Consider the following 72089-nt stretch of genomic DNA (forward strand, 5'->3'; position numbering starts at 1 on the left):
CCTCTGATTCCCGGCCTATGATTCCCCGCTTCTGATTCCCCGCCTCTGATTCCCTGCCTCAGATTCCCCATGTCTGATTCTCCACATCTGATTCCCTGCCTCAGATACCCCGCCTCTGATTCCCCGCCTCTGATTCCCCGCCACTAATTCCCCGCCTCTGATTCCCCATATCTTATTCCCCGCCTCTGATTCCCAAACTCAGAATCCCTGCCTCTGATTCCCCAGCTCTGATTCCCCAAATCTGATTCCCTGCCTCTGATTCCCCACCTCTGATTCCCAATATCTGATTCCCTGCCTCTGTTTCACCACCTCTGATTCCCCGCCTCTGTTTCCCCATATCTGATTCGCAACCTCTGATTCCCCAACTCTGATTCCCCGCCTCTGATTCACCATGTCTGATTCCCCAATTCTGATTCCCGCGGCTGATGCCCCACCTCTGATTCCCCTCCTCTGATTCCCCATATCTGATTCCCCGCCTTTGATTCCCCATATCTTATTCCCCGCCTCTGATTCCCAAACTCAGATTCCCCGCCTCTGATTCCCCAGCTCTGATTCCCCGCCTCTGATTCCCCACGTCTGATTCCCCGCCTCTGAATCCCCGCCTCTGATTCCCCATCTCTGATTCACCACCGCTAATTCCCGGCCTCTGATTCCCCACAACTGATTCCCGGCCTCTGATTCCCGGCCTCTGATTCCCCGCCTCTGATTCCCCATCTCTGATTCCCCGCCTCTGATTCCCCGACTCTGATTCCCCGCCTCTGAATCCCCAGCTCTGATTCCCCACCTCTGATTACCCGCGTCTGATTCCCTGAATCTAATTCCCGGCCTCTGATTCCCCATCTCTGATTCACCGCCTCTGATTCCCCACCTCTGATTCCCCATATCTGATTAGCCACCTCTGTTTCTCCACCTCTGATTCCCCGCCTCTGATTCCCCATATCTGATTCCCCGCCTCTGATTCCCGGCCTATGATTCCCCGCTTCTGATTCCCCGCCTCTGATACCCTGCCTCTGATTCCCCATGTCTGATTCCCCACATCTGATTCCCTGCCTCTGATACCCCGCCTCTGATTCCCCGCCTCTGATTCCCTGCCACTAATTCCCCGCCTCTGATTCCCCGTGTCTAATTCCCTGCCTCTGATTCCCCGCCTCTGATTCCCCATCTTGGATTCATCACCACTGATTCCTTGCGTCTGATTCCCTCCCTGTGATTCCCCGCCTCTGATTCACCATCTCTGATTCACTGCCTCTGATTCCCCTTCTCTGATTCCCCATGTCTGATTCCCCAATTCTGATTCCCGCCTCTGATGCCCCACCTCTGATTCCCCTCCTCTGATTGCCCATATCTGATTCCCCGCCTCTGATTCCCCATATCTTATTCCCCGCCTCTGATTCCCAAACTCAGATTCCCCGTCTCTGATTCCCCAGCTCTGATTCCCCACATCTGATTCCCTGCCTCTGATTCCCCACCTCGGATTCCCAATATCTGATTCCCTGCCTCTGTTTCCCCACCTCTGATTCCCCGCCTCTGTTTCCCCATATCTGATTCCCCACCTCTGATTCCCCAACTCTGATTCCCCGCCTCTGATTCCCCAGCTCTGATACCCCGCCTCTGATTCCCCATGTCAGATTTCCTGCCTCTGATTCCCCGCCTCTGATTCCCCATCTCTGATTCACCGCCTCTGATTCCCCGCCTCTGATTCCCCGCCTCTGATTCCCCATATCTGATTCCCCGCCTCTGATTCCCCATCTCTGATTCCCGGACTCAGATTCCCCACCTCTGATTCCCAGCCTCTGATTCCCGGAATATGATTCCCCGCTTCTGATTCCCCGCCTCTGATTCCCTGCCTCTGATTCCCCATCTCTGATTCCCCACATCTGATTCCCTGCCTCTGATTCCCCGCCTCTGATTCCACATATCTGATTCCCTGCCTCTGATTACCCATCTCGGATTCCCGCCCTCCGATTCCCCACCTCTGGTTCCCCATATCTGATACCCCTACTCTGTTTCCCCGCCTCTGAATCCCCGCCTCTGATTCCCCACCTCTGATTCCCCATATCTGATAAGCCATCTCTGTCTCCCCGCCTCTGATTCTCCGCCTCTGATTCCCCATATCTGATTCCCCGCCTCTGATTCCCCATCTCTGATTCCAGGACTCAGATTCCCCACCTCTGATTCCAAGCCTCTGATTCCCGGAATATGATTCCCGGCTTCTGATTCCCCGCCTCTGATTCCCTGCCTCTGATTCCCCATCTCTGATTCCACACATATGATTCCCTGCCTCTGATTCCCCGCCTCTGATTCCCCATATCTGATTCCCTGCCTCTGATTACCCATCTCGGATTCCCGCCCTCTGATTCCCCACCTCTGGTTCCCCATATCTGATACCCCTCCTCTGTTTCCCCGCCTCTGATTCCCCGCCTCTGATTCCCCATATCTGATTCCCCGTCTCTGATTCCCCAACTCTGATTCCCCGCCTCTGGTTCCTCAGCTCTGTTTCCCCGCCTCTGATTCCCCGCCTCTGATTCCCCATTTCTGATTCCCCGCCTCTGATTCCCCACCTCTGATTCCCCATATCTGATAAGCAATCTCTGTTTCCCCGCCTCTGATTCCCCGCCTCTGATTCCCCATATCTGATTCCCCGCCTCTGATTCCCCATCTCTGATTCCCGGACTCAGATTCCCCACCTCTGATTCCCGGCCTCTGATTCCCGGCCTATGATTCCCCGCTTCTGATTCCCCGCCTCTGATTCCCTGCCTCTGATTCCCCATGTCTAATTCCCCACATCTGATTCCCTGCCTCAGATACCCCGCCTCTGATTCCCCGCCTCTGATTCCCCGCCACTAATTCCCCGCCTCTGATTCCCCATATCTTATACCCCGCCTCTGATTCCCAAACTCAGAATCCCTGCCTCTGATTCCCCAGCTCTGATTCCCCAAATCTGATTCCCTGCCTCTGATTCCCCACCTCTGATTCCCAATATCTGATTCCCTGCCTCTGTTTCACCACCTCTGATTCCCCGCCTCTGTTTCCCCATATCTGATTCGCAACCTCTGATTCCCCAACTCTGATTCCCCGCCTCTGATTCACCATGTCTGATTCCCCAATTCTGATTCCCGCGGCTGATGCCCCACCTCTGATTCCCCTCCTCTGATTCCCCATATCTGATTCCCCGCCTTTGATTCCCCATATCTTATTCCCCGCCTCTGATTCCCAAACTCAGATTCCCCGCCTCTGATTCCCCAGCTCTGATTCCCCGCCTCTGATTCCCCACGTCTGATTCCCCGCCACTGAATCCCCGCCTCTGATTCCCCATCTCTGATTCACCACCGCTAATTCCCGGCCTCTGATTCCCCACAACTGATTCCCGGCCTCTGATTCCCGGCCTCTGATTCCCCGCCTCTGATTCCCCATCTCTGATTCCCCGCCTCTGATTCCCCGACTCTGATTCCCCGCCTCTGAATCCCCAGCTCTGATTCCCCACCTCTGATTACCCGCGTCTGATTCCCTGAATCTAATTCCCGGCCTCTGATTCCCCATCTCTGATTCACCGCCTCTGATTCCCCACCTCTGATTCCCCATATCTGATTCCCCGCCTCAGTTTCCCCGCCTCTGATTCCCCACCTCTGATTCCCCATATCTGATACCCCGCCTCTGATTCCCCAACTCTGAATCCCCGCCTCTGATTCCCAAGGTATGATTCCCCGCCTCTGATTCCCTGCGTCTGATTCCCTGCTTCTGATTCCCTGCCTCTGGTTCCCCATCTGTGATTAACCACCTCTGATTCTCCGCGTCTGATTCCCCGCCTCTGATTCCCCATCTCTGATTCCCCATCTCTGATTCCCAAATTCTGATTCCCCGCCTCTGATTCCCCAGCTCTGATTCCCCACATCTGATTCCCTGCCACTGATTCCCCACCTCTGATTCCCTGCCTCTGATTCCCCACCTCTGATTCCCAATATCTGATTCCCTGCCTCTGTTTCCCCACCTCTGATTCCCCGCATCTGTTTCCCCATATCTGATTCCCCACCTCTGATTCCCCAACTCTGATTCCCCGCCTCTGATACCCCAGCTCTGATTCCCCGCCTCTGATTCCCCGTGTCTGATTCCCTGCCTCTGATTCCCCGCCTCTGATTCCCCATCTCTGATTCTCCACCACTGATTCCCTGCGTCTGATTCCCTGCCTGTGATTCCCCACCTCTGATTCACCATGTATGATTCCCCAAATCTGATTCCCGCCTCTGATGCCCCACCTCTGATTCCCCTCCCCTGATTCCCCATATCTGATTCCCCGCCTCTGATTCCCCATATCTTATTCCCCGCCTCTGATTCCCAAACTCAGATTCCCCGCCTCTGATTCCCCAGCTCTGATTCCCTGCCTCTGATTCCCCGCGTCTGATTGCCCGCCTCTGAATCCCCGCGTCTGATTCCCCATCACTGATTCACCACCGCTAATTCCCGGCCTCTGATTCCCCACAACTGATTCCCGGCCTCTGATTCCCGGCCTCTGATTCCCCGCCTCTGATTCCCCATCTCTGATTCCCCGCCTCTGATTCCCCGACTCTGATTCCCCGCCTCTGAATCCCCAGCTCTGATTCCCCACCTCTGATTACCCGCGTCTGATTCCCTGAATCTAATTCCCGGCCTCTGATTCCCCATCTCTGATTCACCGCCTCTGATTCCCCACCCATGATTCCCCATATCTGATTCCCCGCCTCAGTTTCCCCGCCTCTGATTCCCCGCCTCTGATTCCCCATATCTGATACCCCGCCTCTGATTCCCCAACTCTGAATCCCCGCCTCTGATTCCCCAGCTATGATTCCCCGCATCTGATTCCCCGCGTCTGATTCCCTGCTTCTGATTCCCTGCCTCTGGTTCCCCATCTGTGATTAACCACCTCTGATTCACCGCGTCTGATTCCCCGCCTCTGATTCCCCATCTCTGATTCCCCATCTCTGATTCCCAAATTCTGATTCCTTGCCTCTGATTCCCCAGCACTGATTCCCCTCATCTGATTCCCTGCCTCTGATTCCCCACCTCTGATTCCCAATATCTGATTCCCCGCCTCTGTTACCCCGCCTCTGATTCCCCGCCTCTGTTTCCCCATATCTAATTCCCCACCTCTGATTCCCCAACTCTGATTCCCCGCCTCTGATTCCCCAGCTCTGATTCCCCGCCTCTGATTCCCTGTGTCTGATTCCCTGCCTCTGATTCCCCGACTCTGATTCCCCATCTCTGATTCACCGCCTCTGATTCCCCACCTCTGATTCCCCATATCTGATTAGCCACCTCTGTTTCCCCGCCTCTGATTCCCCGCCTCTGATTCCCCATATCTGATTCCCCGCCTCTGATTCCCCACCTCTGATTCCCCATATCTGATAAGCAATCTCTGTTTCCCCGCCTCTGATTCCCCGCCTCTGATTCCCCATATCTGATTCCCCGCAACTGATTCCCCATCTCTGATTCCCGGACTCAGATTCCCCACCTCTGATTCCCGGCCTCTGATTCCCGGCCTATGATTCCCCGCTTCTGATTCCCCGCCTGATTCCCCATCTCTGATGCACTGCGTCTGATTCCCCACCTCTAATTCCCCATATCTGATTAGCCACCTCTGTTTCTCCACCTCTGATTCCCCGCCTCTGATTCCCCATATCTGATTCCCCGCCTCTGATTCCCCATCTCTGATTCCCGGACTCTGAATCCCCACCTCTGTTTCCCGGCCTCTGATTCCCGGCCTATGATTCCCCGCTTCTGATTCCCCGCCTCTGATACCCTGCCTCTGATTCCCCATGTCTGATTCCCCACATCTGATTCCCTGCCTCTGATACCCCACCTCTGATTCCCCGCCTCTGATTCCCTGCCACTAATTCCCCGCCTCTGATTCCCCATATCTGTTTTCCTGCCTCTGATGCCCCATATCTGATTCCCTGCCTCTGATTCCCCAACTCTGATTCCCCGCCTCTGATTCCTCAGCTCTGATTCCCCACCTCTGATTCCCCATGTCTAATTCCCTGCCTCTGATTCCCCGCCTCTGATTCCCCATCTTGGATTCATCACCACTGATTCCTTGCGTCTGATTCCCTCCCTGTGATTCCCCGCCTCTGATTCACCATCTCTGATTCACTGCCTCTGATTCCCCTTCTCTGATTCCCCATGTCTGATTCCCCAATTCTGATTCCCGCCTCTGATGCCCCACCTCTGATTCCCCTCCTCTGATTGCCCATATCTGATTCCCCGCCTCTGATTCCCCATATCTTATTCCCCGCCTCTGATTCCCAAACTCAGATTCCCCGTCTCTGATTCCCCAGCTCTGATTCCCCACATCTGATTCCCTGCCTCTGATTCCCCACCTCTGATTCCCAATATCTGATTCCCTGCCTCTGTTTCCCCACCTCTGATTCCCCGCCTCTGTTTCCCCATATCTGATTCCCCATCTCTGATTCCCCATCTCTGATTCCCAAATTCTGATTCCCCGCCTCTGATTCCCCAGCTCTGATTCCCCACATCTGATTCCCTGCCACTGATTCCCCACCTCTGATTCCCTGCCTCTGATTCCCCACCTCTGATTCCCAATATCTGATTCCCTGCCTCTGTTTCCCCACCTCTGATTCCCCGCATCTGTTTCCCCATATCTGATTCCCCACCTCTGATTCCCCAACTCTGATTCCCCGCCTCTGATTCCCCAGCTCTGATTCCCCGCCTCTGATTCCCCGTGTCTGATTCCCTGCCTCTGATTCCCCGCCTCTGATTCCCCATCTCTGATTCTCCACCACTGATTCCCTGCGTCTGATTCCCTGCCTGTGATTCCCCACCTCTGATTCACCATGTCTGATTCCCCAAATCTGATTCCCGCCTCTGATGCCCCACCTCTGATTCCCCTCCCCTGATTCCCCATATCTGATTCCCCGCCTCTGATTCCCCATATCTTATTCCCCGCCTCTGATTCCCAAACTCAGATTCCCCGCCTCTGATTCCCCAGCTCTGATTCCCTGCCTCTGATTCCCCGCGTCTGATTCCCCGCCTCTGAATCCCCGCGTCTGATTCCCCATCTCTGATTCACCACCGCTAATTCCCGGCCTCTGATTCCCCACAACTGATTCCCGGCCTCTGATTCCCGGCCTCTGATTCCCCGCCTCTGATTCCCCATCTCTGATTCCCCGCCTCTGATTCCCCGACTCTGATTCCCCGCCTCTGAATCCCCAGCTCTGATTCCCCACCGCTGATTACCCGCGTCTGATTCCCTGAATCTAATTCCCGGCCTCTGATTCCCCATCTCTGATTCACCGCCTCTGATTCCCCACCCATGATTCCCCATATCTGATTCCCCGCCTCAGTTTCCCCGCCTCTGATTCCCCGCCTCTGATTCCCCATATCTGATACCCCGCCTCTGGTTCCCCAACTCTGAATCCCCGCCTCTGATTCCCCAGCTATGATTCCCCGCATCTGATTCCCCGCGTCTGATTCCCTGCTTCTGATTCCCTGCCTCTGGTTCCCCATCTGTGATTAACCACCTCTGATTCACCGCGTCTGATTCCCCGCCTCTGATTCCCCATCACTGATTCCCAAATTCTGATTCCCCGCCTCTGAATCCCCAGCACTGATTCCCCTCATCTGATTCCCTGCCTCTGATTCCCCACCTCTGATTCCCAATATCTGATTCCCCGCCTCTGTTACCCCGCCTCTGATTCCCCGCCTCTGTTTCCCCATATCTGATTCCCCACCTCTGATTCCCCAACTCTGATTCCCCGCCTCTGATTCCCCAGCTCTGATTCCCCGCGTCTGATTCCCTGTGTCTTATTCCCTGCCTCTGATTCCCCGCCTCTGATTCCCCATCTCTGATTCACCGCCTCTGATTCCCCACCTCTGATTCCCCATATCTGATTAGCCACCTCTGTTTCCCCGCCTCTGATTCCCCGCCTCTGATTCCCCATATCTGATTCCCCGCCTCTGATTCCCCACCTCTGATTCCCCATATCTGATAAGCAATCTCTGTTTCCCCGCCTCTGATTCCCCGCCTCTGATTCCCCATATCTGATTCCCCGCAACTGATTACCCATCTCTGATTCCCCATCTCTGATTCCCAAATTCTGATTCCCCGCCTCTGATTCCCCAGCTCTGATTCCCCACATCTGATTCCCTGCCACTGATTCCCCACCTCTGATTCCCTGCCTCTGATTCCCCACCTCTGATTCCCAATATCTGATTCCCTGCCTCTGTTTCCCCACCTCTGATTCCCCGCATCTGTTTCCCCATATCTGATTCCCCACCTCTGATTCCCCAACTCTGATTCCCCGCCTCTGATTCCCCAGCTCTGATTCCCCGCCTCTGATTCCCCGTGTCTGATTCCCTGCCTCTGATTCCCCGCCTCTGATTCCCCATCTCTGATTCTCCACCACTGATTCCCTGCGTCTGATTCCCTGCCTGTGATTCCCCACCTCTGATTCACCATGTCTGATTCCCCAAATCTGATTCCCGCCTCTGATGCCCCACCTCTGATTCCCCTCCCCTGATTCCCCATATCTGATTCCCCGCCTCTGATTCCCCATATCTTATTCCCCGCCTCTGATTCCCAAACTCAGATTCCCCGCCTCTGATTCCCCAGCTCTGATTCCCTGCCTCTGATTCCCCGCGTCTGATTCCCCGCCTCTGAATCCCCGCGTCTGATTCCCCATCTCTGATTCACCACCGCTAATTCCCGGCCTCTGATTCCCCACAACTGATTCCCGGCCTCTGATTCCCGGCCTCTGATTCCCCGCCTCTGATTCCCCATCTCTGATTCCCCGCCTCTGATTCCCCGACTCTGATTCCCCGCCTCTGAATCCCCAGCTCTGATTCCCCACCGCTGATTACCCGCGTCTGATTCCCTGAATCTAATTCCCGGCCTCTGATTCCCCATCTCTGATTCACCGCCTCTGATTCCCCACCCATGATTCCCCATATCTGATTCCCCGCCTCAGTTTCCCCGCCTCTGATTCCCCGCCTCTGATTCCCCATATCTGATACCCCGCCTCTGGTTCCCCAACTCTGAATCCCCGCCTCTGATTCCCCAGCTATGATTCCCCGCATCTGATTCCCCGCGTCTGATTCCCTGCTTCTGATTCCCTGCCTCTGGTTCCCCATCTGTGATTAACCACCTCTGATTCACCGCGTCTGATTCCCCGCCTCTGATTCCCCATCACTGATTCCCAAATTCTGATTCCCCGCCTCTGAATCCCCAGCACTGATTCCCCTCATCTGATTCCCTGCCTCTGATTCCCCACCTCTGATTCCCAATATCTGATTCCCCGCCTCTGTTACCCCGCCTCTGATTCCCCGCCTCTGTTTCCCCATATCTGATTCCCCACCTCTGATTCCCCAACTCTGATTCCCCGCCTCTGATTCCCCAGCTCTGATTCCCCGCCTCTGATTCCCTGTGTCTTATTCCCTGCCTCTGATTCCCCGCCTCTGATTCCCCATCTCTGATTCACCGCCTCTGATTCCCCACCTCTGATTCCCCATATCTGATTAGCCACCTCTGTTTCCCCTCCTCTGATTCCCCGCCTCTGATTCCCCATATCTGATTCCCCGCCTCTGATTCCCCACCTCTGATTCCCCATATCTGATAAGCAATCTCTGTTTCCCCGCCTCTGATTCCCCGCCTCTGATTCCCCATATCTGATTCCCCGCAACTGATTACCCATCTCTGATTCCCGGACTCAGATTCCCCACCTCTGATTCCCGGCCTCTGATTCCCAAGGTATGATTCCCCGCCTCTGATTCCCTGCGTCTGATTCCCTGCTTCTGATTCCCTGCCTCTGGTTCCCCATCTGTGATTAACCACCTCTGATTCTCCGCGTCTGATTCCCCGCCTCTGATTCCCCATCTCTGATTCCCCATCTCTGATTCCCAAATTCTGATTCCCCGCCTCTGATTCCCCAGCTCTGATTCCCCACATCTGATTCCCTGCCACTGATTCCCCACCTCTGATTCCCTGCCTCTGATTCCCCACCTCTGATTCCCAATATCTGATTCCCTGCCTCTGTTTCCCCACCTCTGATTCCCCGCATCTGTTTCCCCATATCTGATTCCCCACCTCTGATTCCCCAACTCTGATTCCCCGCCTCTGATACCCCAGCTCTGATTCCCCGCCTCTGATTCCCCGTGTCTGATTCCCTGCCTCTGATTCCCCGCCTCTGATTCCCCATCTCTGATTCTCCACCACTGATTCCCTGCGTCTGATTCCCTGCCTGTGATTCCCCACCTCTGATTCACCATGTATGATTCCCCAAATCTGATTCCCGCCTCTGATGCCCCACCTCTGATTCCCCTCCCCTGATTCCCCATATCTGATTCCCCGCCTCTGATTCCCCATATCTTATTCCCCGCCTCTGATTCCCAAACTCAGATTCCCCGCCTCTGATTCCCCAGCTCTGATTCCCTGCCTCTGATTCCCAGCGTCTGATTGCCCGCCTCTGAATCCCCGCGTCTGATTCCCCATCACTGATTCACCACCGCTAATTCCCGGCCTCTGATTCCCCACAACTGATTCCCGGCCTCTGATTCCCGGCCTCTGATTCCCCGCCTCTGATTCCCCATCTCTGATTCCCCGCCTCTGATTCCCCGACTCTGATTCCCCGCCTCTGATTCCCCAGCTCTGATTCCCTGCCTCTGATTCCCCGCGTCTGATTGCCCGCCTCTGAATCCCCGCGTCTGATTCCCCATCACTGATTCACCACCGCTAATTCCCGGCCTCTGATTCCCCACAACTGATTCCCGGCCTCTGATTCCCGGCCTCTGATTCCCCGCCTCTGATTCCCCATCTCTGATTCCCCGCCTCTGATTCCCCGACTCTGATTCCCCGCCTCTGAATCCCCAGCTCTGATTCCCCACCTCTGATTACCCGCGTCTGATTCCCTGAATCTAATTCCCGGCCTCTGATTCCCCATCTCTGATTCACCGCCTCTGATTCCCCACCCATGATTCCCCATATCTGATTCCCCGCCTCAGTTTCCCCGCCTCTGATTCCCCGCCTCTGATTCCCCATATCTGATACCCCGCCTCTGATTCCCCAACTCTGAATCCCCGCCTCTGATTCCCCAGCTATGATTCCCCGCATCTGATTCCCCGCGTCTGATTCCCTGCTTCTGATTCCCTGCCTCTGGTTCCCCATCTGTGATTAACCACCTCTGATTCACCGCGTCTGATTCCCCGCCTCTGATTCCCCATCTCTGATTCCCCATCTCTGATTCCCAAATTCTGATTCCCCGCCTCTGATTCCCCAGCACTGATTCCCCTCATCTGATTCCCTGCCTCTGATTCCCCACCTCTGATTCCCAATATCTGATTCCCCGCCTCTGTTACCCCGCCTCTGATTCCCCGCCTCTGTTTCCCCATATCTGATTCCCCACCTCTGATTCCCCAACTCTGATTCCCCGCCTCTGATTCCCCAGCTCTGATTCCCCGCCTCTGATTCCCTGTGTCTGATTCCCTGCCTCTGATTCCCCGACTCTGATTCCCCATCTCTGATTCACCGCCTCTGATTCCCCACCTCTGATTCCCCATATCTGATTAGCCACCTCTGTTTCCCCGCCTCTGATTTCCCGCCTCTGATTCCCCATATCTGATTCCCCGCCTCTGATTCCCCACCTCTGATTCCCCATATCTGATAAGCAATCTCTGTTTCCCCGCCTCTGATTCCCCGCCTCTGATTCCCCATATCTGATTCCCCGCAACTGATTCCCCACCTCTGATTCCCGGCCTCTGATTCCCAAGGTATGATACCCCGCCTCTGATTCCCTGCGTCTGATTCCCTGCTTCTGATTCCCTGCCTCTGGTTCCCCATCTGTGATTAACCACCTCTGATTCTCCGCGTCTGATTCCCCGCCTCTGATTCCCCATCTCTGATTCCCCATCTCTGATTCCCAAATTCTGATTCCCCGCCTCTGATTCCCCAGCTCTGATTCCCCACATCTGATTCCCTGCCACTGATTCCCCACCTCTGATTCCCTGCCTCTGATTCCCCACCTCTGATTCCCAATATCTGATTCCCTGCCTCTGTTTCCCCACCTCTGATTCCCCGCATCTGTTTCCCCATATCTGATTCCCCACCTCTGATTCCCCAACTCTGATTCCCCGCCTCTGATACCCCAGCTCTGATTCCCCGCCTCTGATTCCCCGTGTCTGATTCCCTGCCTCTGATTCCCCGCCTCTGATTCCCCATCTCTGATTCTCCACCACTGATTCCCTGCGTCTGATTCCCTGCCTGTGATTCCCCACCTCTGATTCACCATGTATGATTCCCCAAATCTGATTCCCGCCTCTGATGCCCCACCTCTGATTCCCCTCCCCTGATTCCCCATATCTGATTCCCCGCCTCTGATTCCCCATATCTTATTCCCCGCCTCTGATTCCCAAACTCAGATTCCCCGCCTCTGATTCCCCAGCTCTGATTCCCTGCCTCTGATTCCCAGCGTCTGATTGCCCGCCTCTGAATCCCCGCGTCTGATTCCCCATCACTGATTCACCACCGCTAATTCCCGGCCTCTGATTCCCCACAACTGATTCCCGGCCTCTGATTCCCGGCCTCTGATTCCCCGCCTCTGATTCCCCATCTCTGATTCCCCGCCTCTGATTCCCCGACTCTGATTCCCCGCCTCTGATTCCCCAGCTCTGATTCCCTGCCTCTGATTCCCCGCGTCTGATTGCCCGCCTCTGAATCCCCGCGTCTGATTCCCCATCACTGATTCACCACCGCTAATTCCCGGCCTCTGATTCCCCACAACTGATTCCCGGCCTCTGATTCCCGGCCTCTGATTCCCCGCCTCTGATTCCCCATCTCTGATTCCCCGCCTCTGATTCCCCGACTCTGATTCCCCGCCTCTGAATCCCCAGCTCTGATTCCCCACCTCTGATTACCCGCGTCTGATTCCCTGAATCTAATTCCCGGCCTCTGATTCCCCATCTCTGATTCACCGCCTCTGATTCCCCACCCATGATTCCCCATATCTGATTCCCCGCCTCAGTTTCCCCGCCTCTGATTCCCCGCCTCTGATTCCCCATATCTGATACCCCGCCTCTGATTCCCCAACTCTGAATCCCCGCCTCTGATTCCCCAGCTATGATTCCCCGCATCTGATTCCCCGCGTCTGATTCCCTGCTTCTGATTCCCTGCCTCTGGTTCCCCATCTGTGATTAACCACCTCTGATTCACCGCGTCTGATTCCCCGCCTCTGATTCCCCATCTCTGATTCCCCATCTCTGATTCCCAAATTCTGATTCCCCGCCTCTGATTCCCCAGCACTGATTCCCCTCATCTGATTCCCTGCCTCTGATTCCCCACCTCTGATTCCCAATATCTGATTCCCCGCCTCTGTTACCCCGCCTCTGATTCCCCGCCTCTGTTTCCCCATATCTGATTCCCCACCTCTGATTCCCCAACTCTGATTCCCCGCCTCTGATTCCCCAGCTCTGATTCCCCGCCTCTGATTCCCTGTGTCTGATTCCCTGCCTCTGATTCCCCGACTCTGATTCCCCATCTCTGATTCACCGCCTCTGATTCCCCACCTCTGATTCCCCATATCTGATTAGCCACCTCTGTTTCCCCGCCTCTGATTCCCCGCCTCTGATTCCCCATATCTGATTCCCCGCCTCTGATTCCCCACCTCTGATTCCCCATATCTGATAAGCAATCTCTGTTTCCCCGCCTCTGATTCCCCGCCTCTGATTCCCCATATCTGATTCCCCGCAACTGATTCCCCATCTCTGATTCCTGGACTCAGATTCCCCACCTCTGATTCCCGGCCTCTGATTCCCGGCCTATGATTCCCCGCTTCTGATTCCCCGCCTGATTCCCCATCTCTGATGCACTGCGTCTGATTCCCCACCTCTAATTCCCCATATCTGATTAGCCACCTCTGTTTCTCCACCTCTGATTCCCCGCCTCTGATTCCCCATATCTGATTCCCCGCCTCTGATTCCCCATCTCTGATTCCCGGACTCTGAATCCCCACCTCTGTTTCCCGGCCTCTGATTCCCGGCCTATGATTCCCCGCTTCTGATTCCCCGCCTCTGATACCCTGCCTCTGATTCCCCATGTCTGATTCCCCACATCTGATTCCCTGCCTCTGATACCCCACCTCTGATTCCCCGCCTCTGATTCCCTGCCACTAATTCCCCGCCTCTGATTCCCCATATCTGTTTTCCTGCCTCTGATGCCCCATATCTGATTCCCTGCCTCTGATTCCCCAACTCTGATTCCCCGCCTCTGATTCCTCAGCTCTGATTCCCCACCTCTGATTCCCCGTGTCTAATTCCCTGCCTCTGATTCCCCGCCTCTGATTCCCCATCTTGGATTCATCACCACTGATTCCTTGCGTCTGATTCCCTCCCTGTGATTCCCCGCCTCTGATTCACCATCTCTGATTCACTGCCTCTGATTCCCCTTCTCTGATTCCCCATGTCTGATTCCCCAATTCTGATTCCCGCCTCTGATGCCCCACCTCTGATTCCCCTCCTCTGATTGCCCATATCTGATTCCCCGCCTCTGATTCCCCATATCTTATTCCCCGCCTCTGATTCCCAAACTCAGATTCCCCGTCTCTGATTCCCCAGCTCTGATTCCCCACATCTGATTCCCTGCCTCTGATTCCCCACCTCTGATTCCCAATATCTGATTCCCTGCCTCTGTTTCCCCACCTCTGATTCCCCGCCTCTGTTTCCCCATATCTGATTCCCCATCTCTGATTCCCCATCTCTGATTCCCAAATTCTGATTCCCCGCCTCTGATTCCCCAGCTCTGATTCCCCACATCTGATTCCCTGCCACTGATTCCCCACCTCTGATTCCCTGCCTCTGATTCCCCACCTCTGATTCCCAATATCTGATTCCCTGCCTCTGTTTCCCCACCTCTGATTCCCCGCATCTGTTTCCCCATATCTGATTCCCCACCTCTGATTCCCCAACTCTGATTCCCCGCCTCTGATTCCCCAGCTCTGATTCCCCGCCTCTGATTCCCCGTGTCTGATTCCCTGCCTCTGATTCCCCGCCTCTGATTCCCCATCTCTGATTCTCCACCACTGATTCCCTGCGTCTGATTCCCTGCCTGTGATTCCCCACCTCTGATTCACCATGTCTGATTCCCCAAATCTGATTCCCGCCTCTGATGCCCCACCTCTGATTCCCCTCCCCTGATTCCCCATATCTGATTCCCCGCCTCTGATTCCCCATATCTTATTCCCCGCCTCTGATTCCCAAACTCAGATTCCCCGCCTCTGATTCCCCAGCTCTGATTCCCTGCCTCTGATTCCCCGCGTCTGATTCCCCGCCTCTGAATCCCCGCGTCTGATTCCCCATCTCTGATTCACCACCGCTAATTCCCGGCCTCTGATTCCCCACAACTGATTCCCGGCCTCTGATTCCCGGCCTCTGATTCCCCGCCTCTGATTCCCCATCTCTGATTCCCCGCCTCTGATTCCCCGACTCTGATTCCCCGCCTCTGAATCCCCAGCTCTGATTCCCCACCGCTGATTACCCGCGTCTGATTCCCTGAATCTAATTCCCGGCCTCTGATTCCCCATCTCTGATTCACCGCCTCTGATTCCCCACCCATGATTCCCCATATCTGATTCCCCGCCTCAGTTTCCCCGCCTCTGATTCCCCGCCTCTGATTCCGCATATCTGATACCCCGCCTCTGGTTCCCCAACTCTGAATCCCCGCCTCTGATTCCCCAGCTATGATTCCCCGCATCTGATTCCCCGCGTCTGATTCCCTGCTTCTGATTCCCTGCCTCTGGTTCCCCATCTGTGATTAACCACCTCTGATTCACCGCGTCTGATTCCCCGCCTCTGATTCCCCATCACTGATTCCCAAATTCTGATTCCCCGCCTCTGAATCCCCAGCACTGATTCCCCTCATCTGATTCCCTGCCTCTGATTCCCCACCTCTGATTCCCAATATCTGATTCCCCGCCTCTGTTACCCCGCCTCTGATTCCCCGCCTCTGTTTCCCCATATCTGATTCCCCACCTCTGATTCCCCAACTCTGATTCCCCGCCTCTGATTCCCCAGCTCTGATTCCCCGCCTCTGATTCCCTGTGTCTTATTCCCTGCCTCTGATTCCCCGCCTCTGATTCCCCATCTCTGATTCACCGCCTCTGATTCCCCACCTCTGATTCCCCATATCTGATTAGCCACCTCTGTTTCCCCGCCTCTGATTCCCCGCCTCTGATTCCCCATATCTGATTCCCCGCCTCTGATTCCCCACCTCTGATTCCCCATATCTGATAAGCAATCTCTGTTTCCCCGCCTCTGATTCCCCGCCTCTGATTCCCCATATCTGATTCCCCGCAACTGATTCCCCATCTCTGATTCCCGGACTCAGATTCCCCACCTCTGATTCCCGGCCTCTGATTCCCGGCCTATGATTCCCCGCTTCTGATTCCCCGCCTGATTCCCCATCTCTGATGCACTGCGTCTGATTCCCCACCTCTAATTCCCCATATCTGATTAGCCACCTCTGTTTCTCCACCTCTGATTCCCCGCCTCTGATTCCCCATATCTGATTCCCCGCCTCTGATTCCCCATCTCTGATTCCCGGACTCTGAATCCCCACCTCTGTTTCCAAGCCTCTGATTCCCGGCCTATGATTCCCCGCTTCTGATTCCCCGCCTCTGATACCCTGCCTCTGATTCCCCATGTCTGATTCCCCACATCTGATTCCCTGCCTCTGATACCCCGCCTCTGATTCCCCGCCTCTGATTCCCTGCCACTAATTCCCCGCCTCTGATGCCCCATATCTGATTCCCTGCCTCTGATTCCCCAACTCTGATTCCCCGCCTCTGATTCCTCAGCTCTGATTCCCCACCTCTGATTCCCCGTGTCTAATTCCCTGCCTCTGATTCCCCGCCTCTGATTCCCCATCTTGGATTCATCACCACTGATTCCTTGCGTCTGATTCCCTCCCTGTGATTCCCCGCCTCTGATTCACCATCTCTGATTCACTGCCTCTGATTCCCCTTCTCTGATTCCCCATGTCTGATTCCCCAATTCTGATTCCCGCCTCTGATGCCCCACCTCTGATTCCCCTCCTCTGATTGCCCATATCTGATTCCCCGCCTCTGATTCCCCATATCTTATTCCCCGCCTCTGATTCCCAAACTCAGATTCCCCGTCTCTGATTCCCCAGCTCTGATTCCCCACATCTGATTCCCTGCCTCTGATTCCCCACCTCTGATTCCCAATATCTGATTCCCTGCCTCTGTTTCCCCACCTCTGATTCCCCGCCTCTGTTTCCCCATATCTGATTCCCCACCTCTGATTCCCCAACTCTGATTCCCCGCCTCTGATTCCCCAGCTCTGATACCCCGCCTCTGATTCCCCATGTCAGATTTCCTGCCTCTGATTCCCCGCCTCTGATTCCCCATCTCTGATTCACCGCCTCTGATTCCCCACCTCTGATTCCCCATATCTGATAAGCCATCTCTGTTTCCCCGCCTCTGATTCCCCGCCTCTGATTCCCCATATCTGATTCCCCGCCTCTGATTCCCCATCTCTGATTCCCGGACTCAGATTCCCCACCTCTGATTCCCAGCCTCTGATTCCCGGAATATGATTCCCCGCTTCTGATTCCCCGCCTCTGATTCCCTGCCTCTGATTCCCCATCTCTGATTCCCCACATCTGATTCCCTGCCTCTGATTCCCCGCCTCTGATTCCACATATCTGATTCCCTGCCTCTGATTACCCATCTCGGATTCCCGCCCTCCGATTCCCCACCTCTGGTTCCCCATATCTGATACCCCTACTCTGTTTCCCCGCCTCTGAATCCCCGCCTCTGATTCCCCACCTCTGATTCCCCATATCTGATAAGCCATCTCTGTCTCCCCGCCTCTGATTCCCCGCCTCTGATTCCCCATATCTGATTCCCCGCCTCTGATTCCCCATCTCTGATTCCAGGACTCAGATTCCCCACCTCTGATTCCAAGCCTCTGATTCCCGGAATATGATTCCCGGCTTCTGATTCCCCGCCTCTGATTCCCTGCCTCTGATTCCCCATCTCTGATTCCACACATATGATTCCCTGCCTCTGATTCCCCGCCTCTGATTCCCCATATCTGATTCCCTGCCTCTGATTACCCATCTCGGATTCCCGCCCTCTGATTCCCCACCTCTGGTTCCCCATATCTGATACCCCTCCTCTGTTTCCCCGCCTCTGATTCCCCGCCTCTGATTCCCCATATCTGATTCCCCGTCTCTGATTCCCCAACTCTGATTCCCCGCCTCTGGTTCCTCAGCTCTGTTTCCCCGCCTCTGATTCCCCGCCTCTGATTCCCCATTTCTGATTCCCCGCCTCTGATTCCCCACCTCTGATTCCCCATATCTGATAAGCAATCTCTGTTTCCCCGCCTCTGATTCCCCGCCTCTGATTCCCCATATCTGATTCCCCGCCTCTGATTCCCCATCTCTGATTCCCGGACTCAGATTCCCCACCTCTGATTCCCGGCCTCTGATTCCCGGCCTTTGATTCCCCGCTTCTGATTCCCCGCCTCTGATTTCCTGCCTCTGATTCCCCATGTCTGATTCCCCACATCTGATTCCCTGCCTCTGATACCCCGCCTCTGATTCCCCGCCTCTGATTCCCCGCCACTAATTCCCCGCCTCTGATTCCCCATATCTTATTCCCCGCCTCTGATTCCCAAACTCAGAATCCCTGCCTCTGATTCCCCAGCTCTGATTCCCCAAATCTGATTCCCTGCCTCTGATTCCCCACCTCTGATTCCCAATATCTGATTCCCTGCCTCTGTTTCACCACCTCTGATTCCCCGCCTCTGTTTCCCCATATCTGATTCGCAACCTCTGATTCCCCAACTCTGATTCCCCGCCTCTGATTCACCATGTCTGATTCCCCAATTCTGATTCCCGCGGCTGATGCCCCACCTCTGATTCCCCTCCTCTGATTCCCCATATCTGATTCCCCGCCTTTGATTCCCCATATCTTATTCCCCGCCTCTGATTCCCAAACTCAGATTCCCCGCCTCTGATTCCCCAGCTCTGATTCCCCGCCTCTGATTCCCCACGTCTGATTCCCCGCCTCTGAATCCCCGCCTCTGATTCCCCATCTCTGATTCACCACCGCTAATTCCCGGCCTCTGATTCCCCACAACTGATTCCCGGCCTCTGATTCCCGGCCTCTGATTCCCCGCCTCTGATTCCCCATCTCTGATTCCCCGCCTCTGATTCCCCGACTCTGATTCCCCGCCTCTGAATCCCCAGCTCTGATTCCCCACCTCTGATTACCCGCGTCTGATTCCCTGAATCTAATTCCCGGCCTCTGATTCCCCATCTCTGATTCACCGCCTCTGATTCCCCACCTCTGATTCCCCATATCTGATTCCCCGCCTCAGTTTCCCCGCCTCTGATTCCCCACCTCTGATTCCCCATATCTGATACCCCGCCTCTGATTCCCCAACTCTGAATCCCCGCCTCTGATCCCCAAGGTATGATTCCCCGCCTCTGATTCCCTGCGTCTGATTCCCTGCTTCTGATTCCCTGCCTCTGGTTCCCCATCTGTGATTAACCACCTCTGATTCTCCGCGTCTGATTCCCCGCCTCTGATTCCCCATCTCTGATTCCCCATCTCTGATTCCAAAATTCTGATTCCCCGCCTCAGATTCCCCAGCTCTGATTCCCCACATCTGATTCCCTGCCACTGATTCCCCACCTCTGATTCCCTGCCTCTGATTCCCCACCTCTGATTCCCAATATCTGATTCCCTGCCTCTGTTTCCCCACCTCTGATTCCCCGCATCTGTTTCCCCATATCTGATACCCCACCTCTGATTCCCCAACTCTGATTCCCCGCCTCTGATACCCCAGCTCTGATTCCCCGCCTCTGATTCCCCGTGTCTGATTCCCTGCCTCTGATTCACCGCCTCTGATTCCCCATCTCTGATTCTCCACCACTGATTCCCTGCGTCTGATTCCCTGCCTGTGATTCCCCACCTCTGATTCACCATGTCTGATTCCCCAAATCTGATTCCCGCCTCTGATGCCCCACCTCTGATTCCCCTCCCCTGATTCCCCATATCTGATTCCCCGCCTCTGATTCCCCATATCTTACTCCCCGCCTCTGATTCCCAAACTCAGATTCCCCGCCTCTGATTCCCCAGCTCTGATTCCCGGCCTCTGATTCCCCGCGTCTGATTCCCCGCCTCTGAATCCCCGCGTCTGATTCCCCATCACTGATTCACCACCGCTAATTCCCGGCCTCTGATTCCCCACAACTGATTCCCGGCCTCTGATTCCCGGCCTCTGATTCCCCGCCTCTGATTCCCCATCTCTGATTCCCCGCCTCTGATTCCCCGACTCTGATTCCCCGCCTCTGAATCCCCAGCTCTGATTCCCCACCTCTGATTACCCGCGTCTGATTCCCTGAATCTAATTCCCGGCCTCTGATTCCCCATCTCTGATTCACCGCCTCTGATTCCCCACCCATGATTCCCCATATCTGATTCCCCGCCTCAGTTTCCCCGCCTCTGATTCCCCGCCTCTGATTCCCCATATCTGATACCCCGCCTCTGATTCCCCAACTCTGAATCCCCGCCTCTGATTCCCCAGCTATGATTCCCCGCATCTGATTCCCCGCGTCTGATTCCCTGCTTCTGATTCCCTGCCTCTGGTTCCCCATCTGTGATTAACCACCTCTGATTCACCGCGTCTGATTCCCCGCCTCTGATTCCCCATCTCTGATTCCCCATCTCTGATTCCCAAATTCTGATTCCCCGCCTCTGATTCCCCAGCACTGATTCCCCTCATCTGATTCCCTGCCTCTGATTCCCCACCTCTGATTCCCAATATCTGATTCCCCGCCTCTGTTACCCCGCCTCTGATTCCCCGCCTCTGTTTCCCCATATCTGATTCCCCACCTCTGATTCCCCAACTCTGATTCCCCGCCTCTGATTCCCCAGCTCTGATTCCCCGCCTCTGATTCCCTGTGTCTGATTCCCTGCCTCTGATTCCCCGCCTCTGATTTCCCATCTCTGATTCACCGCCTCTGATTCCCCACCTCTGATTCCCCATATCTGATTAGCCACCTCTGTTTCCCCGCCTCTGATTCCCCCCCTCTGATTCCCCATATCTGATTCCCCGCCTCTGATTCCCCACCTCTGATTCCCCATATCTGATAAGCAATCTCTGTTTCCCCGCCTCTGATTCCCTGCCTCTGATTCCCCATATCTGATTCCCCGCAACTGATTCCCCATCTCTGATTCCCGGACTCAGATTCCCCACCTCTGATTCCCGGCCTCTGATTCCCGGCCTATGATTCCCCGCTTCTGATTCCCCGCCTGATTCCCCATCTCTGATGCACTGCGTCTGATTCCCCACCTCTAATTCCCCATATCTGATTAGCCACCTCTGTTTCTCCACCTCTGATTCCCCGCCTCTGATTCCCCATATCTGATTCCCCGCCTCTGATTCCCCATCTCTGATTCCCGGACTCTGAATCCCCACCTCTGTTTCCCGGCCTCTGATTCCCGGCCTATGATTCCCCGCTTCTGATTCCCCGCCTCTGATACCCTGCCTCTGATTCCCCATGTCTGATTCCCCACATCTGATTCCCTGCCTCTGATACCCCGCCTCTGATTCCCCGCCTCTGATTCCCTGCCACTAATTCCCCGCCTCTGATTCCCCATATCTGTTTTCCTGCCTCTGATGCCCCATATCTGATTCCCTGCCTCTGATTCCCCAACTCTGATTCCCCGCCTCTGATTCCTCAGCTCTGATTCCCCACCTCTGATTCCCCGTGTCTAATTCCCTGCCTCTGATTCCCCGCCTCTGATTCCCCATCTTGGATTCATCACCACTGATTCCTTGCGTCTGATTCCCTCCCTGTGATTCCTCGTCTCTGATTCACCATCTCTGATTCACTGCCTCTGATTCCCCTTCTCTGATTCCCCATGTCTGATTCCCCAATTCTGATTCCCGCCTCTGATGCCCCACCTCTGATTCCCCTCCTCTGATTGCCCATATCTGATTCCCCGCCTCTGATTCCCCATATCTTATTCCCCGCCTCTGATTCCCAAACTCAGATTCCCCGTCTCTGATTCCCCAGCTCTGATTCCCCACATCTGATTCCCTGCCTCTGATTCCCCACCTCTGATTCCCAATATCTGATTCCCTGCCTCTGTTTCCCCACCTCTGATTCCCCGCCTCTGTTTCCCCATATCTGATTCCCCACCTCTGATTCCCCAACTCTGATTCCCCGCCTCTGATTCCCCAGCTCTGATAACCCGCCTCTGATTCCCCATGTCAGATTTCCTGCCTCTGATTCCCCGCCTCTGATTCCCCATCTCTGATTCACCGCCTCTGATTCCCCACCTCTGATTCCCCATATCTGATAAGCCATCTCTGTTTCCCCGCCTCTGATTCCCCGCCTCTGATTCCCCATATCTGATTCCCCGCCTCTGATTCCCCATCTCTGATTCCCGGACTCAGATTCCCCACCTCTGATTCCCAGCCTCTGATTCCCGGAATATGATTCCCCACATCTGATTCCCCGCCTCTGATTCCCTGCCTCTCATTCCCCAGCTCTGATTCCCCACATCTGATTCCCTGCCTCTGATTCCCCACCTCTGATTCCCAATATCTGATTCCCTGCCTCTGTTTCCCCACCTCTGATTCCCCGCCTCTGTTTCCCCATATCTGATTCCCCACCTCTGATTCCCCAACTCTGATTCCCCGCCTCTGATTCCCCAGCTCTGATACCCCGCCTCTGATTCCCCATGTCAGATTTCCTGCCTCTGATTCCCCGCCTCTGATACCCCATCTCTGATTCACCGCCTCTGATTCCCCACCTCTGATTCCCCATATCTGATAAGCCATCTCTGTTTCCCCGCCTCTGATTCCCCGCCTCTGATTCCCCATATCTGATTCCCCGCCTCTGATTCCCCATCTCTGATTCCCGGACTCAGATTCCCCACCTCTGATTCCCAGCCTCTGATTCCCGGAATATGATTCCCCACTTCTGATTCCCCGCCTCTGATTCCCTGCCTCTGATTCCCCATCTCTGATTCCCCACATCTGATTCCCTGTCTCTGATTCCCCGCCTCTGATTCCACATATCTGATTCCCTGCCTCTGATTACCCATCTCGGATTCCCGCCCTCCGATTCCCCACCTCTGGTTCCCCATATCTGATACCCCTACTCTGTTTCCCCGCCTCTGAATCCCCGCCTCTGATTCCCCACCTCTGATTCCCCATATCTGATAAGCCAACTCTGTTTCCCCGCCTCTGATTCCCCGCCTCTGATTCCCCATATCTGATTCCCCGCCTCTGATTCCCCATCTCTGATTCCAGGACTCAGATTCCCCACCTCTGATTCCAAGCCTCTGAATCCCGGAATATTATTCCCGGCTTCTGATTCCCCGCCTCTGATTCCCTGCCTCTGATTCCCCATCTCTGATTCCCCACATCTGATTCCCTGCCTCTGATTCCCCGCCTCTGATTCCCCATATCTGATTCCCTGCCTCTGATTACCCATCTCGGATTCCCGCCCTCTGATTCCCCACCTCTGGTTCCCCATATCTGATACCCCTCCTCTGTTTCCCCGCCTCTGATTCCCCGCCTCTGATTCCCCATATCTGATTCCGCGTCTCTGATTCCCCAACTCTGATTCCCCGCCTCTGGTTCCTCAGCTCTGTTTCCCCGCCTCTGATTCCCCGCCTTTGATTCCCCATTTCTGATTCCCCGCCTCTGATTCCCCACCTCTGATTCCCCATATCTGATAAGCAATCTCTGTTTCCCCGCCTCTGATTCCCCGCCTCTGATTCCCCATATCTGATTCCCCGCCTCTGATTCCCCATCTCTGATTCCCGGACTCAGATTCCCCACCTCTGATTCCCGGTCTCTGATTCCCGGCCTATGATTCCCCGCTTCTGATTCCCCGCCTCTGATTCCCTGCCTCTGATTCCCCATCTCTGATTCACTGCCTCTGATTCCCCACCTCTGATTCCCCATATCTGATTAGCCACCTCTGTTTCTCCGCCTCTGATTCCCCGCCTCTGATTCCCCATATCTGATTCCCCGCCTCTGATTCCCCATCTCTGATTCCCGGAATCTGAATCCCCACCTCTGATACCCGGCCTCTGATTCACGGCCTATGATTCCCCGCTTCTGATTCCCCGCCTCTGATTCCCTGCCTCTGATTCCCCATGTCTGATTCCCCACATCTGATTCCCTGCCTCTGATACCCCGCCTCTGATTCCCCGCCTCTGATTCCCTGCCACTAATTCCCCGCCTCTGATTCCCCATATTTGATTTCCTGCCTCTGATGCCCCATATCTGATTCCCTGCCTCTGATTCCCCAACTCTGATTCCCCGCCTCTGATTCCTCAGCTCTGATTCCCCACCTCTGATTCCCCGTGTCTAATTCCCTGCCTCAGATTCCCCGCCTCTGATTCCCCATCTTGGATTCACCACCACTGATTCCTTGCGTCTGATTCCCTGCCTGTGATTCCCCGCCTCTGATTCACCATCTCTGATTCACTGCCTCTGGTTCCCCTCCTCTGATTGCCCATATCTGATTCCCCGCCTCTGATTCCCCATATCTTATTCCCCGCCTCTGATTCCCAAACTCAGATTCCCCGTCTCTGATTGCCCAGCTCTGATTCCCCACATCTGATTCCCTGCCTCTGATTCCCCACCTCTGATTCCCTATATCTGATACCCTGCCTCTGTTTCCCCACCTCTGATTCCCCGCCTCTGTTTCCCCATATCTGATTCCCCACCTCTGATTCCCCAACTCTGATTCCCCGCCTCTGATACCCCGTGTCTGATTCCCCGCCTCTGATTCCCCGTGTCTGATTCCCTGCCTCTGATTCCCCGCCTCTGATTCCCCATCTCTGATTCACAGCTTCTGATTCCCCACCTCTGATTCCCCATTTCTGATAAGCCATCTCTGTTTCCCCGCCTCTGATTCCCCGCCTCTGATTCCCCGTCTCTGATTCCCCATATCTGATTCCCCGCCTCTGATTCCCCATCTCTGATTCCCGGACTCAGATTCCCCACCTCTGATTCCAAGCCTCTGATTCCCGGAATATGATTCCCCGCTTCTGATTCCCCGCCTCTGATTCCCTGCCTCTGATTCCCCATCTCTGATTCCCCACATCTGATTCCCTGCCTCTGATTCCCCGCCTCTGATTCCCCATATCTGATTCCCTGCCTCTGATTACGCATCTCGGATTCCCGCCCTCCGATTCCCCACCTCAGGTTCCCCATATCTGATACCCCTCCTCTGTTTCCCCGCCTCTGATTCCCCGCCTCTGATTCCCCATATCTTATTCCCCGTCTCTGATTCCCCAACTCTGATTCCCCACCTCTGATTCCTCAGCTCTGATTCCCCGCTTCTGATTCCCCGCGTCTGATTCCCTGCCTCTGATTCCCCGCCTCTGATTCCCCATCTCTAATTCACCACCACTGATTCCCTGCATCTGATTCCCTGTCTGTGATTCCCCGCCTCTGATTCACCATCTCTGATTCACTGCCTCTGATTCCCTTTCTCTGATTCCCCATGTCTGATTCCCCAATTCTGATTCCCGCCTCTGATGCCCCACCTCTGAATCCCCTCCTCTGATTCCCCATATCTGATTCCCCGCCTCTGATTCCCCATATCTTATTCCCCGCCTCTGATTCCCAAACTCAGATTCCCCGCCTCTGATTCCCCAGCTCTGATACCCCGCCTCAGATTCCCCGCGTCTGATTCCCTGCCTCTGATTACCCATCTCGGATTCCCGCCCTCCGATTCCCCACCTCAGGTTCCCCATATCTGATACCCCTCCTCTGTTTCCCCGCCTCTGATTCCCCGCCTCTGATTCCCCATATCTGATTCCCCGTCTCTGATTCCCCAACTCTGATTCCCCGCCTCTGATTCCTCAGCTCTGATTCCCCGCCTCTGATTCCCCGCGTCTGATTCCCCGACTCTGATTCCCCGCCTCTGATTCCCCAGCTCTGATTCCCCACCTCTGATTACCCGCATCTGATTCCCTGACTCTAATTCCCGGCCTCTGATTCCCCATCTCTCATTCACCGCCTCTGATTACCCACCTCTGATTCCCCATATCTGATTCCCCGCCTCTGATTCCCCGCCTCTGATTCCCCAGCTATGATTCCCCGCCTCTGATTCCCCATCTCTGATTCACCGCCTCTGATTCCCCACCTCTGAATCCCCATATCTGATTAGCCACCTCTGTTTCCCCGCCTCTGATTCCCCGCCTCTGATTCCCCATATCTGATTCCCCGCCTCTGATTCCCCACCTCTGATTCCCCATATCTGATAAGCAATCTCTGTTTCCCCGCCTCTGATTCCCCGCCTCTGATTCCCCATATCTGATTCCCCGCAACTGATTCCCCATCTCTGATTCCCGGACTCAGATTCCCCACCTCTGATTCCCGGCCTCTGATTCCCGGCCTATGATTCCCCGCTTCTGATTCCCCGCCTGAATCCCCATCTCTGATGCACTGCGTCTGATTCCCCACCTCTAATTCCCCATATCTGATTAGCCACCTCTGTTTCTCCACCTCTGATTCCCCGCCTCTGATTCCCCATCTCTGATTCACGGACTCTGAATCCCCACCTCTGTTTCCCGGCCTCTGATTCCCGGCCTATGATTCACCGCTTCTGATTCCCCGCCTCTGATACCCTGCCTCTGATTCCCCATGTCTGATTCCCCACATCTGATTCCCTGCCTCTGATACCCCGCCTCTGATTCCCCACCTCTGATTCCCTGCCACTAATTCCCCGCCTCTGATTCCCCATATCTGTTTTCCTGCCTCTGATGCCCCATATCTGATTCCCCGCCTCTGATTCCCCAACTCTGATTCCCCGCCTCTGATTCCTCAGCTCTGATTCCCCACCTCTGATTCCCCGTGTCTAATTCCCTGCCTCTGATTCCCCGCCTCTGATTCCCCATCTTGGATTCATCACCACTGATTCCTTGCGTCTGATTCCCTCCCTGTGATTACCCGCCTCTGATTCACCATCTCTGATTCACTGCCTCTGATTCCCCTTCTCTGATTCCCCATGTCTGATTCCCCAATTCTGATTCCCGCCTCTGATGCCCCACCTCTGATTCCCCTCCTCTGATTGCCCATATCTGATTCCCCGCCTCTGATTCCCCATATCTTATTCCCCGCCTCTGATTCCCAAACTCAGATTCCCCGTCTCTGATTCCCCAGCTCTGATTCCCCACATCTGATTCCCTGCTTCTGATTCCCCACCTCTGATTCCCAATATCTGATTCCCTGCCTCTGTTTCCCCACCTCTGATTCCCCGCCTCTGTTTCCCCATATCTGATTCCCCACCTCTGATTCCCCAACTCTGATTCCCCGCCTCTGATTCCCCAGCTCTGATACCCCGCCTCTGATTCCCCATGTCAGATTTCCTGCCTCTGATTCCCCGCCTCTGATTCCCCATCTCTGATTCACCGCCTCTGATTCACCACCTCTGATTCCCCATATCTGATAAGACATCTCTGTTTCCCCGCCTCTGATTCCCCGCCTCTGATTCCCCATATCTGATTCCCCGCCTCTGATTCCCCATCTCTGATTCCCGGACTCAGATTTCCCACCTCTGATTCCCAGCCTCTGATTCCCGGAATATGATTCCCCGCTTCTGATTCCCCGCCTCTGATTCCCTGCCTCTGATTCCCCATCTCTGATTCCCCACATCTGATTCCCTGCCTCTGATTCCCCGCCTCTGATTCCACATATCTGATTCCCTGCCTCTGATTACCCATCTCGGATTCCCGCCCTCCGATTCCCCACCTCTGGTTCCCCATATCTGATACCCCTACTCTGTTTCCCCGCCTCTGAATCCCCGCCTCTGATTCCCCACCTCTGATTCCCCATATCTGATAAGCCATCTCTGTTTCCCCGCCTCTGATTCCCCGCCTCTGATTCCCCATATCTGATTCCCCGCCTCTGATTCCCCATCTCTGATTCCAGGACTCAGATTCCCCACCTCTGATTCCAAGCCTCTGATTCCCCATATCTGATTCCCCGTCTCTGATTCCCCAACTCTGATTCCCCGCCTCTGGTTCCTCAGCTCTGTTTCTCCGCCTCTGATTCCCCGCCTCTGATTCCCCATTTCTGATTCCCCGCTTCTGATTCCCCACCTCTGATTCCCCATATCTGATAAGCAATCTCTGTTTCCCCGCCTCTGATTCCCCGCCTCTGATTCCCCATATCTGATTCCCCGCCTCTGATTCCCCATCTCTGATTCCCGGACTCAGATTCCCCACCTCTGATTCCCGGCCTCTGATTCCCGGCCTATGATTCCCCGCTTCTGATTCCCCGCCTCTGATTCCCTGCCTCTGATTCCCCATGTCTGATTCCCCACATCTGATTCCCTGCCTCTGATACCCCGCCTCTGATTCCCCGCCTCTGATTCCCCGCCACTAATTCCCCGCCTCTGATTCCCCATATCTTATTCCCCGCCTCTGATTCCCAAACTCAGAATCCCTGCCTCTGATTCCCCAGCTCTGATTCCCCACATCTGATTCCCTGCCTCTGATTCCCCACCTCTGATTCCCAATATCTGATTCCCTGCCTCTGTTTCACCACCTCTGATTCCCCGCGTCTGTTTCCCCATATCTGATTCGCAACCTCTGATTCCCCAACTCTGATTCCCCGCCTCTGATTCACCATGTCTGATTCCCCAATTCTGATTCCCGCGGCTGATGCCCCACCTCTGATTCCCCTCCTCTGATTCCCCATATCTGATTCCCCGCCTTTGATTCCCCATATCTTATTCCCCGCCTCTGATTCCCAAACTCAGATTCCCCGCCTCTGATTCCCCAGCTCTGATTCCCCGCCTGTGATTCCCCACGTCTCATTCCCCGCCTCTGAATCCCCGCCTCTGATTCCCCATCTCTGATTCACCACCGCTAATTCCCGGCCTCTGATTCCCCACAACTGATTCCCGGCCTCTGATTCCCGGCCTCTGATTCCCCGCCTCTGATTCCCAATCTCTGATTCCCCGCCTCTGATTCCCCGACTCTGATTCCCCGCCTCTGAATCCCCAGCTCTGATTCCCCACCTCTGATTACCCGCGTCTGATTCCCTGAATCTAATTCCCGGCCTCTGATTCCCCATCTCTGATTCACCGCCTCTGATTCCCCACCTCTGATTCCCCATATCTGATTCCCCGCCTCAGTTTCCCCGCCTCTGATTCCCCACCTCTGATTCCCCATATCTGATACCCCGCCTCTGATTCCCCAACTCTGAATCCCCGCCTCTGATTCCCAAGGTATGATTCCCCGCCTCTGATTCCCTGCGTCTGATTCCCTGCTTCTGATTCCCTGCCTCTGGTTCCCCATCTGTGATTAACCACCTCTGATTCTCCGCGTCTGATTCCCCGCCTCTGATTCCCCATCTCTGATTCCCCATCTCTGATTCCCAAATTCTGATTCCCCGCCTCTGATTCCCCAGCTCTGATTCCCCACATCTGATTCCCTGCCACTGATTCCCCACCTCTGATTCCCTGCCTCTGATTCCCCACCTCTGATTCCCAATATCTGATTCCCTGCCTCTGTTTCCCCACCTCTGATTCCCCGCATCTGTTTCCCCATATCTGATTCCCCACCTCTGATTCCCCAACTCTGATTCCCCACCTCTGATTCCCCAGCTCTGATTCACCATGTCTGATTCCCCGAATCTGATTCCCGCCTCTGATGCCCCACCTCTGATTCCCCTCCCCTGATTCCCCATATCTGATTCCCCGCCTCTGATTCCCCATATCTTATTCCCCGCCTCTGATTCCCAAACTCAGATTCCCCGCCTCTGATTCCCCAGCTCTGATTCCCTGCCTCTGATTCCCCACCTCTGATTCCCAATATCTGATTCCCTGCCTCTGTTTCCCCACCTCTGATTCCCCGCATCTGTTTCCCCATATCTGATTCCCCACCTCTGATTCCCCAACTCTGATTCCCCGCCTCTGATTCCCCACCTCTGATTCACCATGTCTGATTCCCCAAATCTGATTCCCGCCTCTGATGCCCCACCTCTGATTCCCCTCCCCTGATTCCCCATATCTGATTCCCCGCCTCTGTTTCCCCATATCTGATTCCCCGCCTCTGATTCCCCGTGTCAGATTCCCTGCCTCTGATTCCCCGCCTCTGATTCCCCATCTCTGATTCACCGCCTCTGATTCCCCACCTCTGATTCCCCATATCTGATAAGCCATCTCTGTTTCCCCGCCTCTGATTCCCCGCCTCTGATTCCCCGTCTCTGATTCCCCATATCTGATTCCCCGCCTCTGATTCCCCATCTCTGATTCCCGGACTCAGATTCCCCACCTCTGATTCCAAGCCTCTGATTCCCGGAATATGATTCCCCGCTTCTGATTCCCTGCCTTTGATTCCCTGCCTCTGATTCCCCATCTCTGATTCCCCACATCTGATTCCCTGCCTCTGATTCCCCGCCTCTGATTCCCCATATCTGATTCCCTGCCTCTGATTACCCATCTCGGATTCCCGCCCTCCGATTCCCCACCTCAGGTTCCCCATATCTGATACCCCTCCTCTGTTTCCCCGCCTCTGATTCCCCGCCTCTGATTCCCCATATCTGATTCCCCGTCTCTGATTCCCCAACTCTGATTCCCCGCCTCTGATTCCTCAGCTCTGATTCCCCGCTTCCGATTCCCCGCGTCTGATTCCCTGCCTCTGATTCCCCGCCTCTGATTCCCCACCTCTGATTCACCACCACTGATTCCCTGCATCTGATTCCCTGCCTGTGATTCCCCGCCTCTGATTCACCATCTCTGATTCACTGCCTCTGATTCCCCTTCTCTGATTCCCCATGTCTGATTCCCCAATTCTGATTCCCGCCTCTGATGCCCCACCTCTGAATCCCCTCCTCTGATTCCCATATCTGATTCCCCGCCTCTGATTCCCCATATCTTATTCCCCGCCTCTGATTCCCAAACTCAGATTCCCCGCCTCTGATTCCCCAGCTCTGATACCCCGCCTCAGATTCCCCGCGTCTGATTCCCTGCCTGTGATTACCCATCTCGGATTCCCGCCCTCCGATTCCCCACCTCAGGTTCCCCATATCTGATACCCCTCCTCTGTTTCCCCGCCTCTGATTCCCCGCCTCTGATTCCCCATATCTGATTCCCCGTCTCTGATTCCCCAACTCTGATTCCCCGCCTCTGATTCCTCAGCTCTGATTCCCCGCCTCTGATTCCCCGCGTCTGATTCCCCGACTCTGATTCCCCGCCTCTGATTGCCCAGCTCTGATTCCCCACCTCTGATTACCCGCATCTGATTCCCTGACTCTAATTCCCGGCCACTGATTCCCCATCTCTCATTTACCGCCTCTGATTACCCACCTCTGATTCCCCATATCTGATTCCCCGCCTCAGATTCCCCGCCTCTGATTCCCCATATCTGATACCCCGCCTCTGATTCCCCAACTCTGAATCCCCGCCTCTGATTCCCCAGCTATGATTCCCCGCCTCTGATTCCCCATCTCTGATTCACCGCCTCTGATTCCCCACCTCTGATTCCCCATATCTGATTAGCCACCTCTGTTTCCCCGCCTCTGATTCCCCGCCTCTGATTCCCCATATCTGATTCCCCGCCTCTGATTCCCCACCTCTGATGCCCCATATCTGATAAGCAATCTCTGTTTCCCCGCCTCTGATTCCCCGCCTCTGATTCCCCATATCTGATTCCCCGCAACTGATTCCCCATCTCTGATTCCCGGACTCAGATTCCCCACCTCTGATTCCCGGCCTCTGATTCCCGGCCTATGATTCCCCGCTTCTGATTCCCCGCCTGATTCCCCATCTCTGATGTACTGCGTCTGATTCCCCACCTCTAATTCCCCATATCTGATTAGCCACCTCTGTTTCTCCACCTCTGATTCCCCGCCTCTGATTCCCCATATCTGATTCCCCGCCTCTGATTCCCCATCTCTGATTCCCGGACTCTGAATCCCCACCTCTGTTTCCCGGCCTCTGATTCGCGGCCTATGATTCCCCGCTTCTGATTCCCCGCCTCTGATACCCTGCCTCTGATTCCCCATGTCTGATTCCCCACATCTGATTCCCTGCCTCTGATACCCCGCCTCTGATTCCCCGCCTCTGATTCCCTGCCACTAATTCCCCGCCTCTGATTCCCCATATCTGTTTTCCTGCCTCTGATGCCCCATATCTGATTCCCTGCCTCTGATTCCCAAACTCTGATTCCCCGCCTCTGATTCCTCAGCTCTGATTCCCCACCTCTGATTCCCCGTGTCTAATTCCCTGCCTCTGATTCCCCGCCTCTGATTCCCCATCTTGGATTCATCACCACTGATTCCTTGCGTCTGATTCCCTCCCTGTGATTCCCCGCCTCTGATTCACCATCTCTGATTCACTGCCTCTGATTCCCCTTCTCTGATTCCCCATGTCTGATTCCCCAATTCTGATTCCCGCCTCTGATGCCCCACCTCTGATTCCCCTCCTCTGATTGCCCATATCTGATTCCCCGCCTCTGATTCCCCATATCTTATTCCCCTCCTCTGATTCCCAAACTCAGATTCCCCGTCTCTGATTCCCCAGCTCTGATTCCCCACATCTGATTCCCTGCCTCTGATTCCCCACCTCTGATTCCCAATATCTGATTCCCTGCCTCTGTTTCCCCACCTCTGATTCACCGCCTCTGTTTCCCCATATCTGATTCTCCACCTCTGATTCCCCAACTCTGATTCCCCGCCTCTGATTCCCCAGCTCTGATACCCCGCCTCTGATTCCCCATGTCAGATTTCCTGCCTCTGATTCCCCGCCTCTGATTCCCCATCTCTGATTCACCGCCTCTGATTCACCACCTCTGATTCCCCATATCTGATAGGACATCTCTGTTTCCCCGCCTCTGATTCCCCGCCTCTGATTCCCCATATCTGATTCCCCGCCTCTGATTCCCCATCTCTGATTCCCGGACTCAGATTTCCCACCTCTGATTCCCAGCCTCTGATTCCCGGAATATGATTCCCCGCTTCTGATTCCCCGCCTCTGATTCCCTGCCTCTGATTCCCCATCTCTGATTCCCCACATCTGATTCCCTGCCTCTGATTCCCCGCCTCTGATTCCACATATCTGATTCCCTGCCTCTGATTACCCATCTCGGATTCCCACCCTCCGATTCCCCACCTCTGGTTCCCCATATCTGATACCCCTACTCTGTTTCCCCGCCTCTGAATCCCCGCCTCTGATTCCCCACCTCTGATTCCCCATATCTGATAAGCCATCTCTGTTTCCCCGCCTCTGATTCCCCGCCTCTGATTCCCCATATCTGATTCCCCGCCTCTGATTCCCCATCTCTGATTCCAGGACTCAGATTCCCCACCTCTGATTCCAAGCCTCTGATTCCTGGAATATGATTCCCGGCTTCTGATTCCCCGCCTCTGATTCCCTGCCTCTGATTCCCCATCTCTGATTCCACACATCTGATTCCCTGCCTCTGATTCCCCGCCTCAGATTCCCCATATCTGATTCCCTGCCTCTGATTACCCATCTCGGATTCCCGCCCTCTGATTCCCCACCTCTGGTTCCCCATATCTGATACCCCTCCTCTTTTTCCCCGCCTCTGATTCCCCGCCTCTGATTCCCCATATCTGATTCCCCGTCTCTGATTCCCCAACTCTGATTCCCCGCCTCTGGTTCCTCAGCTCTGTTTCTCCGCCTCTGATTCCCCGCCTCTGATTCCCCATTTCTGATTCCCCGCCTCTGATTCCCCACCTCTGATTCCCCATATCTGATAAGCAATCTCTGTTTCCCCGCCTCTGATTCCCCGCCTCTGATTCCCCATATCTGATTCCCCGCCTCTGATTCCCCATCTCTGATTCCCGGACTCAGATTCCCCACCTCTGATTCCCGGCCTCTGATTCCCGGCCTATGATTCCCCGCTTCTGATTCCCCGCCTCTGATTCCCTGCCTCTGATTCCCCATGTCTGATTCCCCACATCTGATTCCCTGCCTCTGATACCCCGCCTCTGATTCCCCGCCTCTGATTCCCCGCCACTAATTCCCCGCCTCTGATTCCCCATATCTTATTCCCCGCCTCTGATTCCCAAACTCAGAATCCCTGCCTCTGATTCCCCAGCTCTGATTCCCCACATCTGATTCCCTGCCTCTGATTCCCCACCTTTGATTCCCAATATCTGATTCCCTGCCTCTGTTTCACCACCTCTGATTCCCCGCGTCTGTTTCCCCATATCTGATTCGCAACCTCTGATTCCCCAACTCTGATTCCCCGCCTCTGATTCACCATGTCTGATTCCCCAATTCTGATTCCCGCGGCTGATGCCCCACCTCTGATTCCCCTCCTCTGATTCCCCATATCTGATTCCCCGCCTTTGATTCCCAATATCTTATTCCCCGCCTCTGATTCCCAAACTCAGATTCCCCGCCTCTGATTCCCCAGCTCTGATTCCCCGCCTCTGAATCCCCGCTTCTGATTCCCCATCTCTGATTCACCACCGCTAATTCCCGGCCTCTGATTCCCCACAACTGATTCCCGGCCTCTGATTCCCGGCCTCTGATTCCCCGCCTCTGATTCCCCATCTCTGATTCCCCGCCTCTGATTCCCCGACTCTGATTCCCCGCCTCTGAATCCCCAGCTCTGATTCCCCACCTCTGATTACCCGCGTCTGATTCCCTGAATCTAATTCCCGGCCTCTGATTCCCCATCTCTGATTCACCGCCTCTGATTCCCAGCCTCTGATTCCCCATATCCGATTCCCCGCCTCAGTTTCCCCGCCTCTGATTCCCCACCTCTGATTCCCCATATCTGATACCCCGCCTCTGCTTCCCCAACTCTGAATCCCCGCCTCTGATTCCCAAGGTATGATTCCCCGCCTCTGATTCCCTGCGTCTGATTCCCTGCTTCTGCTTCCCTGCCTCTGGTTCCCCATCTGTGATTAACCACCTCTGATTCTCCGCGTCTGATTCCCCGCCTCTGATTCCCCATCTCTGATTCCCCATCTCTGATTCCCAAATTCTGATTCCCCGCCTCTGATTCCCCAGCTCTGATTCCCCACATCTGATTCCCTGCCACTGATTCCCCACCTCTGATTCCCTGCCTCTGATTCCCCACCTCTGATTCCCAATATCTGATTCCCTGCCTCTGTTTCCCCACCTCTGATTCCCCGCATCTGTTTCCCCATATCTGATTCCCCACCTCTGATTCCCCAACTCTGATTCCCCGCCTCTGATTCCCCAGCTCTGATTCACCATGTCTGATTCCCCAAATCTGATTCCCGCCTCTGATGCCCCACCTCTGATTCCCCTCCCCTGATTCCCCATATCTGATTCCCCGCCTCTGATTCCCCATATCTTATTCCCCGCCTCTGATTCCCAAACTCAGATTCCCCGCCTCTGATTCCCCAGCTCTGATTCCCTGCCTCTGATTCCCCACCTCTGATTCCCAATATCTGATTCCCTGCCTCTGTTTCCCCACCTCTGATTCCCCGCATCTGTTTCCCCATATCTGATTCGCCACCTCTGATTCCCCAACTCTGATTCCCCGCCTCTGATTCCCCACCTCTGATTCACCATGTCTGATTCCCCAAATCTGATTCCCGCCTCTGATGCCCCACCTCTGATTCCCCTCCCCTGATTCCCCATATCTGATACCCCGACTCTGATTCCCCATCTCTGATTCCCCATCTCTGATTCCCAAATTCTGATTCCCCGCCTCTGATTCCCCAGCTCTGATTCCCCACATCTGATTCCCTGCCACTGATTCCCCACCTCTGATTCCCTTCCTCTGATTCCCCACCTCTGATTCCCAATATCTGATTCCCTGCCTCTGTTTCCCCACCTCTGATTCCCCGCATCTGTTTCCCCATATCTGATTCCCCACCTCTGATTCCCCAACTCTGATTCCCCGCCTCTGATTCCCCAGCTCTGATTCACCATGTCTGATTCCCCAAATCTGATTCCCGCCTCTGATGCCCCACCTCTGATTCCCCTCCCCTGATTCCCCATATCTGATTCCCCGCCTCTGATTCCCCATATCTTATTCCCCGCCTCTGATTCCCAAACTCAGATTCCCCGCCTCTGATTCCCCAGCTCTGATTCCCTGCCTCTGATTCCCCACCTCTGATTCCCAATATCTGATTCCCTACCTCTGTTTCCCCACCTCTGATTCCCCGCATCTGTTTCCCCATATCTGATTCCCCACCTCTGATTCCCCAACTCTGATTCCCCGCCTCTGATTCCCCACCTCTGATTCACCATGTCTGATTCCCCAAATCTGATTCCCGCCTCTGATGCCCCACCTCTGATTCCCCTCCCCTGATTCCCCATATCTGATTCCCCGCCTCTGATTCCCCATATCTTATTCCCCGCCTCTGATTCCCAAACTCAGATTCCCCGCCTCTGATTCCCCAGCTCTGATTCCCTGCCTCTGATTCCCCACGTCTGATTCCCCGCCTCTGAATCCCCGTGTCTGATTCCCCATCTCTGATTCACCACCGCTAATTCCCGGCCTCTGATTCCCCACAACTGATTCCCGGCCTCTGATTCCCGGCCTCTGATTCCCCGCCTCTGATTCCCCAGCTCTGATTCCCTGCCTCTGATTCCCCACCTCTGATTCCCAATATCTGATTCCCTGCCTCTGTTTCCCCACCTCTGATTCCCCGCATCTGTTTCCCCATATCTGATTCCCCACCTCTGATTCCCCAACTCTGATTCCCCGCCTCTGATTCCCCACCTCTGATTCACCATGTCTGATTCCCCAATTCTGATTCCCGCGGCTGATGCCCCACCTCTGATTCACCTCCTCTGATTCCCCATATCTGATTCCCCGCCTTTGATTCCCCATATCTTATTCCCCGCCTCTGATTCACAAACTCAGATTCCCCGCCTCTGATTCCCCAGCTCTGATTCCCCGCCTCTGATTCCCCACGTCTGATTCCCCGCCTCTGAATCCCCGCCTCTGATTCCCCATCTCTGATTCACCACCGCTAATTCCCGGCCTCTGATTCCCCACAACTGATTCCCGGCCTCTGATTCCCGGCCTCTGATTCCCCGCCTCTGATTCCCCATCTCTGATTCCCCGCCTCTGATTCCCCGACTCTGATTCCCCGCATCTGAATCCCCAGCTCTGATTCCCCACCTCTGATTACCCGCGTCTGATTCCCTGAATCTAATTCCCGGCCTCTGATTCCCCATCTCTGATTCACCGCCTCTGATTCCCCACCTCTGATTCCCCATATCTGATTCCCCGCCTCAGTTTCCCCGCCTCTGATTCCCCACCTCTGATTCCCCATATCTGATACCCCGCCTCTGATTCCCCAACTCTGAATCCCCGCCTCTGATTCCCAAGGTATGATTCCCCGCCTCTGATTCCCTGCGTCTGATTCCCTGCTTCTGATTCCCTGCCTCTGGTTCCCCATCTGTGATTAACCACCTCTGATTCTCCGCGTCTGATTCCCCGCCTCTGATTCGCCATCTCTGATTCCCCATCTCTGATTCCCAAATTCTGATTCCCCGCCTCTGATTCCCCAGCTCTGATTCCCCACATCTGATTCCCTGCCACTGATTCCCCACCTCTGATTCCCTGCCTCTGATTCCCCACCTCTGATTCCCAATATCTGATTCCCTGCCTCTGTTTCCCCACCTCTGATTCCCCGCATCTGTTTCCCCATATCTGATTCCCCACCTCTGATTCCCCAACTCTGATTCCCCACCTCTGATTCCCCAGCTCTGATTCCCCGCCTCTGATTCCCCGTGTCTGATTCCCTGCCTCTGATTCCCCGCCTCTGATTCCGCATCTCTGATTCTCCACCACTGATTCCCTGCGTCTGATTCCCTGCCTGTGATTCCCCACCTCTGATTCACCATGTCTGATTCCCCAAATCTGATTCCCGCCTCTGATGCCCCACCTCTGATTCCCCTCCCCTGATTCCCCATATCTGATTCCCCGCCTCTGATTCCCCATATCTTATTCCCCGCCTCTGATTCCCAAACTCAGATTCCCCGCCTCTGATTCCCCAGCTCTGATTCCCTGCCTCTGATTCCCCGCGTCTGATTCCCCGCCTCTGAATCCCCGCGTCTGATTCCCCATCTCTGATTCACCACCGCTAATTCCCGGCCTCTGATTCCCCACAACTGATCCCCGGCCTCTGATTCCCGGCCTCTGATTCCCCGCCTCTGATTCCCCATCTCTGATTCCCCGCCTCTGATTCCCCGACTCTGATTCCCCGCCTCTGAATCCCCAGCTCTGATTCCCCACCTCTGATTACCCGCGTCTGATTCCCTGAATCTAATTCCCGGCCTCTGATTCCCCATCTCTGATTCACCGCCTCTGATTCCCCACCCATGATTCCCCATATCTGATTCCCCGCCTCAGTTTCCCCGCCTCTGATTCCCCGCCTCTGATTCCCCATATCTGATACCCCGCCTCTGATTCCCCAACTCTGAATCCCCGCCTCTGATTCCCCAGCTATGATTCGCCGCATCTGATTCCCCGCGTCTGATTCCCTGCTTCTGATTCCCTGCCTCTGGTTCCCCATCTGTGATTAACCACCTCTGATTCACCGCGTCTGATTCCCCGCCTCTGATTCCCCATCTCTGATTCCCCATCTCTGATTCCCAAATTCTGATTCCCCGCCTCTGATTCCCCAGCACTGATTCCCCTCATCTGATTCCCTGCCTCTGATTCCCCACCTCTGATTCCCAATATCTGATTCCCCGCCTCTGTTACCCCGCCTCTGATTCCCCGCCTCTGTTTCCCCATATCTGATTCCCCACCTCTGATTCCCCAACTCTGATTCCCCACCTCTGATTCCCCAGCTCTTATTCCCCGCCTCTGATTCCCTGTGTCTGATTCCCTGCCTCTGATTCCCCACCTCTGATTCCCCATCTCTGATTCACCGCCTCTGATTCCCCACCTCTGATTCCCCATATCTGATTAGCCACCTCTGTTTCCCCGCCTCTGATTCCCCGCCTCTGATTCCCCATATCTGATTCCCCGCCTCTGATTCCCCACCTCTGATTCCCCATATCTGATAAGCAATCTCTGTTTCCCCGCCTCTGATTCCCCGCCTCTGATTCCCCATATCTGATTCCCCGCAACTGATTCCCCATCTCTGATTCCCGGACTCAGATTCCCCACCTCTGATTCCCGGCCTCTGATTCCCGGCCTATGATTCCCCGCTTCTGATTCCCCGCCTGATTCCCCATCTCTGATGCACTGCGTCTGTTTCCCCACCTCTAATTCCCCATATCTGATTAGCCACCTCTGTTTCTCCACCTCTGATTCCCCGCCTCTGATTCCCCATATCTGATTCCCCGCCTCTGATTCCCCATCTCTGATTCCCGGACTCTGAATCCCCACCTCTGTTTCCCGGCCTCTGATTCCCGGCCTATGATTCCCCATGTCTGATTCCCCACATCTGATTCCCTGCCTCTGATACCCCGCCTCTGATTCCCCGCCTCTGATTCCCTGCCACTAATTCCCCGCCTCTGATTCCCCATATCTGTTTTCCTGCCTCTGATGCCCCATATCTGATTCCCTGCCTCTGATTCCCCAACTCTGATTCCCCGCCTCTGATTCCACAGCTCTGATTCCCCACCTCTGATTCCCCGTGTCTAATTCCCTGCCTCTGATTCCCCGCCTCTGATTCCCCATCTTGGATTCATCACCACTGATTCCTTGCGTCTGAATCCCTCCCTGTGATTCCCCGCCTCTGATTCACCATCTCTGATTCACTGCCTCTGATTCCCCTTCTCTGATTCCCCATGTCTGATTCCCCAATTCTGATTCCCGCCTCTGATGCCCCACCTCTGATTCCCCTCCTCTGATTGCCCATATCTGATTCCCCGCCTCTGATTCCCCATATCTTATTCCCCGCCTCTGATTCCCAAACTCAGATTCCCCGTCTCTGATTCCCCAGCTCTGATTCCCCACATCTGATTCCCTGCCTCTGATTCCCCACCTCTGATTCCCAATATCTGATTCCCTGCCTCTGTTTCCCCACCTCTGATTCCCCGCCTCTGTTTCCCCATATCTGATTCCCCACCTCTGATTCCCCATCTCTGATTCCCCGCCTCTGATTCCCCAGCTCTGATACCCCGCCTCTGATTCCCCATGTCAGATTTCCTGCCTCTGATTCCCCGCCTCTGATTCCCCATCTCTGATTCACCACCTCTGATTCCCCACCTCTGATTCCCCATATCTGATAAGCCATCTCTGTTTCCCCGCCTCTGATTCCCCGCCTCTGATTCCCCATATCTGATTCCCCGCCTCTGATTCCCCATCTCTGATTCCCGGACTCAGATTCCCCACCTCTGATTCCCAGCCTCTGATTCCCGGAATATGATTCCCCACTTCTGATTCCCCGCCTCTGATTCCCTGCCTCTGATTCCCCATCTCTGATTCCCCACATCTGATTCCCTGTCTCTGATTCCCCGCCTCTGATTCCACATATCTGATTCCCTGCCTCTGATTACCCATCTCAGATTCCCGCCCTCCGATTCCCCACCTCTGGTTCCCCATATCTGATACCCCTACTCTGTTTCCCCGCCTCTGAATCCCCGCCTCTGATTCCCCACTTCTGATTCCCCATATCTGATAAGCCATCTCTGTTTCCCCGCCTCTGATTCCCCGCCTCTGATTCCCAAACTCAGATTCCCCGCCTCTGATTCCCCAGCTCTGATTCCCTGCCTCTGATTCCCCGCGTCTGATTCCCCGCCTCTGAATCCCCGCGTCTGATTCCCCATCTCTGATTCACCACCGCTAATTCCCGGCCTCTGATTCCCCACAACTGATTCCCGGCCTCTGATTCCCGGCCTCTGATTCCCCGCCTCTGATTCCCCATCTCTGATTCCCCGCCTCTGATTCCCCGACTCTGATTCCCCGCCTCTGAATCCCCAGCTCTGATTCCCCACCTCTGATTACCCGCGTCTGATTCCCTGAATCTAATTCCCGGCCTCTGATTCCCCATCTCTGATTCACCGCCTCTGATTCCCCACCCATGATTCCCCATATCTGATTCCCCGCCTCAGTTTCCCCGCCTCTGATTCCCCGCCTCTGATTCCCCATATCTGATACCCCGCCTCTGATTCCCCAACTCTGAATCCCCGCCTCTGATTCCCCAGCTATGATTCGCCGCATCTGATTCCCCGCGTCTGATTCCCTGCTTCTGATTCCCTGCCTCTGGTTCCCCATCTGTGATTAACCACCTCTGATTCACCGCGTCTGATTCCCCGCCTCTGATTCCCCATCTCTGATTCCCCATCTCTGATTCCCAAATTCTGATTCCCCGCCTCTGATTCCCCAGCACTGATTCCCCTCATCTGATTCCCTGCCTCTGATTCCCCACCTCTGATTCCCAATATCTGATTCCCCGCCTCTGTTACCCCGCCTCTGATTCCCCGCCTCTGTTTCCCCATATCTGATTCCCCACCTCTGATTCCCCAACTCTGATTCCCCACCTCTGATTCCCCAGCTCTTATTCCCCGCCTCTGATTCCCTGTGTCTGATTCCCTGCCTCTGATTCCCCGCCTCTGATTCCCCATCTCTGATTCACCGCCTCTGATTCCCCACCTCTGATTCCCCATATCTGATTAGCCACCTCTGTTTCCCCGCCTCTGATTCCCCGCCTCTGATTCCCCATATCTGATTCCCCGCCTCTGATTCCCCACCTCTGATTCCCCATATCTGATAAGCAATCTCTGTTTCCCCGCCTCTGATTCCCCGCCTCTGATTCCCCATATCTGATTCCCCACAACTGATTCCCCATCTCTGATTCCCGGACTCAGATTCCCCACCTCTGATTCCCGGCCTCTGATTCCCGGCCTATGATTCCCCGCTTCTGATTCCCCGCCTGATTCCCCATCTCTGATGCACTGCGTCTGTTTCCCCACCTCTAATTCCCCATATCTGATTAGCCACCTCTGTTTCTCCACCTCTGATTCCCCGCCTCTGATTCCCCATATCTGATTCCCCGCCTCTGATTCCCCATCTCTGATTCCCGGACTCTGAATCCCCACCTCTGTTTCCCGGCCTCTGATTCCCGGCCTATGATTCCCCATGTCTGATTCCCCACATCTGATTCCCTGCCTCTGATACCCCGCCTCTGATTCCCCGCCTCTGATTCCCTGCCACTAATTCCCCGCCTCTGATTCCCCATATCTGTTTTCCTGCCTCTGATGCCCCATATCTGATTCCCTGTCTCTGATTCCCCGCCTCTGATTCCACAGCTCTGATACCCCGCCTCTGATTCCCCGCCTCTGATTCCCTGCCACTAATTCCCCGCCTCTGATTCCCCATATCTGTTTTCCTGCCTCTGATGCCCCATATCTGATTCCCTGCCTCTGATTCCCCAACTCTGATTCCCCGCTTCTGATTCCTCAGCTCTGATTCCCCACCTCTGATTCCCCGTGTCTAATTCCCTGCCTCTGATTCCCCGCCTCTGATTCCCCATCTTGGATTCATCACCACTGATTCCTTGCGTCTGATTCCCTCCCTGTGATTCCCCGCCTCTGATTCACCATCTCTGATTCACTGCCTCTGATTCCCCTTCTCTGATTCCCCATGTCTGATTCCCCAATTCTGATTCCCGCCTCTGATGCCCCACCTCTGATTCCCCTCCTCTGATTGCCCATATCTGATTCCCCGCCTCTGATTCCCCATATCTTATTCCCCGCCTCTGATTCCCAAACTCAGATTCCCCGTCTCTGATTCCGCAGCTCTGATTCCCCACATCTGATTCCCTGCCTCTGATTCCCCACCTCTGATTCCCAATATCTGATTCCCTGCCTCTGTTTCCCCACCTCTGATTCCCCGCCTCTGTTTCCCCATATCTGATTCCCCACCTCTGATTCCCCAACTCTGATTCCCCGCCTCTGATTCCCCAGCTCTGATACCCCGCCTCTGATTCCCCATGTCAGATTTCCTGCCTCTGATTCCCCGCCTCTGATTCCCCATCTCTGATTCACCACCTCTGATTCCCCACCTCTGATTCCCCATATCTGATAAGCCATCTCTGTTTCCCCGCCTCTGATTCCCCGCCTCTGATTCCCCATATCTGATTCCCCGCCTCTGATTCCCCATCTCTGATTCCCGGACTCAGATTCCCCACCTCTGATTCCCATCCTCTGATTCCCGGAATATGATTCCCCACTTCTGATTCCCCGCCTCTGATTCCCTGCCTCTGATTCCCCATCTCTGATTCCCCACATCTGATTCCCTGTCTCTGATTCCCCGCCTCTGATTCCACATATCTGATTCCCTGCCTCTGATTACCCATCTCAGATTCCCGCCCTCCGATTCCCCACCTCTGGTTCCCCATATCTGATACCCCTACTCTGTTTCCCCGCCTCTGAATCCCCGCCTCTGATTCCCCACTTCTGATTTCCCGTCTCTGATTCCCCAACTCTGATTCCCCGCCTCTGGTTCCTCAGCTCTGTTTCCCCGCCTCTGATTCCCCGCCTCTGATTTCCCATTTCTGATTCCCCGCCTCTGATTCCCCACCTCTGATTCCCCATATCTGATAAGCAATCTCTGTTTCCCCGCCTCTGATTACCCGCCTCTGATTCCCCATATCTGATTCCCCGCCTCTGATTCCCCATCTCTGATTCCCGGACTCAGATTCCCCACCTCTGATTCCCGGCCTCTGATTCCCGGCCTATGATTCCACGCTTCTGATTCCCCGCCTCTGATTCCCTGCCTCTGATTCCCCATCTCTGATTCACTGCCTCCGATTCCCCACCTCTGATTCCCCATATCTGATTAGCCACCTCTGTTTCTCCGCCTCTGATTCCCCGCCTCTGATTCCCCATATCTGATTCCCCGCCTCTGATTCCCCATCTCTGATTCCCGGAATCTGAATCCCCACCTCTGATTCCCGGCCTCTGATTCACGGCCTATGATTCCCCGCTTCTGATTCCCCGCCTCTGATTCCCTGCCTCTGATTCCCCATGTCTGATTCCCCACATCTGATTCCCTGCCTCTGATACCCCGCCTCTGATTCCCCATCTCTGATTCCCCGCCTCTGATTCCCCGACTCTGATTCCCCGCCTCTGAATCCCCAGCTCTGATTCCCCACCTCTGATTACCCGCGTCTGATTCCCTGAATCTAATTCCCGGCCTCTGATTCCCCATCTCTGATTCACCGCCTCTGATTCCCCACCTCTGATTCCCCATATCTGATTCCCCGCCTCAGTTTCCCCGCCTCTGATTCCCCACCTCTGATTCCCCATATCTGATACCCCGCCTCTGATTCCCCAACTCTGAATCCCCGCCTCTGATTCCCAAGGTATGATTCCCCGCCTCTGATTCCCTGCGTCTGATTCCCTGCTTCTGATTCCCTGCCTCTGGTTCCCCATCTGTGATTAACCACCTCTGATTCTCCGCGTCTGATTCCCCGCCTCTGATTCGCCATCTCTGATTCCCCATCTCTGATTCCCAAATTCTGATTCCCCGCCTCTGATTCCCCAGCTCTGATTCCCCACATCTGATTCCCTGCCACTGATTCCCCACCTCTGATTCCCTGCCTCTGATTCCCCACCTCTGATTCCCAATATCTGATTCCCTGCCTCTGTTTCCCCACCTCTGATTCCCCGCATCTGTTTCCCCATATCTGATTCCCCACCTCTGATTCCCCAACTCTGATTCCCCGCCTCTGATTCCCCAGCTCTGATTCCCCGCCTCTGATTCCCCGTGTCTGATTCCCTGCCTCTGATTCCCCGCCTCTGATTCCGCATCTCTGATTCTCCACCACTGATTCCCTGCGTCTGATTCCCTGCCTGTGATTCCCCACCTCTGATTCACCATGTCTGATTCCCCAAATCTGATTCCCGCCTCTGATGCCCCACCTCTGATTCCCCTCCCCTGATTCCCCATATCTGATTCCCCGCCTCTGATTCCCCATATCTTATTCCCCGCCTCTGATTCCCAAACTCAGATTCCCCGCCTCTGATTCCCCAGCTCTGATTCCCTGCCTCTGATTCCCCGCGTCTGATTCCCCGCCTCTGAATCCCCGCGTCTGATTCCCCATCTCTGATTCACCACCGCTAATTCCCGGCCTCTGATTCCCCACAACTGATCCCCGGCCTCTGATTCCCGGCCTCTGATTCCCCGCCTCTGATTCCCCATCTCTGATTCCCCGCCTCTGATTCCCCGACTCTGATTCCCCGCCTCTGAATCCCCAGCTCTGATTCCCCACCTCTGATTACCCGCGTCTGATTCCCTGAATCTAATTCCCGGCCTCTGATTCCCCATCTCTGATTCACCGCCTCTGATTCCCCACCCATGATTCCCCATATCTGATTCCCCGCCTCAGTTTCCCCGCCTCTGATTCCCCGCCTCTGATTCCCCATATCTGATACCCCGCCTCTGATTCCCCAACTCTGAATCCCCGCCTCTGATTCCCCAGCTATGATTCGCCGCATCTGATTCCCCGCGTCTGATTCCCTGCTTCTGATTCCCTGCCTCTGGTTCCCCATCTGTGATTAACCACCTCTGATTCACCGCGTCTGATTCCCCGCCTCTGATTCCCCATCTCTGATTCCCCATCTCTGATTCCCAAATTCTGATTCCCCGCCTCTGATTCCCCAGCACTGATTCCCCTCATCTGATTCCCTGCCTCTGATTCCCCACATCTGATTCCCAATATCTGATTCCCCTCCTCTGTTACCCCGCCTCTGATTCCCCGCCTCTGTTTCCCCATATCTGATTCCCCACCTCTGATTCCCCAACTCTGATTCCCCACCTCTGATTCCCCAGCTCTTATTCCCCGCCTCTGATTCCCTGTGTCTGATTCCCTGCCTCTGATTCCCCGCCTCTGATTCCCCATCTCTGATTCACCGCCTCTGATTCCCCACCTCTGATTCCCCATATCTGATTAGCCACCTCTGTTTCCCCGCCTCTGATTCCCCGCCTCTGATTCCCCATATCTGATTCCCCGCCTCTGATTCCCCACCTCTGATTCCCCATATCTGATAAGCAATCTCTGTTTCCCCGCCTCTGATTCCCCGCCTCTGATTCCCCATATCTGATTCCCCGCAACTGATTCCCCATCTCTGATTCCCGGACTCAGATTCCCCACCTCTGATTCCCGGCCTCTGATTCCCGGCCTATGATTCCCCGCTTCTGATTCCCCGCCTGATTCCCCATCTCTGATGCACTGCGTCTGTTTCCCCACCTCTAATTCCCCATATCTGATTAGCCACCTCTGTTTCTCCACCTCTGATTCCCCGCCTCTGATTCCCCATATCTGATTCCCCGCCTCTGATTCCCCATCTCTGATTCCCGGACTCTGAATCCCCACCTCTGTTTCCCGGCCTCTGATTCCCGGCCTATGATTCCCCATGTCTGATTCCCCACATCTGATTCCCTGCCTCTGATACCCCGCCTCTGATTCCCCGCCTCTGATTCCCTGCCACTAATTCCCCGCCTCTGATTCCCCATATCTGTTTTCCTGCCTCTGATGCCCCATATCTGATTCCCTGCCTCTGATTCCCCAACTCTGATTCCCCGCCTCTGATTCCACAGCTCTGATTCCCCACCTCTGATTCCCCGTGTCTAATTCCCTGCCTCTGATTCCCCGCCTCTGATTCCCCATCTTGGATTCATCACCACTGATTCCTTGCGTCTGAATCCCTCCCTGTGATTCCCCGCCTCTGATTCACCATCTCTGATTCACTGCCTCTGATTCCCCTTCTCTGATTCCCCATGTCTGATTCCCCAATTCTGATTCCCGCCTCTGATGCCCCACCTCTGATTCCCCTCCTCTGATTGCCCATATCTGATTCCCCGCCTCTGATTCCCCATATCTTATTCCCCGCCTCTGATTCCCAAACTCAGATTCCCCGTCTCTGATTCCCCAGCTCTGATTCCCCACATCTGATTCCCTGCCTCTGATTCCCCACCTCTGATTCCCAATATCTGATTCCCTGCCTCTGTTTCCCCACCTCTGATTCCCCGCCTCTGTTTCCCCATATCTGATTCCCCACCTCTGATTCCCCATCTCTGATTCCCCGCCTCTGATTCCCCAGCTCTGATACCCCGCCTCTGATTCCCCATGTCAGATTTCCTGCCTCTGATTCCCCGCCTCTGATTCCCCATCTCTGATTCACCACCTCTGATTCCCCACCTCTGATTCCCCATATCTGATAAGCCATCTCTGTTTCCCCGCCTCTGATTCCCCGCCTCTGATTCCCCATATCTGATTCCCCGCCTCTGATTCCCCATCTCTGATTCCCGGACTCAGATTCCCCACCTCTGATTCCCAGCCTCTGATTCCCGGAATATGATTCCCCACTTCTGATTCCCCGCCTCTGATTCCCTGCCTCTGATTCCCCATCTCTGATTCCCCACATCTGATTCCCTGTCTCTGATTCCCCGCCTCTGATTCCACATATCTGATTCCCTGCCTCTGATTACCCATCTCAGATTCCCGCCCTCCGATTCCCCACCTCTGGTTCCCCATATCTGATACCCCTACTCTGTTTCCCCGCCTCTGAATCCCCGCCTCTGATTCCCCACTTCTGATTCCCCATATCTGATAAGCCATCTCTGTTTCCCCGCCTCTGATTCCCCGCCTCTGATTCCCAAACTCAGATTCCCCGCCTCTGATTCCCCAGCTCTGATTCCCTGCCTCTGATTCCCCGCGTCTGATTCCCCGCCTCTGAATCCCCGCGTCTGATTCCCCATCTCTGATTCACCACCGCTAATTCCCGGCCTCTGATTCCCCACAACTGATTCCCGGCCTCTGATTCCCGGCCTCTGATTCCCCGCCTCTGATTCCCCATCTCTGATTCCCCGCCTCTGATTCCCCGACTCTGATTCCCCGCCTCTGAATCCCCAGCTCTGATTCCCCACCTCTGATTACCCGCGTCTGATTCCCTGAATCTAATTCCCGGCCTCTGATTCCCCATCTCTGATTCACCGCCTCTGATTCCCCACCCATGATTCCCCATATCTGATTCCCCGCCTCAGTTTCCCCGCCTCTGATTCCCCGCCTCTGATTCCCCATATCTGATACCCCGCCTCTGATTCCCCAACTCTGAATCCCCGCCTCTGATTCCCCAGCTATGATTCGCCGCATCTGATTCCCCGCGTCTGATTCCCTGCTTCTGATTCCCTGCCTCTGGTTCCCCATCTGTGATTAACCACCTCTGATTCCCCATCTCTGATTCCCAAATTCTGATTCCCCGCCTCTGATTCCCCAGCACTGATTCCCCTCATCTGATTCCCTGCCTCTGATTCCCCACCTCTGATTCCCAATATCTGATTCCCCGCCTCTGTTACCCCGCCTCTGATTCCCCGCCTCTGTTTCCCCATATCTGATTCCCCACCTCTGATTCCCCAACTCTGATTCCCCACCTCTGATTCCCCAGCTCTTATTCCCCGCCTCTGATTCCCTGTGTCTGATTCCCTGCCTCTGATTCCCCGCCTCTGATTCCCCATCTCTGATTCACCGCCTCTGATTCCCCACCTCTGATTCCCCATATCTGATTAGCCACCTCTGTTTCCCCGCCTCTGATTCCCCGCCTCTGATTCCCCATATCTGATTCCCCGCCTCTGATTCCCCACCCCTGATTCCCCATATCTGATAAGCAATCTCTGTTTCCCCGCCTCTGATTCCCCGCCTCTGATTCCCCATATCTGATTCCCCGCAACTGATTCCCCATCTCTGATTCCCGGACTCAGATTCCCCACCTCTGATTCCCGGCCTCTGATTCCCGGCCTATGATTCCCCGCTTCTGATTCCCCGCCTGATTCCCCATCTCTGATTCACTGCGTCTGTTTCCCCACCTCTAATTCCCCATATCTGATTAGCCACCTCTGTTTCTCCACCTCTGATTCCCCGCCTCTGATTCCCCATATCTGATTCCCCGCCTCTGATTCCCCATCTCTGATTCCCGGACTCTGAATCCCCACCTCTGTTTCCCGGCCTCTGATTCCCGGCCTATGATTCCCCATGTCTGATTCCCCACATCTGATTCCCTGCCTCTGATACCCCGCCTCTGATTCCCCGCCTCTGATTCCCTGCCACTAATTCCCCGCCTCTGATTCCCCATATCTGTTTTCCTGCCTCTGATGCCCCATATCTGATTCCCTGTCTCTGATTCCCCGCCTCTGATTCCACAGCTCTGATACCCCGCCTCTGATTCCCCGCCTCTGATTCCCTGCCACTAATTCCCCGCCTCTGATTCCCCATATCTGTTTTCCTGCCTCTGATGCCCCATATCTGATTCCCTGCCTCTGATTCCCCAACTCTGATTCCCCGCTTCTGATTCCTCAGCTCTGATTCCCCACCTCTGATTCCCCGTGTCTAATTCCCTGCCTCTGATTCCCCGCCTCTGATTCCCCATCTTGGATTCATCACCACTGATTCCTTGCGTCTGATTCCCTCCCTGTGATTCCCCGCCTCTGATTCACCATCTCTGATTCACTGCCTCTGATTCCCCTTCTCTGATTCCCCATGTCTGATTCCCCAATTCTGATTCCCGCCTCTGATGCCCCACCTCTGATTCCCCTCCTCTGATTGCCCATATCTGATTCCCCGCCTCTGATTCCCCATATCTTATTCCCCGCCTCTGATTCCCAAACTCAGATTCCCCGTCTCTGATTCCGCAGCTCTGATTCCCCACATCTGATTCCCTGCCTCTGATTCCCCACCTCTGATTCCCAATATCTGATTCCCTGCCTCTGTTTCCCCACCTCTGATTCCCCGCCTCTGTTTCCCCATATCTGATTCCCCACCTCTGATTCCCCAACTCTGATTCCCCGCCTCTGATTCCCCAGCTCTGATACCCCGCCTCTGATTCCCCATGTCAGATTTCCTGCCTCTGATTCCCCGCCTCTGATTCCCCATCTCTGATTCACCACCTCTGATTCCCCACCTCTGATTCCCCATATCTGATAAGCCATCTCTGTTTCCCCGCCTCTGATTCCCCGCCTCTGATTCCCCATATCTGATTCCCCGCCTCTGATTCCCCATCTCTGATTCCCGGACTCAGATTCCCCACCTCTGATTCCCAGCCTCTGATTCCCGGAATATGATTCCTCACTTCTGATTCCCCGCCTCTGATTCCCTGCCTCTGATTCCCCATCTCTGATTCCCCACATCTGATTCCCTGTCTCTGATTCCCCGCCTCTGATTCCACATATCTGATTCCCTGCCTCTGATTACCCATCTCAGATTCCCGCCCTCCGATTCCCCACCTCTGGTTCCCCATATCTGATACCCCTACTCTGTTTCCCCGCCTCTGAATCCCCGCCTCTGATTCCCCACTTCTGATTCCCCATATCTGATAAGCCATCTCTGTTTCCCCGCCTCTGATTCCCCGCCTCTGATTCCCCATATCTGATTCCCCGCCTCTGATTCCCCATCTCTGATTCCAGGACTCAGATTCCCCACCTCTGATTCCAAGCCTCTGATTCCCGGAATATTATTCCCGGCTTCTGATTCCCCGCCTCTGATTCCCTGCCTCTGATTCCCCATCTCTGATTCCCCACATCTGATTCCCTGCCTCTGATTCCCCGCCTCTGATTCCCCATATCTGATTCCCTGCCTCTGATTACCCATCTCGGATTCCCGCCCTCTGATTCCCCACCTCTGGTTCCCCATATCTGATACCCCTCCTCTGTTTCCCCGCCTCTGATTCCCCGCCTCTGATTCCCCATATCTGATTTCCCGTCTCTGATTCCCCAACTCTGATTCCCCGCCTCTGGTTCCTCAGCTCTGTTTCCCCGCCTCTGATTCCCCGCCTCTGATTCCCCATTTCTGATTCCCCGCCTCTGATTCCCCACCTCTGATTCCCCATATCTGATAAGCAATCTCTGTTTCCCCGCCTCTGATTACCCGCCTCTGATTCCCCATATCTGATTCCCCGCCTCTGATTCCCCATCTCTGATTCCCGGACTCAGATTCCCCACCTCTGATTCCCGGCCTCTGATTCCCGGCCTATGATTCCACGCTTCTGATTCCCCGCCTCTGATTCCCTGCCTCTGATTCCCCATCTCTGATTCACTGCCTCCGATTCCCCACCTCTGATTCCCCATATCTGATTAGCCACCTCTGTTTCTCCGCCTCTGATTCCCCGCCTCTGATTCCCCATATCTGATTCCCCGCCTCTGATTCCCCATCTCTGATTCCCGGAATCTGAATCCCCACCTCTGATTCCCGGCCTCTGATTCACGGCCTATGATTCCCCGCTTCTGATTCCCCGCCTCTGATTCCCGGCCTCTGATTCCCGGCCTATGATTCCCCATGTCTGATTCCCCACATCTGATTCCCTGCCTCTGATACCCCGCCTCTGATTCCCCGCCTCTGATTCCCTGCAACTAATTCCCCGCCTCTGATTCCCCATATCTGATTTCCTGCCTCTGATGCCCCATATCTGATTCCCTGCCTCTGATTCCCCAACTCTGATTCCCCGCCTCTGATTCCTCAGCTCTGATTCCCCACCTCTGATTCCCCGTGTCTAATTCCCTGCCTCAGATTCCCCGCCTCTGATTCCCCATCTTGGATTCACCACCACTGATTCCTTGCGTCTGATTCCCTGCCTGTGATTCCCCGCCTCTGATTCACCATCTCTGATTCACTGCCTCTGATTCCCCTTCTCTGATTCCCCATGTCTGATTCCCCAATTCTGATTCCCGCCTCTGATGCCCCACCTCTGATTCCCCTCCTCTGATTGCCCATATCTGATTCCCCGCCTCTGATTCCCCATATCTTATTCCCCGCCTCTGATTCCCAAACTCAGATTCCCCGTCTCTGATTGCCCAGCTCTGATTCCCCACATCTGATTCCCTGCCTCTGATTCCCCACCTCTGATTCCCTATATCTGATTCCCTGCCTCTGTTTCCCCACGTCTGATTCCCCGCCTCTGTTTCCCCATATCTGATTCCCCACCTCTGATTCCCCAACTCTGATTCCCCGCCTCTGATACCCCGTGTCTGATACCCCGCCTCTGATTCCCCGTGTCTGATTCCCTGCCTCTGATTCCCCGCCTCTGATTCCCCATCTCTGATTCACCGCCTCTGATTCCCCACCTCTGATTCCCCATATCTGATAAGCCATCTCTGTTTCCCCGCCTCTGATTCCCCGCCTCTGATTCCCCGTCTCTGATTCCCCATATCTGATTCCCCGCCTCTGATTCCCCATCTCTGATTCCCGGACTCAGATTCCCCACCTCTGATTCCAAGCCTCTGATTCCCGGAATATGATTCCCCGCTTCTGATTCCCCGCCTCTGATTCCCTGCCTCTGATTCCCCATCTCTGATTCCCCACATCTGATTCCCTGCCTCTGATTCCCCGCCTCTGATTCCCCATATCTGATTCCCTGCCTCTGATTACCCATCTCGGATTCCCGCCCTCCGATTCCCCACCTCAGGTTCCCCATATCTGATACCCCTCCTCTGTTTCCCCGCCTCTGATTCCCCGCCTCTGATTCCCCATATCTGATTCCCCGTCTCTGATTCCCCAACTCTGATTCCCCGCCTCTGATTCCTCAGCTCTGATTCCCCGCCTCTGATTCCCCGCGTCTGATTCCCTGCCTCTGATTCCCCGCCTCTGATTCCCCATCTCTGATTCACCACCACTGATTCCCTGCATCTGATTCCCTGCCTGTGATTCCCCGCCTCTGATTCACCATCTCTGATTCACTGCCTCTGATTCCCCTTCTCTGATTCCCCATGTCTGATTCCCCAATTCTGATTCCCGCCTCTGATGCCCCACCTCTGAATCCCCTCCTCTGATTCCCCATATCTGATTCCCCGCCTCTGATTCCCCATATCTTATTCCCCGCCTCTGATTCCCAAACTCAGATTCCCCGCCTCTGATTCCCCAGCTCAGATACCCCGCCTCAGATTCCCCGCGTCTGATTCCCTGCCTCTGATTACCCATCTCGGATTCCCGCCCTCCGATTCCCCACCTCAGGTTCCCCATATCTGATACCCCTCCTCTGTGTCCCCGCCTCTGATTCCCCGCCTCTGATTCCCCATATCTGATTCCCCGTCTCTGATTCCCCAACTCTGATACCCCGCCTCTGATTCCTCAGCTCTGATTCCCCGCCTCTGATTCCCCGCGTCTGATTCCCCGACTCTGATTCCCCGCCTCTGATTCCCCAGCTCTGATTCCCCACCTCTGATTACCCGCATCTGATTCCCTGACTCTAATTCCCGGCCTCTGATTCCCCATCTCTCATTCACCGCCTCTGATTACCCACCTCTGATTCCCCATATCTGATTCCCCACCTCTGATTCCCCGCCTCTGATTCCCCATATCTGATACCCCGCCTCTGATTCCCCAACTCTGAATCCCCGCCTCTGATGCCCCAGCTATGATTCCCCGCCTCTGATCCCCCGCGTCTGAATCCCTGCTTCTGATTCCCTGCCTCTGTTTCCCCATCTGTGATTAACCACCTTTGATTCTCCGCGTCTGTTTCCCCGCCTCTGATTCCCCATCTCTGATTCCCCATCTCTGATTCCCAAATTCTGATTCCCCGCCTCTGATTCCCCAGCTCTGACTCCCCACATCTGATTCCCTGCCTCTGATTCCCCAACTCTGATTCCCAATATCTGATTCCCCGCCTCTGTTTCCCCGCCTCTGATTCCCCGCCTCTGTTTCCCCATATCTGATTCCCCACCTCTGATTCCTCAACTCTGATTCCCCGCATCTGATTCCCCAGCTCTGATTCCCCGCCTTTGATTCCCCGTGTCTGATTCCCTGCCTCTGATTCCCCGCCTCTGATTCCCCACCTCTGATTCCCCATATCTAATTAGCCACCTCTATTTCCCCGCCTCTGATTCCCCGCCTCTGATTCCCCATATCTGATTCCCCACCTCTGATTCCCCATCTCTGATTCACGGACTCACATTCCCCACCTCTGATTCACAGCCTCTGATTCCCGGCCAATGATTCCCCGCTTCTGATTCCCCGCCTCTGATTCCCTGCCTCTGATTCCCCATCTCTAATTCACTGCCTCTGATTCCCCACCTCTGATTCCCCATATCTGATTAGCCACCTCTGTTTCTCAGCCTCTGATTCCCGCCTCTGATTCCCCATATCTGATTCCCCGCCTCTGATTCCCCATCTCTGATTCCCGTACTCTGATTCCCCACCTCTGATTCCCTGCCTCTGATTCCCGGACTATGATTCCCCGCTTCTGATTCCCCGCCTCTGATTCCCTGCCTCTGATTCCCCATGTCTGATTCCCCACATCTGATTCCCTGCCTCTGATACCCCACCTCTGATTCCCCGCCTCTGATTCCCTGCCACTAATTCCCCGCCTCTGATTCCCCATATCTGATTCCCTGCCTCTGATGCCCCATATCTGATTCCCTGCCTCTGATTCCTCAGCTCTGATTCCCCACCTCTGATTCCCCGTGTCTAATTCCCTGCCTCTGATTCCCCGCCTCTGATTCCCCATCTTGGATTCACCACCACTGATTCCCTGCGTCTGATTCCCTGCCTGTGATTCCCCGCCTCTGATTCACCATCTCTGATTCACTGCCTCTGATTCCCCTTCTCTGATTCCCCATATCTTATTTCCCGCCTCTTATTCCCAAACTCAGATGCCCCGCCTCTGATCCCCAGCTCTGATTCCCCACATCTGATTCCCTGCTTCTGATTCCCCACCTCTGATTCCCAATATCTGATTCCCTGCCTCTGTTTCCCCACCTCTGATTCCCCGCCTCTGTTTCCCCATATCTGATTCCCCGCCTCTGATTCCCCATCTCTGATTCCTGTACTCTGATTCCCCACCTCTGATTCCCTGCCTCTGATTCCCGGACTATGATTCCCCGCTTCTGATTCCCCGCCTCTGATTCCCTACCTCTGATTCCCCAACTCTGATTCCCCGCCTCTGATTCCCCAGCTCTGATTCCCCGCCTCTGATTCCCCATATCTGATTCCCCGTCTCTGATTCCCCAACTCTGATTCCCCGCCTCTGATTCCTCAGCTCTGATTCCCCGCCTCTGATTCCCCGCGTCTGATTCCCCGACTCTGATTCCCCGCCTCTGATTCCCCAGCTCTGATTCCCCACCTCTGATTACCCGCATCTGATTCCCTGACTCTAATTCCCGGCCTCTGATTCCCCATCTCTCATTCACCGCCTCTGATTACCCACCTCTGATTCCCCATATCTGATTCCCCGCCTCTGATTCCCCGCCTCTGATTCCCCATATCTGATACCCCGCCTCTGATTCCCCAACTCTGAATCCCCGCCTCTGTTGCCCCAGCTATGATTCCCCGCCTCTGATCCCCCGCGTCTGAATCCCTGCTTCTGATTCCCTGCCTCTGTTTCCCCATCTGTGATTAACCACCTTTGATTCTCCGCGTCTGTTTCCCCGCCTCTGATTCCCCATCTCTGATTCCCCATCTCTGATTCCCAAATTCTGATTCCCCGCCTCTGATTCCCCAGCTCTGACTCCCCACATCTGATTCCCTGCCTCTGATTCCCCAACTCTGATTCCCAATATCTGATTCCCCGCCTCTGTTTCCCCGCCTCTGATTCCCCGCCTCTGTTTCCCCATATCTGATTCCCCACCTCTGATTCCTCAACTCTGATTCCCCGCATCTGATTCCCCAGCTCTGATTCCCCGCCTTTGATTCCCCGTGTCTGATTCCCTGCCTCTGATTCCCCGCCTCTGATTCCCCACCTCTGATTCCCCATATCTAATTAGCCACCTCTGTTTCCCCGCCTCTGATTCCCCGCCTCTGATTCCCCATATCTGATTCCCCACCTCTGATTCCCCATCTCTGATTCACGGACTCACATTCCCCACCTCTGATTCACAGCCTCTGATTCCCGGCCAATGATTCCCCGCTTCTGATTCCCCGCCTCTGATTCCCTGCCTCTGATTCCCCATCTCTAATTCACTGCCTCTGATTCCCCACCTCTGATTCCCCATATCTGATTAGCCACCTCTGTTTCTCAGCCTCTGATTCCCGCCTCTGATTCCCCATATCTGATTCCCCGCCTCTGATTCCCCATCTCTGATTCCCGTACTCTGATTCCCCACCTCTGATTCCCTGCCTCTGATTCCCGGACTATGATTCCCCGCTTCTGATTCCCCGCCTCTGATTCCCTGCCTCTGATTCCCCATGTCTGATTCCCCACATCTGATTCCCTGCCTCTGATACCCCACCTCTGATTCCCCGCCTCTGATTCCCTGCCACTAATTCCCCGCCTCTGATTCCCCATATCTGATTCCCTGCCTCTGATGCCCCATATCTGATTCCCTGCCTCTGATTCCTCAGCTCTGATTCCCCACCTCTGATTCCCCGTGTCTAATTCCCTGCCTCTGATTCCCCGCCTCTGATTCCCCATCTTGGATTCACCACCACTGATTCCCTGCGTCTGATTCCCTGCCTGTGATTCCCCGCCTCTGATTCACCATCTCTGATTCACTGCCTCTGATTCCCCTTCTCTGATTCCCCATATCTTATTCCCCGCCTCTTATTCCCAAACTCAGATGCCCCGCCTCTGATCCCCAGCTCTGATTCCCCACATCTGATTCCCTGCTTCTGATTCCCCACCTCTGATTCCCAATATCTGATTCCCTGCCTCTGTTTCCCCACCTCTGATTCCCCGCCTCTGTTTCCCCATATCTGATTCCCCGCCTCTGATTCCCCATCTCTGATTCCCGTACTCTGATTCCCCACCTCTGATTCCCTGCCTCTGATTCCCGGACTATGATTCCCCGCTTCTGATTCCCCGCCTCTGATTCCCTACCTCTGATTCCCCAACTCTGATTCCCCGCCTCTGATTCCCCAGCTCTGATTCCCCGCCTCTGATTCCCCGTGTCTGATTCCCTGCCTCTGATTCCCCGCCTCTGATTCCCCATCTCTGATTCATCGCCTCTGATTCACCACCTCTGATTCCCCATATCTGATAAGCCATCTTTGTTTCCCCGCCTCTGATTCCCCGCCTCTGATTCCCCATATCTGATTCCCCACCTCTGATTCCCCATCTCTGATTCCCGGACTCAGATTCCCCACCTCTGATTCCCAGACTCTGATTCCCGGAATATGATTCCCCGCTTCTGATTCCCCGCCTCTGATTCCCTGCCTCTGATTCCCCATCTCTGATTCCCCATATCTGATTCCCTGCCTCTGATTCGCCATCTCGGATTCCTGCCCTCCGATTCCCCACCTCTGGTTCCCCATATCTGATATCCCTCCTCTGTTTCCCCGCCTCTGATTCCCCGCCTCTGATTCCCCATATCTGATTCCCCGCCTCTGATTCCCCAACTCTGATTCCCCGCCTCTGATTCCTCAGCTCTGATTCCCCGCCTCTGATTCCCCGCGTCTGATTCCCTGCCTCTGATTCCCCGCCTCTGATTCCCCATCTCTGATTCACCACCACTGATTCCCTGCGTCTGATTCCCTGCCTGTGATTCCCCGCCTCTGATTCACCATCTCTGATTCACCAGCTCTGATTCCCCACCTCTGATTACCCGCGTCTGATTCCCTGATTCTAATTCCCCGCCTCTGATTCCCCATCTCTGATTCACCACCTCTGATTCCCCACCTCTGATTCCCCATATCTGATACCCCGCCTCGGATTCCCCAACTCTGATTCCCCAACTCTGATTCCCCGCCTCTGATTCCCCAGCTATGATTCCCCACCTCTGATTCCCCGCGTCTGATTCCCTGCTTCTGATTCCCCGCCTCTGTTTCCCCATATCTGATTACCCACCTCTGATTCCCCAACTCTGATTCCCCGCCTCTGATTCCCCAGCTCTGATTCCCCGCCTCTGATTCCCCGTGTCTGATTCCCTGCCTCTGATTCCCCGCCTCTGATTCCACATCTCTGATTCACCGCCTCTGATTCCCCACCTCTGATTCCCCATATCTGATAAGCCATCTCTGTTTCCCCGCCTCTGATTCCCCACCTCTGATTCCCCATATCTGATTCCCCGCCTCTGATTCCCCATCTCTGATTCCCGGACTCAGATTCCCCACCTCTGATTCCCCGCCTCTGATTCCCTGCCTCTGATTCCCCATCTCTGATTTCCCATATCTGATTCCCCAGCTCTGATTCCCAACATCTGATTCCCTGCCTCTGTTTCCCCACTTCTGATTCACCGCCTCTGTTTCCCCATATCTGATTCCCCACCTCTGATTCCCCAACTCTGATTCCCCGCCTCTGATTGCCCAGCTCTGATTCCCCGCCTCTGATTCCCCGTGTCTGATTCCTTGCCTCTGATTCCCCGCCTCTGATTCCATATCTCTGATTCACCACCACTGATTCCCTGCGTCTCATTCCCTGCCTGTGATTCCCCGCCTCTGATTCACCATCTCTGATTCACTGCCTCTGATTCCCCTTCTCTGATTCCCCATGTCTGATTCCCCAATTCTGATTCCCGCCTCTGATTCCCCACTACTGATTCCCGGCCTCTGATTCCCGGCCTCTGATTCCCCGCCTCTGATTCCCCATCTCTGATTCCCCGCCTCTGATTCCCCGACTCTGATTCCCCGCCTCTGATTCCCCAGCTGTGATTCCCCGCCTCTGATTCCCCGCGTCTGATTCCCCGCCTCTGAATCCCCGCCTCTGATTCCCCATCTCTGATTCACCACCGCTAATTCCCGGCCTCTGATTCCCCACTACTGATTCCCGGCCACTGATTCCCGGCCTCTGATTCCCCGCCTATGATTCCCCATCTCTGATTCCCCGCCTCTGATTCCCCGACTCTGATTCCCTGCCTCTGATTCCCCAGCTCTGATTCCCCACCTCTGATTACCCGCGTCTGATTCCCTGATTCTAATTCCCGGCCTCTGATTCCCCATCACTGATTCACCGCCTCTGATTCCCCACCTCTGATTCCCCATATCTGATTCCCCGCCTCAGTTTCCCCGCCTCTGATTCCCCGCCTCTGATTCCCCATTACTGATACCCTGCCTCTGATTCCCCAACTCTGATTCCCCGCCTCTGATTCCCCAGTTATGATTCCCCACCTCTGATTCCGCGCGTCTGATTCCCTGCTTCTGATTCCCTGCCTCTGATTCCCCATCTGTGATTAACCACCTCTGATTCTCCGCGTCTGATTCCCCGCCTCAGTTTCCCCGCCTCTGATTCCCCATATCTGATTCACCGCCTCTGATTCACCACCTCAGATTCCCCATATCTGATAAGCCATCTCTGTTACCCCTCCTCTGATTCCCCATATCTGATTCCCCGCCTCTGATTCCCCATCTCTGATTCCCAGCCTCTGATTCCCGGAATATGATTCCCCGCTTCTGATTCCCCGCCTCTGATTCCCTGCCTCTGATTCCCCATCTCTGATTCCCCACATCTGATTCCCTGCTTCTGATTCCCCGCCTCTGATTCCCCATATCTGATTCCCTGCCTCTGATTGCCCAACTCTAATTCCCCGCCTCTGATTCCTCAGCTATGATTCCCCGCCTCTGATTCCCCGCGTCTGATTCCCTGCTTCTGATTCCCTGCCTCTGATTCCCCATCTGTGATTAACCACCTCTGATTCTCCACGTCTGAGTCCGCGCCTCTGATTCCCCATATCTTATTCCCCGACTCTGATTCCCAAACTCAGATTCCCCGCCTCTGATTACCCAGCTCTGATTCCCCACATCTGATTCCCTGCCTCTGATTCCCCACCTCTGATTCCCAATATCTGATTCCCTGCCTCTGTTTCCCCACCTCTGATTCCCCGCCTCTGTTTCCCCATATCTGATTCCCCACCTCTGATTCCCCAACTCTGATTCCCCGCCTCTGAATCCCCAGCTTTGATTCCCCGCCTCTGATTCCCCGTGTCTGATTCCCTGCCTCTGATTCCCCGCCTCTGATTCCCCATCTCTGATTCACCGCCTCTGATTCACCACCTCAGATTCCCCATATCTGATAAGCCTCTCTGTTACCCCGCCTCTGATTCCCCGCTTCTGATTCCCCATATCTAATTCCCGCCTCTGATTCCCCATATCTGATTCACCGCCTCTGATTCACCACCTCAGATTCCCCATATCTAATAAGCCATCTCTGTTACCCCGCCTCTGATTCCCCATATCTGATTCCCAGCATCTGATTCCCGGAATATGATACCCCGCTTCTGATTCCCCGCCTCTGATTCCCTGCCTCTGATTCCCCATCTCTGATTCCCCACATCTGATTCCCTGCCTCTGATTCCCCGCCTCTGATTCCCCATATCTGATTCCCTGCCTCTGATTCCCCATCTCTGATTCCCGCCCTCCGATTCCCCACCTCTGGTTCCCCATATCTGATACCCCTCCTCTCTTTCCCCGCCTCTGATTCCCCGCCTCTGATTCTCCATATCTGAAACCCCGTCTCTGATTCCCCAACTCTGATTCCCCGCCTCTGATTCCTCAGCTCTGATTCCCCGCCTCTGATTCCCCGCGTCTGATTCCCTGCTTCTGATTCCCTGCTTCTGATTCCCCATCTGTGATTAAGCACCTCTGATTCTCCACGTCTGATTCCGCGCCTCTGATTCCCCATCTCTGATTCCCCATCTCTGATTCCCAAATTCTGATTCCCCGCCTCAGATTCCCCAGCTCTGATTCCCCATCTCTGATTCCCAAATTCTGATTCCCTGCCTCTGATTCCCCACCTCTGATTCCCAATATCTGATTCCCCGCCTCTGTTTCCCCGCCTCTGATTCCCCGCCTCTGTTTCCCCATATCTGATTCCCCACCTCTGATTCCCCAACTCTGATTCCCCGCCTCTGATTCCCCAGCTCTGATTCCCCGACTCTGATTCCACGTTTCTGATGCCCTGCCTCATATTCCCCGCCTCTGATTTCCCATCTCTGATTCACTGCCTCTGATTCCCCACCTCTGATTCCCCATATCTGATTAGCCACCTCTGTTTCCCCGCCTCTGATTCCCAGCCTCTGAATCCCCATATCTGATTCCCAGCCTCTGATTCCCCATCTCTGATTCCCGGACTCTGAATCCCCACCTCTGATTCCCGGCCTCTCATTCCCGGCCTTTGATTCCCGCTTCTGATTCCCCGCCTCTGATTCCCTGCCACTGATTCCCCATGTCTGATTCCCCACATCTGATTCCCTGCCTCTGATATCCCGCCTCTGATTCCCCGCCTCTGATTCCCTGCCACTAATTCCCCGCCTCTGATTCCCCTATCTGATTCCCTGCCTCTGATGCCCCATATCTGATTCCCAGCCTCTGATTCCCCAACTCTGATTCCCCGCCTCTGATTCCTCAGCTCTGATTCCCCACCTCTGATTCCCCGTGTCTAATTCCCTGCCTCTGATTCCCCGCCTCTGATTCCCCATCTTGGATTCACCACCACTGATTCCCTGCGTCTGATTCCCTGCCTGTGATTCCCCGCCTCTGATTCACCATCTCTGATTCACTGCCTCTGATTCCCCTTCTCTGATTCCCCATGTCTGATTCCCCAATTCTGATTCCCGCCTCTGATGCCCCACCTCTGAATCCCCGCCTCTGATTCCCCATATCTTATTCCCCGACTCTGATTCCCAAACTCAGATTCCCCGCCTCTGATTCCCCAGCTCTGATTCCCCACATCTGATTCCCTGCCTCTGATTCCCCACCTCTGATTCCCAATATCTGATTCCCTGCCTCTGTTTCCCCACCTCTGATTCCCCGCCTCTGTTTCCCCATATCTGATTCCCCACCTCTGATTCCCCAACTCTGATTCCCCGCCTCTGAATCCCCAGCTTTGATTCCCCGCCTCTGATTCCCCGTGTCTGATTCCCTGCCTCTGATTCCCCGCCTCTGATTCCCCATCTCTGATTCACCGCCTCTGATTCACCACCTCACATTCCCCATATCTGATAAGCCATCTCTGTTACCCCGCCTCTGATTCCCCGCCTCTGATTCCCCATATCTGATTCCCCGCCTCTGATTCCCCATCTCTGATTCCCGGACTCAGATTCCCCACCTCTGATTCCCAGCCTCTGATTCCCAGCCTCTGATTCCCGGAATATGATTCCCCGCTTCTGATTCCCAGCCTCTGATTCCCTGCCTCTGATTCCCCATCTCTGATTCCCTACATCAGATTCCCTGCCTCTGATTCCCCGCTTCTGATTCCCCATATCTGATTCCCTGCCTCTGATTCCCCATCTCTGATTCCCGCCCTCCGATTCCCCACCTCTGGTTCCCCATATCTGATACCCCTCCTCTCTTTCCCCGCCTCTGATTCCCCGCCTCTGATTCTCCATATCTGATAACCCGCCTCTGATTCCCCAACTCTGATTCCCCGCCTCTGATTCCTCAGCTCTGATTCCCCGCCTCTGATTCCCCGCATCTGATTCCCTGCTTCTGATTCCCTGCCTCTGATTCCCCATCTGTGATTAACCATCTCTGATTCTCCACGTCTGATTCCGCGCCTCTGATTCCCCATCTCTGATTCCCCATCTCTGATTCCCAAATTCTGATTCCCCGCCTCTGATTCCCCACCTCTGATTCCCCGCCTCTGTTTCCCCATATCTGATTCCCCACCTCTGATTCCCCAACTCTGATTCCCCGCCTCCGATTCCCCACCTCTGGTTCCCCATATCTGATACCCCTCCTCTCTTTCCCCGCCTCTGATTCCCCGCCTCTGATTCTCCATATCTGAAACCCCGTCTCTGATTCCCCAACTCTGATTCCCCGCCTCTGATTCCTCAGCTCTGATTCCCCGCCTCTGATTCCCCGCGTCTGATTCCCTGCTTCTGATTCCCTGCTTCTGATTCCCCATCTGTGATTAACCACCTCTGATTCTCCACGTCTGATTCCGCGCCTCTGATTCCCCATCTCTGATTCCCCATCTCTGATTCCCAAATTCTGATTCCCCGCCTCAGATTCCCCAGCTCTGATTCCCCATCTCTGATTCCCAAATTCTGATTCCCTGCCTCTGATTCCCCACCTCTGATTCCCAATATCTGATTCCCCGCCTCTGTTTCCCCGCCTCTGATTCCCCGCCTCTGTTTCCCCATATCTGATTCCCCACCTCTGATTCCCCAACTCTGATTCCCCGCCTCTGATTCCCCAGCTCTGATTCCCCGACTCTGATTCCACGTTTCTGATGCCCTGCCTCATATTCCCCGCCTCTGATTTCCCATCTCTGATTCACTGCCTCTGATTCCCCACCTCTGATTCCCCATATCTGATTAGCCACCTCTGTTTCCCCGTCTCTGATTCCCAGCCTCTGATTCCCCATATCTGATTCCCAGCCTCTGATTCCCCATCTCTGATTCCCGGACTCTGAATCCCCACCTCTGATTCCCGGCCTCTCATTCCCGGCCTTTGATTCCCGCTTCTGATTCCCCGCCTCTGATTCCCTGCCACTGATTCCCCATGTCTGATTCCCCACATCTGATTCCCTGCCTCTGATATCCCGCCTCTGATTCCCCGCCTCTGATTCCCTGCCACTAATTCCCCGCCTCTGATTCCCCTATCTGATTCCCTGCCTCTGATGCCCCATATCTGATTCCCAGCCTCTGATTCCCCAACTCTGATTCCCCGCCTCTGATTCCTCAGCTCTGATTCCCCACCTCTGATTCCCCGTGTCTAATTCCCTGCCTCTGATTCCCCGCCTCTGATTCCCCATCTTGGATTCACCACCACTGATTCCCTGCGTCTGATTCCCTGCCTGTGATTCCCCGCCTCTGATTCACCATCTCTGATTCACTGCCTCTGATTCCCCTTCTCTGATTCCCCATGTCTGATTCCCCAATTCTGATTCCCGCCTCTGATGCCCCACCTCTGAATCCCCGCCTCTGATTCCCCATATCTTATTCCCCGACTCTGATTCCCAAACTCAGATTCCCCGCCTCTGATTCCCCAGCTCTGATTCCCCACATCTGATTCCCTGCCTCTGATTCCCCACCTCTGATTCCCAATATCTGATTCCCTGCCTCTGTTTCCCCACCTCTGATTCCCCGCCTCTGTTTCCCCATATCTGATTCCCCACCTCTGATTCCCCAACTCTGATTCCCCGCCTCTGAATCCCCAGCTTTGATTCCCCGCCTCTGATTCCCCGTGTCTGATTCCCTGCCTCTGATTCCCCGCCTCTGATTCCCCATCTCTGATTCACCGCCTCTGATTCACCACCTCACATTCCCCATATCTGATAAGCCATCTCTGTTACCCCGCCTCTGATTCCCCGCCTCTGATTCCCCATATCTGATTCCCCGCCTCTGATTCCCCATCTCTGATTCCCGGACTCAGATTCCCCACCTCTGATTCCCAGCCTCTGATTCCCAGCCTCTGATTCCCGGAATATGATTCCCCGCTTCTGATTCCCAGCCTCTGATTCCCTGCCTCTGATTCCCCATCTCTGATTCCCCACATCAGATTCCCTGCCTCTGATTCCCCGCTTCTGATTCCCCATATCTGATTCCCTGCCTCTGATTCCCCATCTCTGATTCCCGCCCTCCGATTCCCCACCTCTGGTTCCCCATATCTGATACCCCTCCTCTCTTTCCCCGCCTCTGATTCCCCGCCTCTGATTCTCCATATCTGATAACCCGCCTCTGATTCCCCAACTCTGATTCCCCGCCTCTGATTCCTCAGCTCTGATTCCCCGCCTCTGATTCCCCGCATCTGATTCCCTGCTTCTGATTCCCTGCCTCTGATTCCCCATCTGTGATTAACCATCTCTGATTCTCCACGTCTGATTCCGCGCCTCTGATTCCCCATCTCTGATTCCCCATCTCTGATTCCCAAATTCTGATTCCCCGCCTCTGATTCCCCACCTCTGATTCCCCGCCTCTGTTTCCCCATATCTGATTCCCCACCTCTGATTCCCCAACTCTGATTCCCCGCCTCTGATTCCCCAGCTCTGATTCCCCGCCTCTGATTCCACGTTTCTGATGCCCTGCCTCTGATTCCCCGCCTCTGATTTCCCATCTCTGATTCACTGCCTCTGATTCCCCACCTCTGATTCCCCATATCTGATTAGCCACCTCTGTTTCCCCGCCTCTGATTCCCAGCCTCTGATTCCCCATATCTGATTCCCAGCCTCTGATTCCCCATCTCTGATTCCCGGACTCTGAATCCCCACCTCTGATTCCCGGCCTCTCATTCCCGGCCTTTGATTCCCGCTTCTGATTCCCCGCCTCTGATTCCCTGCCTCTGATTCCCCATGTCTGATTCCCCACATCTGATTCCCTGCCTCTGATATCCCGCCTCTGATTCCCCGCCTCTGATTCCCTGCCACTAATTCCCCACCTCTGATTCCCCTATCTGATTCCCTGCCTCTGATGCCCCATATCTGATTCCCAGCCTCTGATTCCCCAACTCGGATTCCCCGCCTCTGATTCCTCAGCTCTGATTCCCCACCTCTGATTCCCCGTGTCTAATTCCCTGCCTCTGATTCCCCGCCTCTGATTCCCCATCTTGGATTCACCACCACTGATTCCCTGCGTCTGATTCCCTGCCTGTGATTCCCCGCCTCTGATTCACCATCTCTGATTCACTGCCTCTGATTCCCCTTCTCTGATTCCCCATGTCTGATTCCCCAATTCTGGTTCCCGCCTCTGATGCCCAACCTCTGATTCCCCTCCTCTGATTGCCCATATCTGATTCCCGCCTCTGATTCCCCATATCTTATTCTCCGCCTCTGATTCCCAAACTCAGATTCCCCGCCTCTGATTCCCTAGCTCTGATTCCCCACATCTGATTCTCTGCCTCTGATTCCCCACCTCTGATTCCCCGCCTCTGTTTCCCCATATCTGATTACCCACCTCTGATTCCCCAACTCTGATTCCCCGCCTCTGATTCCCCAGCTCTGATTCCCCGCCTCTGATTCCCCGTGTCTGATTCCCTGCCTCTGATTCCCCGCCTCTGATTCCACATCTCTGATTCACCGCCTCTGATTCCCCACCTCTGATTCCCCATATCAGATAAGCCATCTCTGTTTCCCCGCCTCTGATTCCCCGCCTCTGATTCCCCATCTCTGATTCCCGGACTCAGATTCCCCACCTCTGATTCCCCGCCTCTGATTCCCTGCCTCTGATTCCTCATCTCTGATTTCCCATATCTGATTCCCCAGCTCTGATTCCCAACATCTGATTCCCTGCCTCTGATTCCCCACCTCTGATTCCCAATATCTGATTCCCTGCCTCTGTTTCCCCACTTCTGATTCCCCGCCTCTGTTTCCCCATATCTGATTCCCCACCTCTGATTCCCCAACTCTGATTCCCCGCCTCTGATTCCCCAGCTCTGATTCCCCGCCTCTGATTCCCCGTGTCTGATTCCTTGCCTCTGATTCCCCGCCTCTGATTCCCCATCTCTGATTCACCACCACTGATTCCCTGCGTCTGATTCCCTGCCTGTGATACCCCGCCTCTGATTCACCATCTCTGATTCACTGCCTCTGATTGCCCTTCTCTGATTCCCCATGTCTGATTCTCCAATTCTGATTCCCGCCTCTGATTCCCCACTACTGATTCCCGGCCTCTAATTCCCGGCCTCTGATTCCCCGCCTCTGATTCCCCACCTCTGATTCCCAATATCTGATTCCCCGCCTCTGTTTCCCCGCCTCTGATTCCCCGCCTCTGTTTCCCTATATCTGATTCCCCACCTCTGATTCCCCAACTCTGATTCCCCGCCTCTGATTCCCCAGCTCTGATTCCCCGCCTCTGATTCCACGTGTCTGATGCCCTGCCTCTGATTCCCCGCCTCTGATTCCCCATATCTGATTAGCCACCTCTGTTTCCCCGCCTCTGATTCCCAGCCTCTGATTCCCCATATCTGATTCCCAGCCTCTGATTCCCCATCTCTGATTCCCGGACTCTGAATCCCCACCTCTGATTCCCGGCCTCTCATTCCCGGCCTTTGATTCCCGCTTCTGATTCCCCGCCTCTGATTCCCTGCCTCTGATTCCCCATGTCTGATTCCCCACATCTGATTCCCTGCCTCTGATATCCCGCCTCTGATTCCCCGCCTCTGATTCCCTGCCACTAATTCCCCGCCTCTGATTACCCTATCTGATTCCCTGCCTCTGATGCCCCATATCTGATTCCCTGCCTCTGATTCCCCAACTCTGATTCCCCGCCTCTGATTCCTCAGCTCTGATTCCCCACCTCTGATTCCCCGTGTATAATTCCCTGCCTCTGATTCCCCGCCTCTGATTCACCATCTCTGATTCACTGCCGTTGATTCCCCTTCTCTGATTCCCCATGTCTGATTCCCCAATTCTGATTCCCGCCTCTGATGCCCAACCTCTGATTCCCCTCCTCTGATTGCCCATATCTGATTCCCCGCCTCTGATTCCCCATATCTTATTCTCCGCCTCTGATTCCCAAACTCAGATTCCCCGCCTCTGATTCCCCAGCTCTGATTCCCCACATCTGATTCTCTGCCTCTGATTCCCCACCTCTGATTCCCCGCCTCTGTTTCCCCATATCTGATTACCCACCTCTGATTCCCCAACTCTGATTCCCCGCCTCTGATTCCCCAGCTCTGATTCCCCGCCTCTGATTCCCCGTGTCTGATTCCCTGCCTCTGATTCCCCGCCTCTGATTCCACATCTCTGATTCACCGCCTCTGATTCCCCACCTCTGATTCCCCATATCTGATAAGCCATCTCTGTTTCCCCGCCTCTGATTCCCCACCTCTGATTCCCCATATCTGATTCCCCGCCTCTGATTCCCCATCTCTGATTCCCGGACTCAGATTCCCCACCTCTGATTCCCCGCCTCTGATTCCCCACCTCTGATTCCCAATATCTGATTCCCTGCCTCTGTTTCCCCACTTCTGATTCCCCGCCTCTGTTTCCCCATATCTGATTCCCCACCTCTGATTCCCCAACTCTGATTCCCCGCCTCTGATTTCCCAGCTCTGATTCCCCGCCTCTGATTCCCCGTGTCTGATTCCTTGCCTCTGATTCCCCGCATCTGATTCCCCATCTCTGATTCACCACCACTGATTCCCTGCGTCTGATTTCCTGCCTGTGATTCCCCGCCTCTGATTCACCATCTCTGATTCACTGCCTCTGATTCCCCTTCTCTGATTCCCCATGTCTGATTCCCCAATTCTGATTCCCGCCTCTGATTCCCCACTACTGATTCCCGGCCTCTGATTCCCGGCCTCTGATTCCCCACCTCTGAATACCCATCTCTGATTCCCCGCCTCTGATTCCCCGACTCTGATTCCCCGCCTCTGATTCCCCAGCTCTGATTCCCCTTCTCTGATTCCCCATGTCTGATTCCCCAATTCTGATTCCCGCCTCTGATGCCCAACCTCTGATTCCCCTCCTCTGATTGCCCATATCTGATTCCCCGCCTCTGATTCCCCATATCTTATTCTCCGCCTCTGATTCCCAAACTCAGAGGAGCAGCAGAGGAGCATCAGATGAGCATCAGAGGAGCAGCAGAGGAGCATCAGAGGAGCATCACAGGAGCATCACAGGAGCATCAGAGGAGCATCAGAGGAGCATCAGAGGAGCATCAGAGGAGCATCAGAGGAGCCTCAGAGGAGCCTCAGAGGAGCATCAGAGGAGCATCAGAGGAGCATCAGAGGAGCATCAGAGGAGCATCAGAGGAGCCTCAGAGGAGCATCAGAGGAGCATCAGAGGAGCATCAGAGGAGCATCAGAGGAGAATCAGAGGAGCATCAGAGGAGCATCAGAGGAGCAGCAGAGGAGCATCAGAGGAGCATCACAGGAGCATCAGAGGAGCATCAGAGGAGCATCAGAGGAGCATCAGAGGAGCATCAGAGGAGTCTCAGAGGAGCCTCAGAGGAGCCTCAGAGGAGCCTCAGAGGAGCCTCAGAGGAGCATCAGAGGAGCATCAGAGGAGCATCTGAGGAGCATCAGAGGAGCATCAGAGGAGCATCAGAGGAGCCTCAGAGGAGCCTCAGAGGAGCATCAGAGGAGCATCAGAGGAGCATCAGAGGAGCATCAGAGGAGCATCAGAGGAGGATCAGAGGAGCATCAGAGGAGCATCAGAGGAGCATCAGAGGAGCATCAGAGGAGCATCAGAGGAGAATCAGAGGAGTATCAGAGGAGCATCAGTGGAGCATCAGAGGAGCATCAGAGGAGCATCAGAGGAGCATCAGAGGAGCATCAGAGGAGCATCAGAGGAGCAACAGAGGAGCATCAGAGGAGCATCAGAGGTTCATCAGAGGTGCAACAGAGGTGCATCAGAGGAGCATCAGAGGAGCATCAGAGGAGCATCAGAGGTGCATCAGAGGAGCATCAGATGAGCATCAGAGGAGCATCAGAGGAGCATCAGAGGAGCATCAGAGGAGCATCAGAGGAGCATCAGAGGAGCATCAGAGGAGCATCAGAGGAGCATCAGAGGAGCATCAGAGGATCATCAGAGGTGCATCAGAGGAGCATCAGAGGAGCATCAGAGGAGCATTAGAGGAGCATCAGAGGAGCATCAGGAGCATCAGAGGTGCATCAGAGGTGCATCAGAGGAGCATCAGAGGAGCATCAGAGGAGCATCAGAGGAGCATCAGAGGTGCATCAGAGGAGCATCAGAGGAGCATCAGAGGAGCATCAGAGGAGCATCAGAGGAGCATCAGAGGAGCATCAGAGGAGCAACAGAGGAGCATCAGAGGAGCATCAGAGGTGCATCAGAGGTGCAACAGAGGTGCATCAGAGGAGCATCAGAGGAGCATCAGAGGAGCATCAGAGGAGCATCAGAGGTGCATCAGAGGAGCATCAGAGGAGCATCAGAGGAGCATCAGAGGAGCAACAGAGGAGCATCAGAGGAGCATCAGAGGAGCATCAGAGGAGCATCAGAGGAGCATCAGAGGAGCAACAGAGGAGCATCAGAGGAGCATCAGAGGAGCATCAGAGGAGCATCAGAGGAGCATCAGAGGAGCATCAGAGGTGCATCAGAGGAGCATCAGAGGAGCATCAGGAGCATCAGAGGAGCATCAGATGAGCATCAGAGGAGCATCAGAGGTGCATCAGAGGTGCATCAGAGGAGCATCAGAGTAGCATCAGAGGAGCATCAGAGGAGCATCAGAGGAGCATCAGAGGAGCATCAGAGGAGCATCGGAGGAGCAACAGAGGAGTATCAGAAGAGCATCAGAGGAGCATCAGAGGAGCATCAGAGGAGCATCAGAGGAGCATCAGAGGAGCATCAGAGGAGAATTAGAGGAGCATCAGAGGAGCATCAGAGGAGCATCAGAGGTGCATCAGAGGAGCATCAGAGGTGAATCAGAGGAGCATCAGAGGAGCAACAGAGGAGCATCAGAGGAGCATCAGAGGAGCATCAGAGGAGCATCAGAGGAGCATCAGAGGAGCATCAGAGGCGCATCAGAGGAGCATCAGAGGAGCATCAGAGGAGCATCAGAGGAGCATCAGAGGAGCATCAGAGGAGCATCAGAGGTGCATCAGATGTGCATCAGAGGTGCATCAGAGGAGCATCAGAGGAGCATCAGAGGAGCATCAGAGGAGCATCAGAGGAACATAAGAGGAGCATCAGAGGAGCATCAGAGGAGCATCAGAGGAGCATAAGAGGAGCATCAGAGGAGCATCAGAGGAGCATCAGAGGAGCATCAGAGGAGCATCAGAGGAGCAACAGAGGAGCATCAGAGGAGCGTCAGAGGAGCATCAGAGGTGCGTCAGAGGTGCATCAGAGGTGCGTCAGAGGAGCATCAGAGGTGCGTCAGAGGTGCATCAGAGGTGCGTCAGAGGAGCATCGGAGGAGCGTCAGAGGAGCGTCAGAGGAGCGTCAGAGGAGCATCAGAGGAGCGTCAGAGGAGCATCAGAGGAGCATCAGAGGAGCATCAGAGGAGCAACAGAGGAGTATCAGAAGAGCATCAGAGGAGCATCAGAGGAGCATCAGAGGAGCATCAGAGGAGCATCAGAGGAGCATCAGAGGAGCATTAGAGGAGCATCAGAGGAGCATCAGAGGAGCATCAGAGGTGCATCAGAGGAGCATCAGAGGTGAATCAGAGGAGCATCAGAGGAGCAACAGAGGAACATCAGAGGAGCATCAGAGGAGCATCAGAGGAGCATCAGAGGAGCATCAGAGGAGCATCAGAGGCGCATCAGAGGAGCATCAGAGGAGCATCAGAGGAGCATCAGAGGAGCATCAGAGGAGCATCAGAGGAGCATCAGAGGTGCATCAGAGGTGCATCAGAGGTGCATCAGAGGAGCATCAGAGGAGCATCAGAGGAGCATCAGAGGAGCATCAGAGGAGCATCAGAGGAGCATCAGAGGAGCATCAGATGAGCATCAGAGGAGCATCAGAGGAGCATCAGAGGAGCATTAGAGGAGCATCAGAGGAGCATCAGAGGTGCATCAGAGGAGCATCAGAGGTGAATCAGAGGAGCATCAGAGGAGCAACAGAGGAGCATCAGAGGAGCATCAGAGGAGCATCAGAGGAGCATCAGAGGAGCATCAGAGGAGCATCAGAGGCGCATCAGAGGAGCATCAGAGGAGCATCAGAGGAGCATCAGAGGAGCATCAGAGGAGCATCAGAGGAGCATCAGAGGTGCATCAGAGGTGCATCAGAGGTGCATCAGAGGAGCTTCAGAGGAGCATCAGAGGAGCATCAGAGGAGCATCAGAGGAGCATCAGAGGAGCATCAGTGTAGCATCAGTGGAGCATCAGAGGAGCATCAGAGGAGCATCAGAGGAGCATCAGTGGAGCATAAGAGGAGCATCAGAGGAGCATCAGAGGAGCATCAGAGGAGCATAAGAGGAGCATCAGAGGAGCATCAGAGGAGCATCAGAGGAGCATCAGAGGAGCATCAGAGGAGCAACAGAGGAGCATCAGAGGAGCGTCAGAGGAGCATCAGAGGTGCGTCAGAGGTGCATCAGAGGTGCGTCAGAGGAGCATCAGAGGTGCGTCAGAGGTGCATCAGAGGTGCGTCAGAGGAGCATCGGAGGTGTGTCAGAGGTGCATCAGAGGTGCATCAGAGGAGCATCGGAGGAGCGTCAGAGGAGGGTCAGAGGAGCGTCAGAGGAGCATCAGAGGAGCATCGGAGGAGCGTCAGAGGTGCATCAGAGGTGCATCAGAGGAGCATCAGAGGAGCGTCAGAGGAGCATCAGAGGAGCATCAGAGGAGCATCAGAGGAGCATCAGAAGAGCATCAGAGGTGCATCAGAGGAGCATCAGAGGTGCATCAGAGGAGCATCAGAGGAGCATCAGAGGAGCATCAGAGGAGCATCAGAGGAGCATCAGAGGTGCATCAGAGGTGCATCAGAGGAGCAT

The sequence above is a fragment of the Narcine bancroftii genome, chromosome 1 (genome assembly GCF_036971445.1).
Source record: "Narcine bancroftii isolate sNarBan1 chromosome 1, sNarBan1.hap1, whole genome shotgun sequence".
Lineage (NCBI taxonomy): Eukaryota > Metazoa > Chordata > Chondrichthyes > Torpediniformes > Narcinidae > Narcine > Narcine bancroftii.